At 36.6% G+C, this 72,089-nt stretch overlaps 1 protein-coding gene across 1 annotated transcript; it reads left to right on the top strand.

The window, feature by feature from the left end:
- The first annotated feature begins 29,977 nt into the window (after positions 1 to 29,977).
- Positions 29,978 to 52,743, top strand: LOC131856373 (disease resistance protein Roq1-like). The gene is made up of 8 exons (XM_059208139.1): positions 29,978 to 30,504; positions 30,585 to 31,776; positions 31,873 to 32,157; positions 32,286 to 33,200; positions 33,257 to 34,909; positions 35,305 to 35,537; positions 52,188 to 52,473; positions 52,516 to 52,743. The coding sequence occupies exons 1-8, from the start codon at positions 29,978 to 29,980 to the stop codon at positions 52,741 to 52,743; spliced, it is 5,319 nt and encodes a 1,772-aa protein (XP_059064122.1).
- The last annotated feature ends 19,346 nt before the right edge of the window (positions 52,744 to 72,089 follow it).

The raw sequence follows: 72,089 nt of genomic DNA, 5'->3' as shown, positions 1-72,089 counted from the left end.
GCTATTCAGGATTGGTCCCCTTTGCCTGATATTTTATCAAATCTTTGGGGGGTTTTTATTGCAGACTATTTTGATATTGATTCTACAAGTTCATATCTAGTAGCTAAATGGAAGGATATTCCTCCCTTGCCCATTGATAATGATCTTACACTTGCTTTTATGGCACAACTTCAAAAAAGACCTCTTGTATTTCAAGATAAGGAGGATACCTTGGATTGGACTAAGAGTGCCTTAGGTGCTTATTCAGTAAAAGAACGGTACAATTCTTTGTCTCAGGATTCCTCAACCTCCCTCTCCTGGCCTACTAAACTGTTTTTGCATCCGACTTATCTTCCTAAAGAAGGGTCTTTTTCTTGGTTGGCAGTCCAGGATAAAGTTCTCACTGGGATGAGATTGGACAGGCTTGGAATTACAGCGGTATTCACTTGTGTTTTCTATGGCTATTGTATGGAAACCATGGATCATATTTTTCTGCTTTGTCCTTTTTCTTGTGAATGTTGGTATTGGATTTTTGGAATGCTTGGTTGCTCTTCTTATCTTAGCCCTAATCTATTGTCGCTCTTCATGGCCTGGCCCTTGTTGTATTCATCTTCTTTTTATTCATCTCTTTGGATTGTGGCACCGTCTCTTGTGGTCTGGAGTCTCTATCTAGAAAGGAATTCCAGGATTTTTAAACATAAATCCGCTACACTTGAAGAAGTTTTTGGCAAGGTTCAATCCTCCATTTGTGAGGTGGTTCTTTCTTACATCCATGAAAAATTTAGATCACTTGAGGTCTTTTTCTCACTGGGATAATTGGGTAACTTGGAAATGGGGCTCTCTTCATCTAATTCCCTCTGATGGGGCTATAACAGCTAGTTTATCTTCTTTTGTTAAGCGCATGATAGCCAAATCGAGCCCTCCCCCCTAGTTTGCCTTCAAGCTCAATTTTGATGGGGCTTCTAAGGGAAAACCGGGAAGGTCTGGTATTGGCGTGGTCTTTTTTTATCATTCTTCTAAGATTATCAAAGTTGTGGGAAAATATATTGGTTAGAGCTCTAATAATTAAGCCAAATTTCAGGCATTATCCTTTGGTATTGATCTCTCTATCTCTTTGAATATTAAAGACATTGCTATTGAAGGAGACTAAATGTTGGTTTTTCAGGCAGTTGTTGCCAAAAAATGTATCTCATGGCATTTACAGTACTTCTTAGAACTCATTCTTGTGCAATTGGAGTGTTTTTCCTCCTTCACTATCTCTCATTGTTATAAGGAGATCAATGTCATTGCGGATTTCTTGGCCAATAGGGCTGTTGCTGAGGGTGCTGACTTCTTAGAGGTTCTTCCTTCGGACATTCAAGCCTCTTGCATTAGGCTTCTCTCTTAGCGGGATTTAGGTCTTACCTGGAAGCCTTCCTCATTTTCTATGCTAGATGTGGTTTTCTTTTGCAAGTATCAACAATCAGGGTGTTGCTTGCCTTATGAAAATATCTTTATTGTCAGTATTTTTAGTAAGAATTTCCTAATGGAGCTTGGAGGATGTGGTGACTTCTCTTACTGGTGTTCTATCTCTCATCTTTTTAGAGATTTGTGTTGTAATCTTCTTCCTCCTCCCTGCTGGGTTTGTTTCTTCTTTCACATATGGCTATAGGGAGGATGTTGTCCTGCCTTATGGCAACATCTTTGTTGTGGGTATATTCAGTAGTATCTCCTCATTGATCATGGAGGATGAAGTGACTACTTTTACTTGGCCAGTACTCTATTATTTTTGCATTTGTGTTGTGCCTCGGGCTTATTTACTATTTGGTGATTGGGTGGCATTTCTGCTTTGTCCAAAGTTTGTTCTAATCAGGTGTTTATGGTTTGGGACTGTGTTCAATTTGTTGATGTTTTATGCTTAGGTTTGGTGGGTGATTCAGGCTCATATGGTGGTTAGTCTTAGATTATCTAAGGCATTGTGTCTTGTAATAATGGCCTTTATTGTGTTCAAATTTTTACATTATCATGTATTCATTAGCTCATTATGTGTTGTGGTGTGGGCATGGTGGTTGTTCGATGGGGGTTTGGGTCATGAGTGCGGGTTGGTTGTGTTGGCTTCATCATTGCCTAGTCACCCGATGTCATGTTTGTTCATATTCTTTTGCAAGTTGCTCGTTTCATGATTGGGGGTGATGTGCGAGGGGGATGTGTATCTTCTTCATGATTATGCTTCATCACTGGTTGTTCATCATCCACTGAGCTCCTGCATTTTCTGCTCATTTTCTTGGCTTACTTTTCTTGTGAGCTGCCTTTTCATGATTTGGAGGGATAATCATGTTTTCAATGTCTCTTCATTGTCTGAGTTTCTTCTATTTATATTTACGGATGCTCGTAGTTCTGGTATTCATTTTTTAGCATTAGTTTTTACTAACACAAAATGTTCTATTTTCTTTGGAGAGTAGTTGTTAAAATTGGTGGTTGGTGGATGTTTGTGAGGAATTGGAAAATGTAGATAGATTGGTGCTTCAGAAGGTTTCTCATCATGCTGCTATTTCTTTCGTTGTTGCTTTGGCTTACCTTATGGCTCGGGTTTATTCTGCTTCCTCGGGGTCTTCAACATCCCTTTCTTCTTCTTATCTGGATTGTCATATGTTTGCTCACCATTTTTGTGCTGGCAGGTTCACTTATCATAGGTTCATTTTTGTTTGTGAGTTTTATTCTAATCAGAGGATTGGAAACATGTGTTTCTTAGACAGGATGGATCTGGGTTAAAAGCACTTGTTCTATTTTGATAAGTTCTCTTCTATATGCTGGTTAAGGCAGCTTCCTTTATATCTAATGCGGATGGCTATGTAACTGTGAGGGTTTTCTTGGGGAGCCTATGGGCTTTTGTAATGGGTAGATAGGCCTATGTTTTCTTGAGCAATACTGAAGGGTTTTCTTACTGGTTCTTTCCCTTCAGTGCTCTTTGAACCAGACACATGTAAAAAACAAAATTATTAATATAATTTCAGTGGTTTCATCCACTTTTATAAAAAAAAACAAAAAAACATGAAAACATATGAAGTGGGCTCAATATACGGCGGAGCCATCTCCTCAACTCCGTAAAATGATGTGAACATACCTGAGAATTAGTGTTACATTAATGATCCCCAACAATTCAGCGTGGTTTAGGGTAATATCTTAAAACAAACACTTTTCACAAGTATCTGCAAAGATGTGACGACAAATCAGTCTTACATATTCTTGAAAGCCAACTTGTTAGGTAACATGCTTACACACAGAATATTATAAGATACCCGATAAATAAGTGTTTAAAGAAATTTATGTCAAACAATGGGAAAGAAATGTAGAAGAATAGTAAATGGAAGTTCATGGAAGGCTGGTGTAAAGAAGCGGAGTTATTTGTCATGATGTCTAAGAAATCGTGCAACACTGCAAGCGAGACAATTTTGAATAGTTTACAGTTCGATATGGTTTTCCTCAATTCTGTAATGTGATTTTATCTAAGAAATCGTGCAACACCACAAGCTGGACAATTGTGAATAGTTTCTATGTCCGATATGTAATTTGACAGAGTTATAATATAAATCAGTCAGCTATCATGGACTGAAATAACATAATATATATCGAAGGATCTTTCTGAGGTAAGTCTGAAGTCATTGGGATTGGTGGTATTAGGTGATAGAGCAATGGTTTTGTTCACTTCTTTTTATCTAGTTATGTCTATATTATTCTTGTGGTTTTCGTTTGTGTTCTACAAATATAGTGTATGTTTATGTTCTTTTTGTTTTTCAAAAATATTTAACAAGTGAGTATCTTCCATAATATATATTGTTTTAATTTATCTCTTTCAAATTAAAAATAAATAAATCTTTATCTGATCATAAATTATTGGGGATGAAAGAATTAAATGGCACAAATAATAATATTTAATTTTAACAATGCTCAATATGAACTTTCTTGATGTAGTTTTGAAGTCAATTTTCTTGAAATTAGAAATGAATATTCTTCTTAGTCTTTTATATTGCAATCAAAATAATATGTCAATTGTATTATCAATTAATATTTTAGGTCTACACAATTATTGTAGGCATGAGTCTATCTTGCAGTCTATAAATATAATCTAAAATAATATCCGAACAAGAATTAACCAAAACATCTCCTGCATTTCCTCAATATTTCCGGTAGGTAGTATTTTTTCGGATATCCAAAATATCATACAATTATTTTGGTAAATTAAATGATAATTTTGGTAACTTAAATGATATCTATAAAAGACACATAGTACTTAGACTTAGACAGAGAAGGAACATCCACTAGACCAAACACATCAGAGTGAACATAATCCAGAATGTCAGAAGACTTATGAGAACTGGAATAAAACTGAACATGGTTATGTTTTCCACATATGCAGCATTCACAGAAATCAAACTCAAAACTACAATCATCTAGACCTTCAACCAAATTCTTATTCTTCAAGGCTTTTAAACCTTTTTCACCTATGTGGCGTAACCTATTATGCCAGAGCATTGTTTTCTCAGCAACAAGTTTAGCTTCCAAAGAATTAGCATTATGCATCATTATAGTTATCTTAACAGACTTTTCAGAGGTTACATTACAACATATAGGTTCAACATTTAACTTATACAATGTACCAATGCGATCACCCTTTGCCAAAACAATGGAACCCCTAGTCATCTTGCAACCACCAGATACAAAAGTAACTTGTACTCCAGCATCATTAAGTTTACTTACAGAGAGAAGATTTCTTGCCAAACCTGGTATATGAAGAACTCCATTGATCCCCTTCACTCTACCATTTGGGAATTGAATTTTAATTTTGCCTATCCCTACAATCTCCAGCGTAGAATCACTAGCCAAGTATACCTTTCCACCAACATACAGTTCATACTTCGAGAACCACTCCTTGTGGGAGGTCATGTGAAAAGATGCACCAGAATCTACCAACCAGGTGTCATCTAAGGTAGGCACTGCCAGGGATGCTATAAATGCATCTGCATCACTCTAAGAAGATTCAATGTCAGAATACTTCTTGTTCTTCTTCTCCTCCTTGCAATCCTTTTAGATATGCCCTTTCTGCCCACAGTTCCAACACTTCAACTTTGACTTCTTACCTAGATATTTGGATCTCTCTTGATACTTGGACTTGAACTTATTTCCTTTCTTCTTGTCTTTGTCCTTTGGTTTGCCTTGAATAGAGAGTGCATCTTTTGTTGCCTCAGAAGACTTCTTTCTCATTTATTTTGACAAAAGAGTATTAACCAGAATATCCATCTTGAACTGGGTCGTAGTACTACCAATAGCCATCACTAAGTGTTCCCAAGAGTCAGGAAATGAACACAACAACAACATGCAAGGTTCTTCTTCCTGAATGGTCACACCAACATAAGTTAACTATGCAAGAACCATGTTGAATGCATTCAAGTGGTCTGCCAATGGTGTTCTTGCATCCATCTTCTGAGAGTACAACTTCTTCCTCAGGAAAATTTTATTCACCAAGGACTTGCCTTGGTAAATATCTCCCAACTTATTCCAGAGAAGATGTGCAGTTTTCTCCTCATGGACATTTAACAGAAAAGAATCAGCAAGACATAGCCTAATTAGACCCCTTGCCTTCCGGTTAGCTAAATCCCAATCCTCTTGCTTCATGCCTGTAGGTTTCTTCCCAGACATAGCAATCCAAAGGTCTCAGTCGACCAACAAGTCTTCCACCTTGAGTTTCCATAGTTTGAAACTGGAACCATTAAACTTCTCCATGTCTATACGCCCTAAGGTGCTTGCTATCTTAACCTGTAAAACAAACAAGTAGACACTGTGCAAGACTCCCACTAAAACAAAACTAACACAAAAACTAACCCTACCCAACAAGGATAACAAAATGGGCCAGGCTTTGATACCACTTGTAAGGAAAGCACAGTGCTTAAACGCCTTCCTAATGTCAATTAGCAGGGGAAATCATATAAGAATGTAGTTTAAAACTTTTATAGAACATTAAGAATAACATAGACAACAACAGATAGAATCAACTTAAAGACATAACACCAAGAATTACATGGGAAAACCCTTTCGAGAAAAAACCCACCACCAATAGTTCGACACTTTATTTCCAGTAGATGAATTTACAATAAATTTTCAGTCTGCAAGTACAGGCATTCGTTCTCATATTCTAAACGAATTGGTCTCTACAATCAGCTCTTAATTATCAGTCATGAGTTCTCAACAAAACTCACTAACATTGAGTTTCCTCTTGTCTTCCTATATCAGATTGTCGACCATTCATCTGAGCAACTACACCAACGGCTTGAAGTCTAACCATTTGCATCAGTTTGCATTCATGAGAAACACAATATCCCACATGCACCAGGAAGTCGGGTCGTTTCATATTCATATACACCAGCAGGAACTTCTAATGTGACCATGAGCTCATCTTTTGGACTTCGGTTCGAAGCGAGCATCGGCGTTCGGTCTCTACTCCATTGGCCATCGAAAAAACCAAAAATGTGTTCCTCTGATCTCTCGATGAACCAGTAAACGACTCCACTAATGCGGCTCCAAACGGATCGGCTCCATCGGCTCATCAGGATAGCCTTCAATAGGTAGACCCAACCTCCCGATGATACCATAGTGACTCTATCGAGCCATCGGCAAAACTTCCAAATTGTCAACCCGATCATCGATATCAACCTAATCGCTGAAGGCGACCTCATCGGGTCATCGGCAAGATAATCAAATTGGTTACCCCAATCTCCGATAACACCAAAGTTGACCAAAGAGGATCGATCGGGTAATCGACATAGCATTTAACAAGCTCCTCTAATAGCTGATGACATCTGATCGCCGAAGGTGACTTCATTGGGTCATCGGTGTAGTGCCAAACAAGTCCACCCAATAGCCAGTGCTACCCTGATGACCGAAGATGACTTCGTCGGGTCATCGGGATAACTTCAAACCTGCTTCTTCGAGCACTTGATGAAGGAGGATACATCGAAAAAGGTTAACCGATAGAGCTCACAAATTTTCTTCACACTATTTCATCGGCCATAATCAACCTGATCATTATGAATAAAAGGTCTAGTGAATTAGAGGTACATTTCCAACAATTACAAATAATATATATGTTTATTTGATTTAAGAGATTGAACGGGATTTTGGGTGTTGTTATGGCTTTTCATTTAAGGTGCTTTGGTGCAGATCATACTTGACACAATGATGTTTCTTTGAGGTGTTCGTAGAAGGACAACTTATGGTTTACATGTTGTCTCTCTTCATTCTATGTTTTGTCTCATGTTTTGGGAGGATGATGACATAATCTGTATAGTATGGAGCTATTGGGTTGCATGGGTGGATCATTGTGATTGTTCTTGGTACTAAATGTTTTGATTTACTTATCACTCCTTGATATGAGTACTTATTGGTAAACTTGATATGCTTTGAGCTTTATTTTAGATTTTTTATTACCCACCCAGTAGGAATTATTGGATATGTATGGACTTCATTTATAGGATTTGATATAGAGAGTTTGATCACATGTTATGCATTGATATGATCTTGCCATGATTTTACTTATGTTGGTTATACCTAGGAGATATGGATGTATTGGCATGTGTTGTGGATATCATGTCTAATCATGTAGGTGTTTCTTTATGACAACATCTTGGAGCCTTTGCTATCACATTAGATTTTATGCTTGTGTTCTTTGATTGGTGCATCTTCACCTTGGTTTCTTCCATTTCTTCCATATGTGGCAAGTTGGAGGGTGATGGGATTTGTTGTTTGAGATTGTGGTCACTTGGTTTTATTGTAGATATCTTAATGGAGCCTGAGAGCATGGTGGAGATTCATGTGGTTACATGTATGGCTATTATGGTGTATTTTATTAATTGACCCTTATGCAATGCATACAACATGTGGGATAATGTTAGGAAATAAGGTGTTTTACAAATTGTATAATAATGTCTATAATTGTAATACTTTATTTATTATGTGATTTTGCACATGGACATGTAACATGTAAGGATTTCTTTGGAATATGCTTGGGGCACTTTGATGTTGTATTGTAACATTGTAATATTATATTCTAATTTTTTAATATTGAAGAAAAATATTTAAAAAGAGAAAACTTAGTACCCAATAATAAATGTGGGGTAAGCGGTTAGTTAGCACATAGTTTTACTTAAACACTAGTTGCATTTGTGTGAACTTTTGTCTATAAAAGAAAGCACATGTTTAGTGGTTAAGGTTGGATAGTGATTTGGACCTATATTGAGTCCTTTGGAGGATTCCATTTGTGGAACATGCCATGGATTATGTGGATTCATGCTCAAGGACATGTGCGAATGCATTGGAGGTCTTTCCTAGAGTATATCTTGTTTTATCTTGTGGCTTTTTTATTTGATCTTTGCATAATGGTAATTCTATAAGCTTGTATGCATGCTTTTCTCCCATGGGTTATGTAGGAAATGGATTATATGAACGTGGGTTTTTAGTGATATTTCCTAATAGACTAAGTATTAATTAACAAACTACAACATTCAATATTCAAGTATGATTTCCTGTTCATGATTTATTCTTATTATGTTATTGCATCAATGCTTGTAAGTATCGTCTAAAGAGCATTGCATCACCACCTTTATGTGAAACTCTATGAGAGGGTTTCATACCTAAGGTATAATCATTTCATTTCAACATCTCCATTACTATTTCCCATGAGTCCTCCCTAGGGAATGCACTCATTTTCATCATTAATAGCTACTTTGGAGGTGGGAACACCAACACAGGATTTGAATTAGAAAATCACTTATACAACACATACATTCTTCTTCATTAGTATGTGTGCAATTTCAAAGTTGACTACAAGGAAGTTGTTGATGAGAAAAGATGATAGTGATAGATATTCCTAGATTTTGAATATTTAAAACCCTTGGACTAGGGTGATTAGTACATTTGTCCAATGCTTTTTGGCTTGATTGTTTTGGAGAGAAACCTATGAGACCTCTGCACTACATTTTTTCTCTCTTCTAGTAGTTATATGCACCTCAAAATATGGTTCCCAATACCAATCTAGGAGTTTTAGCTTTAGTAAATGCAAATTCAAGTTCCTTCGTGTTTCTCCTTCCCAAATCTAGCTTATGGTGTTTGCCTATCTTTTTGTAATTTACTTTTATTGCTGAAAGTTATCATTTTTCTATCACTAAACCTAGATCACATGATTATTATTATAAGAGAGTTATATCCACACATATTAGTCATAGATACAATGATAGTCATTATGTTTTCTTTTCTTGTCCTAAAAAGCAACCCTATTTTATGCAAGCATCTTATAACAACTATGTATTTTAATGTATTGGAAATGTAATTTAAACAAATGCAGAAGGTGGTGCAATTTAATTAAAAGCTCATGTAGTATCAATATCTGATTGGTGACAAAAGGCGGAAGTGGAGGTGATATAGGGTGCGGGGAGAAGGAATCAATTAATGGCTATCGGTGGAAAGTAACATGGAAGCATATGAAGTGGGCTCAATATGCGGCGGAAACATCTCCTCGACTCTGTAAAATGATGTGGACATACCTGAGAATTAGTGTTACATTAATGATCCCCAACAATTCAGCGTGGTTTAGGGTAATATCTTAAAACAAACACTTTTCACAAGTATCTGCAAAGATGCGACGACAAATCAGTCTTACATATTCTTGAAAGCCAACTTGTTAGGTAACGTGCTTACGCACAGAATATTATAAGATACCCGATAAATAAGTGTTTAAAGAAATTTATGTCAAACAACGGGAAATAAATGTAGAAGCATAGTAAATGGAAGTTCGTGGAAGACTGGTGTAAAGAAGCGGAGTTATTTGTCATGATGTCTAAGAAATCGTGCAACACTGCAAGTGAGACAATTTTGAATAGTTTACAGTTTGATATGGTTTTCCTCAATTCTGTAATGTGATTTTATCTAAGAAATCGGGCAACACCGCAAGCTGGACAATTTTGAATAGTTTCTAAGTCCGATATGTAATTTGACAGAGTTATAATATAAATCAGTCAGCTATCATGGACTGAAATAACATAATATATATCGAAGGATCTTTCCGAGGTAAGTCTGAAGTCATTGGGATTGGTGGTATTAGGTGATAGAGCAATGGTTTTGTTCACTTCTTTTTATCTAGTTATGTCTATATTATTCTTGTGGTTTTCGTTTGTGTTCTCCTACAAATATAGTGGATGTTTATGTTCTTTTTGTTTTTCAAAAATATTTAACAAGTGAGTATCTTCCATAATATATATTGTTTTAATTTATTTCTTTTAAATTAAAAATAAATAAATCTTTATCTGATCATAAATTATTGGGGATGAAAGAATTAAATGGTATAAATAATATATTTAATTTTAACAATACCGAATGTGAACTTTTTTGATGTAGTTTTGAAGTCAATTTTCTTGAAATTAGAAATGAATATTCTTCTTAGTCTTTTATATTGTAATCAAAATAATGTGTCAATTGTATTATCAATTAATATTTTAGGTCTACACAATTATTGTAGCCATGAGTCTATCTTGCAGTCTATAAATATAACCTAAAATAATATGCACTTGTAGATTTTGATTCATCATATTCTTTGACTTTATTTTAGCAATGCTTACAAACACATAGGAGAAATATTTAGAATGTAATGGTTGTATTATCCTTGGTTGACCCCTTGACCAATATTATGGATATGGAAATGATTGAGAACAACAATATTAAAACATATAAATGCTCTAGAATGATCATGAAAATCTACTAAATTTAGAAATTAATTGAATCCATCAAAAGATAAAGCAAGAAACTAGATTTAATAAAAATACTATAACAAATAGGAATAAATTAATGTACAACAATTTGATATAGATATATTCATTCCAACTATAAAGAGAACACATAATGGTCTACAATATTGCATGTTGAACCTCTACAAAACTGAATTCACATGCTTAATTTGACCTAGCCGTAACGTTCTAGTTCAATCTATCTTTTCTAATTTCTATCCTAAAAAAAATTTATATCTACACCAAGATATTTCATCTCAAATTTAGGAAAAAGTTGAATTTCGGGTATGAAATCATACCTCACCCTTTACCAATGAATAACATACCATTGACATATAATAAAATGTATAGTACATTATCATCATCAAATTTATAATAAACATATTGATTTGATTTCGAATGCTTAAATCCCAATCTCAACATAAATATATTAAATTTCAAGTGGCATATCCCAAGAATCCATTTCAAGCCATACAAATGTTTCCTCAGTTTACAAACCTAATTAATTTTACCTTTTACCATGTAGTTTTCTTGTTATGTCATATAAATATCCTTCTCCAAATCCCCATGAAGAAAATTAAGTTTCACATTAATTTTCTCAACCTCTAAATCAAAAGGAACAACAATAGAAAGAAAAAATCTAATGGATGTCATTTTTTTAAAGGAGAAAATATCTCACCATTATCAACACCCATAACCTAAGAGCACCTTTTTCAAGCAAACAGGTTTTTGTACTTCAAACAATGGTACAAGATAGAATGCACCATTGTTTTTCAAAGCTATCATTACTTCATCCATAACATTTTTTTTAGGATTTTGCATCTTTCATACCTAATGCATTTTATATAGATCTAGGTTCATCCATGATGTTAGTATTTAGAGAAAAAATACATCTGCAATAATTAAGTGAATACCTTTCAGGTCATTGTCTATGTGTTGTAGACCTTTGAACAAGATGAGTTGGAGGTTCTTCTCACATTTTTGAGTTGTGGCTTTAAATATGACATTTATCCTTTATTCATGTTCGTTTGTGTGCTCCATATATTCTTGAGTTGATATATGCATCACCTTTCATTGTCTCATCTAGTGTTCACTCTAGCATATTTGAGTAGGACTCTTATTTATGTTTATGCACTTATTTTCTCATCACACTATTAGACACACTTAAGTTTAAGAGAACACACTTTTATTTTAGATCCAATTTGTCTATTTGTGGAGGTGGGAATCACCTAAATGATGGCTTGACTAACATGGTCTCTATATAGTCACAACACCATTTTATTTCCCTTTTGTGTGTTTGTAGGTTCAAAAACATGTTCTAGATCTAATTTGTAGGTATAGGAAGGCTAAGACTTATAGGACATAGATTACTAGAGAAAAAACAAAAGAAAATGCCTAGACTATGTTAATTAGTGTCATACTCCTACTAATTTGCCTTGAATTTTGGAGGATTTATAGTTTGGATGTTCCTAATACCAGATCTAACACTTGCTTGCACTAGGACACCTATTTGGACTAAGGAACCTAGCACTATAGTGCCCCTCCTTGATCCCTCCTTTGTGATTGCATGTGTAAGATATTTAAGAGTTTGTTTGTGCTCTTGATACTCCTTGTATCTTATTTTATTCTTTATCTTGATACTCTCTTTGATATTGGTAGATTCATTATGATTACTTTGATGATGTTGATTCTATGTTTTGAAATAATTTTGAATTTAGGATGTGTGATACCTCTTCTATGTTTACTACTTGTGAAGTGAAATTATGTGCTAACCCTAATTCTAGTGGTCTTGTTAGGTATGGATGATGGTTTATCCTTATGAGACTTTCCTACGATGTTAAAGTTGATATATGCCATATTAATTCTAGTGGTCTTGTTTACGATTTTGATACTAACCCATTCTCAGATGGATTTAGTTACATATCGAGATGTGATTGATTATGATAGTTGAAACACATTGAGATTAGATTCATGTATTATGTGTGTGTTCTTGATTGTGGTGCAAGGGGATGTTGTCTTATCACTCTCTTAGGAGAGACATATGATGTCAATATTTCCCTTCACCAATGTGCATGTACTAGTTGGATATGTTATATTTGTATATGTATGGATTTGTTATACAGGGTTGTAGGTGTGTGTTTGTGTGAAAAGTAGTTATCTCAAATTTAGAAAAAGAAATATCTCAAGTTGATTTCTTTTCTCAATTTAATTCCCTTTTTGTAAATTAACTTTTTTTTAATGATTAATTCCTTTTTTCCAAATTAATTCATTTTTTTATGATTTAATGGAAAATTTATTAATTAATTAAATATACTAGGATCTTTAATTAAATAAATAGGATAATTGATTAAAATGATTTACTTGGAATGATTAATTAATTAAATAAATATTTAATTAATTTAGAATGATTTATTTGCCATGTGATATTGATGATTGAGGAATTAATTTATTAGTTGCTCAAGATTGATTTAATTGTCTTTGGTTAGGACCTTGGTGATGTAGTTGAGATTAGGGGCCCATGGTTTAGGTCACCATTTTTAGGGTATTACATTTGCCCCTCTTTGAATTAATGTGTGAGCAGTGCATTGATTCAAAAAATAATTGATGTAAAAATAGAAATCAGTTCTGAACTTGGTGGATTTCAAAACCAATGAAGAGCGAGATGTTTAGCTTGATTTGAAGTGATGAAACTGAACAGATTGATCAAGATGATACCAATCCCAAACTTGATTAATCTAGGACTAATGAAGAGCGAGATACCGATCTTGAACTTGATGGATCAAGAAGCAGGTAGCGATCTAGAACTTGATTGAACTAGAATCGATGTAGAGAAAATATACTGACCTTGGACTTGATTGAACAAGAACCGATTAGTGAAATAGAATGTCTAGCTTGATTTGATGCAATGAAACTGAACACTGATCTGAAGATTGATTCAGATGAGGACAAAAAATGATATGTCCCAAGAGATTGTTTTTATTTGACATCGAAGAATCTCAACTTGATATGATGTGATTTAGTTAAAATGATCCTAGTAACAAGGTTTTAGTTGATTTGATTAATAATCAATTAATCTTTGATTGAAAAGATTTTCTGCTCAACTTTAGATGAAGATTTTGGAAAAAATTCTTGACTTTTCAATGATGTAATCACTGATAATGTTGATGTAAAGAGTATGCCCCCTCAGGAGTGAAATCAAAAGATAGGGAGATCACAATGATTTTAGGCAACTTTGTTTAATAAACTGGTTTAGTGATGATAATATGAGCATGAAGATTAATGTAAGAATTAATTTGAAATCAGAGTTGATTCAGAAAAGTTTTGAGTGCAAAAATGATGTGAAGATTGACCTGAAGATGAAAGTGCCAAGTGGTCAACATTGTGAGAATTTTACTAGAAAATTGATGTCAGATTTCAATTTCGGTCCCAAAAATGGACTGGGGACAGTCGATTTTGCTAAGAGTACAAATTTTTTGTCAATCGGAGCAAGTTTCAAAATTAGGGTTTTGCCTATATAAGGGGTTCAATGTGTCATTTTCAAATCATTTTTACCTCTCGAAGTTGAAAATTTTGAAAACCACCTATGAAGCAAAATGCCAATTCTAGTTCTAGATCACCGATTCGAGCACCAAAGACACCATAATCGACCTCGAAACTATCGAGCAGCAGTAAGTGATTGATCTTAAGCCTCTTTCATTTCTTATTTTTTGATTTTTTGTTGAATTTTTCGTTCTCTACCTCATTCAAATTCGTGCCTAGTCATTTCATCGTTTGGTTTACTAGGATTTGTCGAATGAGTAGCTGGTAATCTTTCTTTTCCTATATCACCATATATGATTTTTCGTATGGTGTATATCCCTAATTCATATGATCTTGTTAACCATAGACGATTTAATCATCTGACATAGCATATTGTTTCGTATGGGATAGTTTACTCATACAGTTCGTAAATTTTACTCGTACGAGTTTCTGCCTATATGTGTTTCATCATATGGGAAACAATGGCTATGTTTGAGAGTCCAATCATCGACTTTTTATTTTCAATGTTGTAAATTTGGATTCTATTGCATTTTAGACACATTTTTAGCTAAAAGTTGATCGCATACTAATGATATTTTGTTCAATTTTGCAGGTTCAGTTGCCAGATATTCAATTTAGATGTACATATCCACCTACTATGAGATTAGTTCTAGATTTGTTAGATGCACAGAGGGGACACATTGGGTTGTGTGGAATTGGATACTTGCTTCAGATGCCTGATATCTGTGTGAATCACGAATTACTCACAGCTTTAGTTGAGTGAATTCATAGTGAGCATAACACATTCCACCTACTGACTGGGGAGATGACTATCACTCTTGATGACATATATAGGATTTTGAGGATTCTATTTGTTGGGGATAAGTTGGATTACGATGCAGCTCCATAGTAGGCTATTGAGGCACTCAGATGTATTTTTCATGATGACACTATCCTTGATCGTTCTATCACCTGGGACGATCTTATGATCACATATGGAGCACAGTTCCCACTTTCTTGCGATTTGGCTGGTATTATAGGCTTCTTTATTATACCAGATAGGGGACATCAGGGATTTTTGTGTGGATGGGGTATGATGTTAGAGAGACTACTTACTCGTCCTGTTAGATTAGGTTAGGGCTCTTGCTTACTAGCTCATATGTACCACAAAATGTATGAGATTGCCTATAGAGGGGTGAAGAGTATGGTGGCTAGTGTTTTGGTTTTGTAGATCTGGGCCTAGGAGCACATCCCAATTTGTAGACTGATTGTGGATGATGCGCGACCGGAGGGTCAACTGATTGTATATAGATGTGCAAGTTATATCACACAGCCCCACTTGGGGAAGACTGACTACTGGAGGAGACAACTCGATGACCTAATAGAAGTTGTCTAGAGATCGTATAGGGGTCTACAGTTGTTGGATGATTAGAGGAGGTAGCGAAGAGATATGTTTATTATGTGGCCACTTGTTGGTAGATCTTTCATGATCATTAAGCGTTTTGTAGTTAGTAGGGTTTTGAGATAGTATGGGAGGCCACAGAGTATCTCCTAGGAGTTTACTACATACACACATTTTAGCGATGAGAAGACATGAGGATGGGGACCTAGACTGTCATATGCCCTCACTATGTAGGAGTTGCCAGGGTTACAGCCTCACCATTGGGAGTATTTAGAGGATGTTGTAGATGTAGGGGTAATTCCCCAATTTAGGGATTCATTCGAGAGATATCCATTCCCATGATATACAGATCTTGGAGAGCATGCCCCTTAGATAGATGAGGGTGGTGATGTGCCAGCGCAAGATCGTAGGGAGGCAACACCTAGGAGGGGAGGAGGAGATACAAGTGCGAGCAGTAGTAGAGAACATGTTGTAGGGCTACAACGTAGTTGGGGAGATAGAGGGTCTTTAGGAGAAATTGATGTGGATGCATGTGGTGATAGGGGAGGAGAGGCTGCGGTGGATGTTGAGATGGGTGAGGCAACGGGCCCTGGCAGTGATGACGCTCTGAGACAGGTACGAAAGAGGAAAGAGGAGTAGGGTGGTGAAGGTGAGGAGGGAGGAGCAGGAGGTTAGATACCTACAGACATTATTTGTGCCTTGAGAGGGAGGGTTCGGGGCCTGCAGACTTAGCTGGCAGTTGTAGAGGCTCAGATAGTAGAGTGAGATCGATGGATAGTTGAGCGTGATTAGCAGCTCCTGAGCATGAAAGAAAAGTGTAAATGCCTCCAGCGTGAGGTTGTACACCAGACTAGCAGGGTAACATATTTCGTGGTATCCTACAGTGCAGTAGTCCTATCAGATAGGAATGTTCTGCCTTATTCTCAGTATATGGCTCGATCAGAAGGAGCTAGAGCACCTAGACAGGATGATGCCCATGTACAATTGCCACCACCTCCTCCTCCAAGTGATGAGGGAGAGGCAGACAGTTAGCTTTTTGAATATCTCCCAGATTTTGTACCCCATTTTTGTAGTTGATATATTTATTGCTCTTATATATGACATTTTGAGATCATTTGTACCTTTTGACATTGAGATTTTTTATGAGATATATATATATATGACACATTATTCAACCTCATTGTACTTGTGTTGATTGATATGAGATGATTTTTACATATGTCTATATTGCTTATGATCATGGATGCTTTTCTTTTTATCATGCAAATGAATGACCTAATGGATGAACATGATGATGCAAATGTGAATGCAAATGCTATGTTTTTCAGATTTTTTCATTTTTCGATCCACTAATATGGATGTAAATGGATATGCAATGAATTTTTGGATCTATATGATATTCTCATGTATGCAGCTAACATCTCACGTAGGGATTGTGATATCCATACACAAGTACTCAGTTGTGTTGATGATGATGATTTGTAGTCGACCACTTAGCAGATAAATGATGATTGTTTCAAATTCAGGCTCTCACTCTAAGGACAAAGAGAATGTTATCATGCTGAAATCACTTGAAATGCAAAAAACTTAGTCACTAGATTTGGTATGCTTATTTATCATCATTGATAATTTTACAATGTCGGAGATAGACATAAGAACCAAGGCATGAAGAGCCTGGATGACCTGAATTTCACATCCTTTTTATCTAGCAAGTGAACATAAGCACCAAGGCATAAATAGACGATGACCTAAATGTTTCTTATGTGCAAACACACCAGACAAGGCAGAGTTCCTTCTTTTTCATATGCAATACAGATTATCTTTTCCACAATGACCCTTTGATCATTCATATCTTAAGACAGATTAAGCATGTATCCAAATTGCATGATAAATAAATTTACTCAAAACAGACAAGGAAATGATTCCAACCTCCCTGTAGCATAGAAATAAATGGAGTCGAGGTATGTGTGGAAATTTCACCTTAATGTGAAGGCACTAATCATAGACACTTAGCTTATGAGATGTTTTCAGATCATTGAAATCATTCCTACAAGCAGAAACAAAGAAAAGTATTATGCCCCTAGTCCTTGCTCCTCTTAGTCAAGATAGACTTCCTCGAGTTACTCAAAGGGAATAATAATCAAAAACCAATTTAAAAGACAACACATAAAGAAATTCCAATCATATCTCAAATATTTTTAGTGATTGTTTTCATTGTTCTTGTACAAGCTAAAGAAAAGATGTCGGAAAGCAAGAAATAAAACAGGAAATGCCAAATTTGCGTTGATAGATGGAGCACTTTAGTACAAGAGGAGTCTGTTTACCAGGTTTTCACCTTCTTGGCAAAGATTCTTTTTTTTTTTTTACTATCAAGGTGCCTGTTTACCAGGTTTTCACCAACGCATTTGATTTTTTTCATATTTGATTTTTTTGATTTTTTTTCACGACTTTTTATGATTTTTTAAATTTTTTTCAAGACTTTTAAGGTGTACAAGTTTTTGGAGTAGAAAATGCTAAGTGTATAATTTCTTCAAAGTGAATGGTGTTCATCTGTTCATGGAGCTATTCTCGTTCCGATGTTGAGAGTTGATAAGCGCCAGAGCCAAAGACTATAGTAACAATGTAGGGACCCAACCAGTTGGGTTCAAACTTCCCTTTTTGTTCTTGAAACTATTGATTTTTAGGATTCTCTCTCAAAACAAGGTCACCAACTTGAAATTCTAGTTGTCTTACTTTATTGTTATAACCTCTAGACATTCTCTTTTGGTAAGCTCTCAGATGATCAAATGCCACTTGCCGACGTTCATCCATCAACTCGAGTTCTTGCAATCTAGATATTCTGTGATCTTCATTAGTAATAAGACCTTGCAAAGAAACTCTTAAAGAAGGAATTTCCACATCAATAGGTAAGACTACTTTGGCACCATACACCAAACCCAAAGTTGTAGCCCCAGTAGGTGTTCTGATGCTCATTCTATAAGCCCACAATGCCAGATTGAGTTGTCGATGCCAAAACTTTCTAGATTTGTTGATCATTTTGTGTAAGATAGTCAACATATTTTATTAGATGCTTCAACCTATCTATTACCTTGAGGGTAGTATATAGAAGACCAATGTTGTTTGATTTGGAACTTGTCATAGAGTTCATCTATATCTTTGTTTTTGAATTGCCCTCCATTGTCAGACACAATTGAAGAAGGGATTCCATACCAGTAGATGATACAATTAAGAATGAACATAGCCACTTAATTGTTGGTTTCTTTGATTAGTGGAACCGCTTCAACCCACTTATTGAAGTATTCGATGGCATTTATGATAAACTTGAGTCCATTATATGATGTAGGATAGATTTGGCCAATGAGGACAAACACCCATTGTTGAAAAGGACAATATGTGATAAAAGGTATTAGCTCTCTTGCTAGAGCATGTATGAGATTCCCATGTAGTTGGCATTTCTCACATTTTTTAGCAAATTTTATAGCATCTTTTTCCATATCTGGCCAGTAGTAGCCAACTCTTAATAGTTTCCAAGCTAGAGTTAGACCGTTTGAGTGAGATCCACAAATACCTTCATGGTATTGAGATAATGCACATTGGGATTCTTCAGGTTCTAGACACCTAAAAAAAGTACTATCTAAACCTTAGCTATACAAATCATTAGTGATGATCACTTACCATGAAACATTTCAGACCAGGTTTCTTTTCTCATTAGGAGTAAGGTTATCTAGGACAATTTAGTCACGTAAGTAAGAGTAGATATGGTTATAGCGAGATGAGTGATGTCCAATGATAGAATAGACCATTTGGGAATCAAGGGACTCATAAGAAGGACAATGAATCTCTTCCACCAGGAACTAATAGAGGAATTCTGATTCTTGTAGTTGTGGTATAGGTGCCAATGTAGCCATAGCATCTACTACTCTGTTTACTAATCTAGTAATCTGCTGAAATGATACAAAGTGTGTAAATCAAATTTGGATCTAACACATATAGTGAAGGTTTTTTGAAGAAAATTATATAAGAAATATGATGAAGGCTAAGCTTTGAAGGTCTACAAAACATATCTTTTGTAAATCATGTTGTAATTGCGATTGGTGTCTCATATTTTGAGTTGGCATTTAAATCTTAAATTAGAGGATTGGTGTCTTTTGTGGGTTGGTGCCTACAAATGTATTTTGGGATTGGTATATTTATTTAACTTTGATAATTTTTTATTTTGGTGCCAACTATTTTTTGTAAGTTCTTTAATATCCTTTGTGAAGTTGGGTCTGGGCAGTAGATCCAAGTAGTTTTTTTCACCTTGGTTTCTCTCTTTAAATTTTCCATGTAAATCTATTGTTTTATTGTGTTGGTGAATGTTCATTATTTCTTTCTACTTTTTATCTATGATTGATAAGACATTAATCGTAATTAATATAGAATGAAGGTAAAGCTAGAAAATAGTGATTTACCCCATCCTCTTAGTATATTATGTGTCTAGCATACTCATCCACAACCAATTCATGTTCCTTCAAATATAACCTAGAAAATTTATAAAGACTGGGATGCTTTTTCTTTTTCAAACTTATCTTTTCTACAATTTTCTTAGAGAATTGGTTACAAGCACTACCATTTTTGACAACTACCTTGCACCATTTATCTTTGGACTTGAACATATATTGCAAGAGACATATGAACTGTAAGATGATCCTTATCAATTTGTTTTCACTAATACTTTCCTCAACATGAGAGATTCTCCTTCCTTTGTCTCTTTATCTTTTGATGATACCATAGTTTCTTCATCCTCTTGTGCTATGTTATCTCTAGCTATTTTTTTCTTGTTACTCTCCTATTGTATTTGTGGAAAAGGCCCTATGGTCAACTTCTCTCCACACTAAAAATGATTTCTTAAAAACTCCTTGCTACTACTTCCACACCATCCTATAGGATATTCCTTTCCTCTGGTTCATTCACTTGACACTTTACTACAATCTATTTTGGCTTCTTCTTTACAAACATGTTACCCTTTTGCCATTTTTTGTCCTCTTTATGGTAAGAATTTCCTCCAACTCTAGAGTTGTTTTGTTATCTTTGAGATATATTCTCTATGCGTTTATGGTATATTGATGAGCCTCCTCAATTGTGGTAATCTTCGACATGATCATCTCATCAAGAACATTGAATCTTAACCAATTTATGTATCTATCTAGCTTCTCCCTATTCATTTGATGTTTTTCAAATATAATAACAATCTTATAAAACTCTTTGTTATAATCTTTTACACTTATGCTTTTCTACTTAAAATTTTGTAACTTTCTAAATAAGTTGAGTTCATAGTCTCTAGGAATATTTTTTTCTTTCATACTATCCCTCATTTGGCTCTATTTAGTTATGAATTTTTTACTATTTGCAACCCTTTCTTTATAATTTTCTCCAATAAAGTATATCACATCCTTTTAGTTTCATTTTTGCCAAATTCACTCTCCATGAGTACCAAATTTCTTGCAATTCACCTATCTATCTATCTATATATTTGTTAATTACAATTCAATGTTCCAAAAGAATTAGATACCTCCATCCAGTCACTTTTAATGATCCTGGAAAAATCTCTAAAGAATCATTCTTTTCCAACATTTATTGATTCTTTATTTTCTTTGCTGCCTTCATTAAATTCTCTTTTGTACCAATCTTCAACATTATCAAAATTTCTTCTTAGTCTGATACCTAAATTCCTCAAATCATGTCTTCTCAGTAATAGATTCTTCTTATTTCAGATTTCTTCTTCTAAAGGGCATTTTCTCAATATCTAATTATTCAAATAGCATCTTTTTCTTTCTCTCTATACATGATCTAAAAATTAAACTTTACCTTCATAGATTTCAATGTCCCTCTCTTCTCTTGCAACTATAAGACTCCCCTTCACACCTACAATATATGTCTCAAGCCTTAATAAGACATGCCACTTGATGTTTTCTAATCACTAACACTTTCCAATAATAGAAACCTTGTTGTATTACCACTTGATGTAGATGTGGTCATAGATGTATTATTAGACTGCCCAATCATATAGCCATAATAAAAAAATATCTGCATAAAAAATATTTAAATGTTCATTCATGTGTTACATTTAATTTATCTTCAACATCACAATTGAATCATTTGAAATTATAGTCTTAAATAGAATATAATAAAATTTGATCAAAAACAGTCTTTTAATAAAAATTCTAAACTCCAAAAAAAATTGATCCTCCATATATTCCTAAATAATCAATGTGCCCTAAATCCTAGATCATTCTCCTATGTTTCATTTGTGTTAAACAACCTTTCTATGTCCATAGGTGAAAATTTAACCTTTGGAGCTGATCAATCCTACCACATATCATATTTAAAAGGATCTTAAAAAAATAAACACTTTTCAGAGCTTAAATGCCCTTTGGGCACTAGAAACAACCTTCTATCAGGATTCCTATTCTATACGGGACTCTCAAAGAACCTTTGCTACTCTTGTTGGACATTTTGGTACCACTAAGATCCAACTATCTTGATGAGTGTTCCATCTTCTTTAGGAAATTTTTTGAAATATTAATTCAACCTGTCTTTTCTTGCAGTATCAAGCCCTTAAGGAATCCAAATCAACGTTTTCCCCTTTGTCGAAGCTTTTTAGCCCACTTGAAAGCGGCACGAGACTCTTATCAATAATTTTTCGGAACTTCCCAAACTTTTTTTTCGAGGTTTTGCTCACCATATTAGTGGTTCCTTAGCCATTATGAAATTTGAAATTTTTTAAGTATTTGAATTTTGTCAGGGTTGACAATGGATACAGAACCGTCGGAAGTTCTCGGTTCTCCCAAAATCTGCTAGACATCCAACAAGCACGTGTTGTAACTTTCAAAGAGAATCACAACCGTCGGGGGTTTCTGCTCGACCTGGAATGACTCCAAACTTGTTGAACTTCAAGCATTAAGTGCTAAAGAATTTGTGGGCAGCGTCGTAAAGAATATGAATGATCGTGGAGTGGAAACGAGCACCTGTTGCTCGTTCCAACCTGAATGGGATCTATGAAACTGTTGGAGGGTATGATTGGATCTGGAATCTGTCAGAGGTTCTTGGCATTCCTGGAACACCCGAGGAGGTTGAAACATCTGGCTTTGTATATTAATTTTTTTTCCCTTTTTAATCAAATTAAGATTGTAGATAGTTATTGGGCTCCTCTCTAAAATGATGCTTTCAAATTTGACAAAATATATTTGAAAAATAATAAATTATCAAAAATCAATAAAAGAAAAATAAAATAAAAATTGAAACCTGATTTTTTTAGTTGATATAAGACGGTTCATGAACTTGGATGCTGCTATACCATGAACCATTAGTTGTACAATGTATATTATACTAAAGATTGATAACTACAATGGGCCACCATGCAACCAAAATGACCTAAATGTCATACCTATACTACCCATATTATTTTGTTAATGTAGACAAATACCATTATTCAAGGCACAAGAAAAATAATATACATAAATCCCAAGGCCTAACACTACATAAGGTGACAATCAATATTGATAAAATGAAAAGACAAGACCTAACATTTACAAGTATGTCTGTAGTCAAATCAATCAATTATGACCTTCATATTTAATTGATTATTTTTTAATTGCTACTCTAAAACATAAAACAATCCATTGAATACTATTTGAAAAAAAAGAAGAAGAAAAAAGTTGTCTTCTATACAATTACTCTCATGAAAAATCAACCTATGCAAATGTCAATAGAATATCTTTCAATAACCATTTTAACTAGATGTTTTCATTCTTCTCTCTACAACAAACCTAAAAGTATCAACAAAGACCCCCTCAAATAAAATGATATATTTTCTATTACATCTCTTTATTTTTAATTTTTATCATATTCAATGTTGAAGGCTTTCTCCAATGGCAGCAAGTGTTGGAAATGTACCTCTAATTCACTCTACCTCTGTTCTTACTGATTGGGTTAACTCTTGCCGATGTATCCTCTTTCACCGGAGCTCGGAGAAGCAGGTTTGACGTTATCCCGATGACCCGACGAAGTTGACTTCAGTCATCAGGATAGCTTTGGCAATCGGGAAGACTGCATCAGAGTTGTGCCGATGACCCGATGGAGCCAACTTAGGTGGCATGGATTGTCATCGGCTAACAGATGTTCCTATTCAAAGTTATGATGATACCCAATGAACCTACCTTAGGTGCTAGAGGTTAATATTGGCAATCGGGTTGATGTGATGAAGGCTACGTCGAATTCTTGATGAGTCTGCCCTATTTTGTCTCAGAGTGCTTCACTTATCAAGATAGAAGTTTTGGGCGTGTGTCGATGACCCGATGTGACCACCTTAGGTTATTGGGATAACAATGCAGATTGGCGTAATTGTTTCATGCATTTTGTCGATGACTCGATGGAGTCACCTTCGGCGATCGGGTATCATCGGGCAATCGACTCTACCAGTTGAACACTATGACCCGTTGGAGTCGCCTTTGGCGATCGGGTATCATCGGGCGATCGGCTCTACCGGTTGAGCGCTATACTGATGGCCGATGGAGTGGAGACCGACTGCGAGTGTGAGATCGAACTAAGATCCAAAAAGGTGAACACTCAGACACTAAGGATGAGACTATTGGTCTATATGAATACGAACTGACCTGACTCCCTAGTGCATGTGCGATAATTGGTTTTCCATGATTGCAGACCATTGGTGTAGCCATTCAGGAAGAAGAACATTGCATGTTGCTATTGTGTTCATTTCCTGACTCTTGGAATCACTTAGTGATGGCTATCGGTAGTACTGCGACCTAGTTCAAGATGGATATTGTGGTGCATACTCTTTTGTTAGAAGAAATGAGAAAGAAGTCTTTTGAGATGACAAAAGATGCACTCTTTGTTCGAGGCAGACCAAAGGACAAAGACAAGAAGAAAGGAGAGAAGTCCAAGTCTCAAGAGAGATTTAAATCTCCAAGCAAGAAGTCAAAGGTGAAGTGCTAGAACTATGGGTAGAAAGGGAATATCCGAAAGGATTGCGAGGAGGAGAAGAAGAAGAAGATGTATTATGATTCTGAATCTTCTCAGACTAATGCAGATGCATTTGTAGTAGCCCTTGTAGTACCTACCTCAGATGACACCTGGTTAGTAGATTCTGGCGCGTCTTTTCACATGACCTCCCACTAGGAGTGGTTCTCGAAGTATAAATCGTATACTGGTGGAATGGTATACTTGGCTACTGATTCTACATTGGATATTGTAGGGAGAGGTAGAATTAAAATTCAATTCCCAGATGGTAGAGTGAAGGGGATCAATGGAGTTCTTCATATACCAGGTCTAGCAAGAAACCTTCTCTCTGTAAGTAAACTTAATGATGCTGGAGTACAAGTTACATTTGTATCTAGTGATTGCAAGATGACTAGGGGTTCCATTGTATTGGCAAAGGGTGATCACATTGGTACACTGTATAAGTTAAATGTTGAACCTATTTGTTGTAATGTAACTTCTGAAAAGTCTGTTAAGACAACTATAGTGATGCATAATGCTAATTCATTGGAAGCTAAACTTCCTGCTGAGAAAACAATGCTCTGGCATAATAGGTTCTAGGCCACATAGGTGAAAAAGGTTTAAAAGCCTTGAAGAATAAGAATCTAGTTGAAGGTTTGGATGATTGTAGTTTTGAGTTCAATTTCTACGAACACTGCATATATGGAAAACATAACCGTGTTTAGTTTTATTCCAGTTCTCATATTTAAATCGTCTAACATTCTGGATTATGCTCACTCTGATGTGTTTGGTCTAGTGGATGTTCCTTCTCTATCTAAGTCTAAGTACTATGTATCTTTTGTCGATGATTATTCAAGAAGGGCATTTGTGTATTTTCTTAAAAGTAAATCAGAAGTGTTCAGTCGGTTTAAGGAATTTAAGAACATTGTTGAAAATCAGACTGGAAGAAGAATTAAATGTTTAAGAACGGACAATGGTCGTGAATACTATAGTACAGATTTCAACAAGTATTGTGTTGATCATGGACTTAAGAGACATAAGACCATACCTTACACTCCACAACAAAATGGAGTCGCTGAAAGGTTGAATCGGTCTCTAATGGAGAAAGCAAGAAGCATGTTGAGCAGAGCTGGGCTGGAACAAAAATTCTGGGCTGAAGCAGTTGCTACAACGTGTTACCTCTTGAATCATTCTGCTACTTTAGCATTGGTTGACAAAACACCTATGGAAGCATGGTCTGGTAAGAAACCTTCTTTAAGGAACCTTCGTGTTTTTGGTGCAGAGGCATATGCTCATGTGCCTGATGTGAATAGATCTAAGCTGGATAACAAAGTGGTGAAATGTATCTTCATTGGCTATGGAATTGGTGTGAAAGGATACAAACTTTGAAATCCAGTGACTGGTAAGGTTGTGTACAACAAAAGTGTGATTTTTCATCAGTTGAAGCCTATGTCACTAGATCATAAAATAGAAAAGAAAGGAGAAGTTGAGGTTGAAATTCCTCCAGCCAAAGAAGAATATCTAGAGATACCTGAAGATGAGGAGAGTTTAAGCAGTTCAAGTAGTTCAAGTAGTTCTGAAGAAGAACATTATGATGAGCCTCTTGTGGAACCTCAAGAAGCCTCAACACCAAAGTTGAGAAGATCTAATCGAGAGAGGCGGAAACCTAATAGGTGTACACCTAATAAGTACAGTCACTCTATGTTGACTGTAAATTGTACTTATGCTTTACTTGTAGATACTGATAAGCCTACAATTGTCAAAGAAGCAATTGAAATGCCTGATTCAGACTCCTAGTTGGAAGCCATGAATGATGAAATGTCATCATTGGATAAAAATGGAACTTGGGATTTGGTGTCATTTCCTAAAGGTAAAAAGTCTGTAGGCTACAAGTGGGTGTTCAAAAAGAAGTATGGTCCACATGGCAGCATTGACAAGTACAAAACAAGACTGGTTGCAAAGGGGTATTCGTAAAAAGAAGGTATTGACTATGGGGAAATCTTCTCTCTTGTAGCTAAGCTAACATCTATCATATTTCTCTTGTCACTTATAGCAGCATATGATTGGGAGATTGAGTAGATGGATGTGAATACAACATTTCTTCATGGTGATCTTGAAGAAGAAATTTATATGTCCCAGCCTGAGCACTTTGTGGAAAAAGGTAAAAAACATCTGGTATGCAAACTCAAGAAGTCTTTGTATGGTTTGAAATAGTCTCCTAGAATGTGGTATCAAAAGTATGATACATTTTTTTTGTCCTTGGGATTTGTGAGATCAAAAGCTGATCATTGTGTTTACTACAACACTGATGGTGATAGGATTCTTATCATAGCTTTGTATGTAGCTGATATGTTGTTCATAGGAAACACAAAAGGTATGATCTCAGATTTAAAATCTTAGCTTTCTATGAAACTTGACATGAAGTACTTAGGACTAGCAAATTACACTCTGGGAATGGAGATCAAAAGGGATAGATCTAAGAGGAAAATTTGGCTCAGCCAGAGAAAGTATATAACCAATGTTCTTGACAAGTTTCATATGTTTGACTGTAAACCCCATGTTGTTCCCATCTTTCAGGGAACTAAGTTGTCTGTGCTTGATAGTTTGAAATCTCCAAAAGAGATTGAAAACATGAAAAGTGTACCTTATGCTAGTGCTATAGGAAGTCTGATGTATGCTATGGTCTGTACAAGATCAGACATTGCCCAACCAGTGGGAGTACTTGGTAGGTTTATGTCGAATCCAGGGAAACCGCACTAGGATGTTGTAAAGAGAGTGTTTAGATATCTAAAGGGTACTTCAAACTTTGCATTGTGTTACCATGGTAATCTGAAGGATTCAAAGATAACTCTGAATGTTTGTCTTTATACGGATTCTGATTGGGCAGGGGATATTGACAGTAGGAGATCCACTAGTGGATATGTTTTTGTCTTGAATGGTGGAGCAATTAGTTGGATGAGCAAGCGTCAAGTTGTAGTCGCTTTGTCCACTACAAAGGCAGAATATATGGCGGCCACACATGCTTGTAAAGAAGCAGTCTGGCTTAGGCGTTTGAGTTCAGATATTGGTTTTGATGCAGGGCGGGGTGAAATCTGGAGTGACAGTTAGAGTGCGATATGTTTGGCAAAGAATCCTACTTTCCATGCCAGATCAAAACATGTTGATGTTCAGTATCACTTCGTTTGTGACATGGTCGAAGATGGAAAAGTTTATCTTAACAAGGTAGACACTCTGGAAAATGTTGCAGATGCCTTGACGAAACTGGTGAGCATGCACAAGTTCAGGTGGTGTTCAAATTCTATGGGTCTTGATACCCATGTTCCTCTATAATGTCTGAAATGGTAATCGATCTAGTGAATTCCTCGTCAAGTGGAAGTTTGTTGAAAATGTGCCTCTAATTCACTTGACCTCTGTTTGTACTGATCGGGTTAACTCTTGCCGATGTATCCTCTTTAATCGAAGCTTGAAGAAGTAGGTTTGATGTTATCCCAATGACCCAACGAAGTCGACTTCGGTCATCAGGATAACTTTGGCTATCGGGAAGACTGCATCAGAGTTGTGCCAATGACCTGATGGAGCTAACTTAGGTGGTCTGGGTTGTCATCGGCTATCAGATGTTCCTATCGGAAGTTATGTCAATACCCGATGAACCTACCTTAGGTGCTCTGGGTTGATATCGGCAATCGGGTCGACATGATGAAGGCTACGCCGAAGTCCCAATGAGTCCGCCCTATTTTTTCTTGGAGTGCTTCGCTTATCGGGATAGCAGTTTTGGGCATGTGCCAATGACTCGATGAGACCACCTTAGGTTATTGGGATAACAATGCAGATCGGGGTAATCGTTTCATGTGTTTTTCTGAAGACCCGATAGAGTTGCCTTCAACGATTGGGTATCATCGGGTGATCAGCTCTACCGATTGAACACTATGCCGATGACCCGATGGAGTCACCTTGGGCGATCAGGTATCATCAGGCAATTGGCTCTACCGGTTGAGCGCTATACCAATGGCCGATGGAGCGGAGACCGACTGCAGATGTGAGATCGAACCGAGATCCAAAAAAAGGTGAATGCTTGGACATTAAGGATGAGATTGTCGGTGTATATGAATACGAACCAACCCGACTCCCTGGTGCATGTGGGATAATTGGTTTTCCATGATTGCAAACTGACAAAGATAGTTCGACTTGCCAACCGTAATATAAATAAAATAATTTAAAGTAATATAAAAAAACTTCTAATAAATAAAATAATTTCAAAGTAATATAAAATAACTTCTAATAAATAAAATAATTCTGTATTTTTTTTTTTTTTAACATTTTTGTGAAAGATATATTTCTGACACTAAAAATATAATTTCAAATTAAGATATACACCCAATAAGATTGAAATTCTTATCTAAATTATTTTATTTAATTAATATAAATTTATTTAATCAAATATTAATAAAGTTATTTCACTACAATTCTATACAGCCACTTGTTTACAACTCCATAGAAATGATAACTTATGTTCTAAACAGCTTCAGTAAATGTTGAAATTCAGAATTTGATGACTGCGTATTGTAATAGTTTTATGTTTCACCGCAGCTTCTCCTGTTTCAAGCATTTCTTAGTTTTACTAAAGCTTCACTTGTTTCAGTCATTTTCTTGGTTATATTATAGACAATTCTATTATTATGAATGGTGAGGATCTTATGCTCCACTGGAACTATTCTTTATAGACTGCTGTTCTTCTGGTTCTTATTAAGAGCTGTTTGGCTGCCCCCATATTGTAATTTTCTTTTCAATTGCTTGTTCCAATAAGAAAAAGGAAAACCAAAAAAACCTTCTTGTCTTATTAGTGGCAGGGAGCTGTGAGAAGCAGACACTATTCTTTCTGTCAAGGAATCACGACCTTGAATTTCTATAACGTTTATTAACTGCAGTCACATTCATACTGGTGCTCTTCTCCTAAATAAAGATTTCCTCCTTCCTTGTTTGTTTTTGTTTTATGTATTTTTTATTTATGTTTATTTCAGGATAGACCTAAAAATTAAGTCATCGGATGGAGTGGATCAAACCTCTCTTTACCCAACCAAAAAAAAAAGAATTGGATTCCTCTTTTTGACAACATTTTCCTTCTTGGCATCTTTCCCTTTCCCACCTTTCCTGGAAGCAGGCTGCACTGGCATCTATTTAGCAGGTCTAGTTCAATGCATCCTTGATTTCCAAAACTTATCCATCATTTCCGAGATTTGCTTTACTATTTTGTTTCAGCTCCATCCGTTCATTTATGGCTTCTACATCCTTATCAGACCAACACAACGCTTTCTCTGGAATTGAACCTCCCAACAAAAGGAGAAAAGTGGAAGAATCTTTCAGACTCTTCGATGTGTTCATCAACCACAGAGGCCCCGATGTCAAACAAACTTTGGCTAATCAGCTTTACAGCTCACTTGAGCAGCTGGGAATACGGGCATTTCTGGATTCCGAAGAGAAAGAACTTGGAACTTCTTTTCCTTCTACTATTGAGACTGCCATCCATTCTGCTTCGGTACACTTAGCCATCTTTTCCAAAGGATATGCACATTCCCCTTGGTGTCTGACCGAGCTGGTTCTCATGTTACAGAGTAGAGCTAAGATTATTCCCCTCTTTTATCAAATGGAACCCTGGGAACTCCGTCATATCGAAAAAGGGGTGTATGCTGGTGCATTTCTTAAATATGAAGAGAAGGGCAGATATACCGAGAAGATCAGCGAGTGGAAGGAAGCCCTTCAATCAGTTTCATGTACTACAGGCTACGAGTTCAAGGATCCAAAGCAAGTTTTCTGCCTATTGCCTATTTTCAATTTAACTGAGACAAATCTATTTCTGGTATTTTTTTTGTCTTACAAAACAGGTTAACTCAAAAAAAATTCTCTTCCAGTTCCAGTGACTGCAAGGAAATAGTGTCCGCTGTCGAAAAAGAAGTAAAGAGGACAAAACATTTGTATGTTGCGAAACATCCAGTAGGACTTCAGAAGCTTGTAAAGGGTTTTGAAAGGAAGTGCCTTCGTCATCTTGTTCAAGAATTTGAGAGCCAGTGCGGAATGAGTGGAGCAGCAAAAGAGAAGGTTAATGTCGTTGGCATTTCCGGTATGGGTGGGGTTGGAAAGACGACTCTTTCCAAGGAGTTGTTTAACCAAAAGAGATCAGAATACACAAGAGCATGTTTTCTGTTTGACGTTCCGGAAGCCTCTGCCAAGGCTGAATTTCCTAGTTTGCAAAGTACACTGCTCAAAGAACTCTTCGATGAAGATCACAGATTTCGAAGTCTTGAGGAAGGGACAAGCTGTCTGAAGGATCGTTTTGAAAGGAGCGGGTCTTTGAGTTTCATAATTTGTTTAGATAACATCGATCATGTGGAACAGTTAGATGCTCTAATAGCCCTAGATATATTAAATAAGTATAATAATAAGCTGGTGATTATTACAACCCGTGATGTAGGGGTCCTTGCAACTGCAGGAATTGCGAATGTTTATCAATTAAAAGGATTGGATAGAGAAGATGGGAAGGAGCTGTTTTGCTGGTATGCTTTTCGCCAATCCCATCCGTGTAGTGGATACGAAGATCTAGTGGAGACCTTCGTAAACAAGTGTGGAGGCTTGCCTCTGTCTCTTCAAGTTCTGGGCCGGCACGTTTCTGGTAAAGATCCACGATATTGGAGGGAAGAATTGAAAAGAGTCAGTAAGACGCTGCCCACAGATGTAAAGAAGAGGCTGAAGATAAGCTTTGATTCATTACATAATGAAGAGAAACAAATTTTCATAGATGTAGCATGCTTTTTCATCGGCCAATCAAAGAGTATGGCCATGACCATATGGGAGGGTTCTGGATGGTGCTCTCATCATGCTTTGGAAACACTAAAAGATAAATGTCTTCTGGAGGAAGTTTACTTAAGGGATCGGCCTTTCCTGGATTGGAAATCGAAATCTGGTCGGGACGGAGTTGTTTTCAGAATGCATGACCACCTGCGGGACTTAGGAAGAGAGATGGCAAATGAACTGAGCAATCCTCGTCGTGTGTGGCATCCCCAAGATCTTAAATCTCTGGTATGCTTGGCTCTCCTCCAAATTCCCGTTTCTTATTGATATTTAAATTTCAAAATTCTTACTACTACACATGTATGCTACATTCTGTGAATGCAGGAATTAAAGGGATTCCACAACATCTTAGCTCAAACCAAGGGCAGGTGTTTCCACACCATTTCGGATGAATCCATGGAGTGTCAAATTATATACTTTATAAGGGAGTCTGAAGACAGTTCTGATACTCCTCTGCTATGGCTTCAGCTTCAATACCCGAACTGGCCTCAAGATCACTTGAATTCAGCTATAAAGACAAGCATTCCTTCATGGATTCCTCTTCAAAACTTGTTGTATTTAAGAATCAACGGTGGATGTTTCCAAAGACTGTGGCAGAGTCATATGCAGGTATTGTGTCTTTCTCCATCGAAAATCAAGTCTTCATTAATCGTATACTCTGTTGTGAATTATATTACGATACTGTCTTGGCTTTTGGGTACAACCAAAGTTTTGTAATAAATTATTTTGATTATCAGGCCCCCTCTCATTTAAAAGAGTTGCATATTGGTAAAACTTTTCTGGAAGAGTTTCCAGATTTGTCGGGAAAATCAAATAATATGGAAAAGGTAGTTTTACATGCTAAGGAATTTCAAATGGATATTTGGTCTTTATTGGGATCTATAGGAATGAATCTCCATAGTTTAAATGTGATGGGCTTGGAATTAACAGGGGACCTGGCATCCAGTGATACTTCAGACAGGACTACTTTTAAGTCCTTAGTTATCTATGATTTCAAACTACCTTGGGAGATGGAAGTGGCTTTGACTAATGAGGGGTGGTCTAGAACAATAATGAGTGGATTCGAAAGTTTTGAGATTAAAGGCCGTAATCTTGTAACGAAGATTTTAATTACTGGCAATTGCTGTCAACGTCTACAATCTCTCAAAATTTCTCAAATGGAAGATCTTATTGAAGTGGATTTGGCAAGGATAAGGACATTGAATTTTCTTGAGATTACAGACTGTAAAAAATTGAAAAGATTGTCACTAACACCTGATCTTTCAAAGCTTTTAGAATTGAATACTGTGTTTTGTTCAAATTTGGAGAGAGTGTCAGGGATACCAGATCTTACAAAACTAATATGCTTGTACATCAAAGGTTGTCCTGAGCTTGAGGAGCTGCCAAGTCTTGCCAGACTCAGCTGCTTGGAGCAAATTGAGATTCACTCCTGTAAGAAGCTAGAGAATATTACGTTGCCAATGGCTGCCACCAGGTTGGAGAAAATTGAGACTTACTCCTGTAAGAAGCTGGAGAATATTGCGTTGCCAATGGCAGCGACCAGGCTGTCTATAACAAGTTGTAGAGATTTGCAAAGAGTTGATATTACAAAGCTTACAAAGTTGTACATTTATAATTGTTCTCAGCTTGAGGAGTTGTCAAGTCTTTCCAGAGTAAGCTGCTTGGAGCAAATTTATATTTATTTCTGTAAGAAGCTAAAGAATATTAGCTTCCCAACATCAGTCGTCGACCGGATGTACAAACATGCAAAGATTTGCAAAGAGTAGCAGGTACTGGTGAGCTTACAAAGCTTACGAGGCTGATTATTGCACACTGCCCTAAGCTTGAGGAGTTGCCAATACTTCCCAGAGTGAGTTGCTTGAAGCAAATTGAGATTTCCTCCTGTGAGATGGTAAGGAACATTACATTGCCAACAACAGTCATCGAGTTGTGTGTACAAATGTGCAGAGCTTTGCAAAGAATAGCAGGAACTGGCGATCGTACAAAGCTTACACGGCTGATTATTGCACATTGTCCTATGCTTGAAGAGTTGCCAAGTCTTTGCAGAGTGAGCTGTTTGGAGCAAATTGTGATTGACCCTTGTGGGAAGCTAAATAACATTACATTGTCAACAATAGTCATCAAGCTGTCTGTACAAACCTGCAGAGATTTGCAAAGAGTAGCAGGAACTGGTGATCTTCCAAAGCAGTACATTAATGATTGTTCTCAGCTTGAGGAGTTACCAAGTCCTTCCAGATCGAGTTGCTTGGAGAAAATAGAGATTGACTGCTGTGAAAAGCGAGAGAACATTACATTGCCAACGACACTCATCAGCCTGTCTGCACGAAGTTGCATAGGTTTGCAAAGAGTAACAGCTACCGGTGATCTTACAAATCTGACACGGCTGATTATTGCATACTGCCCTAAGCTTGAAGAGTTGCCAAGTCTTTGCAGAGTGAGCTGTATGGAGCAAATTGTGATTGACTCTTGTGGGAAGCTAAAGAACATTACATTGCCAACAACACTCACTAGCCTGTCTGCACGAAGATGCAGAGATTTGCAAAGAGTAGCAGTTACGGGGGATCTTATAATGCTTACAAGATTGATTATAGAAGAGTGTCCTGAGTTGGAGGAATTGCCAAGTCTTTGCAGGGTTAGCTGCTTGGAGAAAATTGTCATTGACTCTTGTGGGAAGCTAAAGAACATTATATTGCCAGCGACACTCGTCAGCCTGTTTGTACGAAGATGCAGATGTTTGCAAAGAATAGTAGTTACCGGTGATCTTACAAAGCTTACACTGTTGTACATTGAAAAGTGCCCTGAGCTTGAGGAGTTGCCAAGTCTTTGGAGAGTCGGCTGCCTGGAGCAAATTGGAATTAGCTTCTGTGAGAAGATAGAGACCATTGAATTGCCAACAACACTCATCAGCGTGTGTGTACGAAGTTGCAGAGGTTTGCAAAGAGTAGCAGTTGCCGGTGATCCTACAAACCTTACACAGATGATTATTGCACACTGCCCTAATCTTGAGGAGTTGCCAAATCTTGGCAGAGGGAGCAGTTTGGAGAAAATAGAGATCGACTCGTGTGAGAAGCTAGAGAACATTATATTGCCAAAAGCACTCATCAGCCTCTCTGCACAAAGATGCAGAGATTTGCAAAGAGTAGCAGTTACCGGTGATCTGACAAAGCTTACAGAGCTGATTATCGCACAGTGCCCTAAGCTTGAGGATTTGCCAAGTCTTTGCAAAGTCAGCTGCCTGGAGAAAATTGTCATTGACTCCTGTGGGAAGCTGCAGAAAGTACCAGAGTTGCATGCATCAGAATATATGAAACTTCGTTATTGCAGTAACACAGTTATACGGAATTGCATTCATAATTTGAAGGTAATGATTCTAATACTCCATTGTAAATAAGCAATCATAAATATCATTTTTTAATAGGGGTGCTGTTTTACTTTGTTATTGACTTTGAGAGGTCGAGTTTAATTGTTTAAAGTATGGACTTTTTATTATAGAAATTTTAGTCTTAATTTCAAATGGACATTTAATTTGATTTTCCATTATTGAATTCTAATATAACGCAAATTTCTAAATTCACTTTAGTTTTTTTATAAATAATTTTTAGTGTCTCATTGTTGATCTTTATATTTGAGAGATTGATGCTCATTGTGGAACTTCAGTTTTGTTTTGCACTATATTATAGTAAGCTGTTTTAAATGATCTGTGCATGAAAAACACTTATATTGCTCGAACTGAGAATATTTTTTCTTTTATTTCAGAGTGTACCACAGAAAATGGATATGATTGGAAGAGCAGTGGATGGAGCGGTGTTAAGATTTAATCAAAATATGTTTTGTGATGCCAATATTGGCATTGATCGAGTGATTGAAATTGGTGCTCTAGAGGAAACATATCTTCCAAAGCGGTTAGAGTTGATTGCAGTTATTGCATGCTTTATCGTTATGGTCGACGGCTGTCCTTTGGTGGGGGATATAAATGAATCACTTTCACAGTACAAAGACTCTAGTTTTGATTATCGTCTTAACATGACGTGCCAAGGAGATTCAAGATATATTATTAATTTTTATCTTTTCTGTAAGCTAGGAATGAAACACATATAAATGAAAATTCCTTGAGAACTTGAGCTCTATAACACTTGTAAATTAACAAGTGCATAGTGCAATGGTAAGTTATCTTAAAGGAGTAAAAAAATGCCCTAGCAGATTAAACAATTCAATAAACAAAAGTTAGAAAAAAGTGAACAATTAGTTAACATGTTTTGGATATAAATCAAGACTTTATAGCGATGTAGCCTCAATTCCTCTAGTGCGGAGAAAGGATTTAATCATATTTACCCACTACATTAAAATTCATTTAGGACTGCTTTACTTGATATACAAAACATAAAATATTTTAATGATTTTCCAAACAAAAAAAAACCTAACATTCCCGTTCAATGGTGCGGATGAAAATTATTGTCGAAGTTTACTCTGCATGCAAATAAAAATTATGATGAATGGCGTATAACCTTGGCTGCCCTTGTATGTCTCTAGGGGTAATGAAAGTAAGTAGCACATAGTGAAAGAAGCCGCTATCGAACACATGATTTTGCTAAATGTAACTCAAAAGAAATGCAATCACACATGAAATAGAAAACTAATCAAATTTAGTGAATTTTGTTATGAAACACCCCAAATCAAATCTGAAAATTAGAAGATGGAAGTATAAAGTGGTGGAGATTAGGGCTTACCACCTACAGGAATGATACGGCCACTATGATCCTATTAATGATGATAGCTTTGGTGAGATAAACATAATCATGAATGATAATTACACCAATAGAATGATTTATGATTTTTTTATATGTATGTATGTATACCAATATACATAATAATAATAATTTAGTTTATTATTATTGTCGTGTGTGTGAACTAGGGTACCTGCAGCTGCAACACAAACACTCAATAGATCATTACAACCATGGCTAGCAAATTGAAATCAAACAAAAGATAAACCATGACAAAGAGACCTATCGCCTCCTACGAGATGTGAGTGTGAATTTGCTCTCGGATCTAGATAAGCAATCCCAATGAGTCGACAACACCTAGACAGAGGATTTAAAATGATATGATATGCAAGCTAGATGACATTGATTATGCTAGATTGATCCAAGAGGCTAATTAAGATAATGATATGCATGATTAAGCTATGATGGTGATGCAATTAAGCTAGAATAGAGATTGATTATGCTATATGATTCAACAATTATGCAAGAATACGATCAAACTAAACTAGATCTAAGATGCAATTGCCTATGATAATAATTCTTAAATGATATGCTAGAATGAATATGCCTATAGTAACAATGCCTAAAATGATATGAGATGGGATCCTTTGTGCTCCGAAAGGGGGGATATTTATAGGATTTCCAAAGGTAGGGGTGAGGTGGGAGGAATTAACGGTCAAGATTGAATCAAGATTGAGTCTAAAGATATTAAGGGTGAAATTGGAGGAGGTTGGAGAAGAGGCTAGAGGGAAGGACACTTGCCATCTCTATGGTGAAAAGTGTCAAGGAGCCTTGCTCATAAGAGGGAAAGTGTCCAAGGGAGGAGACATGTGGCATAAGTGCCATATGTCTCAAGGGAAGGATATCCAACCCATAGGAGGTTACGATGTGCAAGATAGGATAGGGTTAGTTAAACCCAAGATTAGGTGGAATGGATTAGGTTATGTGGTTAGAAGTTAGGAGGCATGTGGGTAATTTGAATTTGAAAATTCAAATAATAGGAGAATGCTAATTAACTTTTAACAACTCATAAATTGTTTTTTTGAAATTAATTAGGGGCTTAAAATAATGAATTAGATGGGAGGGAGGATTAACTAATTTAGATTAATTAATCAAAGGGGACTATTGAAATGAACCTATTAAATAAATCCTTAGATTTATTAATAAGTACATGAATGAGAGAATTTAATCAAATTGCTAATGAATTCAATTAAATTAGGAAGGGGGATTAATTTAATAATTGCTTATTTAATTAATTATCTTCAGACCATTTTTTAGTTGTATACATTTTGCCCCTCTTTGAAGCAAGGTGTGATGACGTGTTGATTCAAAGAATAATCTCATTTTGATGATGTTGATACTTGATAAAGCTTGATTGAATTGATAAGATTGATTAGATTGATAAGATCTAGATCTAGTCTGGTTTCAAGAAGGAGACCTTCTGTATAAGACTAAGATGATCACAACGTCTGGTTTTAGGAACGATATATCTTGTATAAGACCTGATCAAAACGTTTGGTTTCAGGAAAAATACCTCCTAATAAGACATGATAGGATGGATCAGATGAGATCGATTGATAGAAGTGATAAAATTGATTCGATAAAGAACTGACAGTTTGTTGATATTATGTTGCAAGAATATTCAGATATGTAGATTTTGGTACATTCAAGGGAGTAGCATAAGATTTGTGTTGGGTCGACAATATCTGGAGAGAGATGAGTCATCATTCTCATTGTGTATACACCTATGATGATACATTGATGATTCCTGTGATAGATTTGGTCTTGGATAAGATGATATTTTGTGATCCCATTAAAGCTAAATGCAAATGAAATGAAAAGCTACGATCGGACTAGTCACTGGGTTATTGCGTTTTGTCATCATTGAGCTTTTTAAAATGTGGGAAGTGAGTGCAAACATTGATGGTATAATTGAACCACGATGACCTGAGCACTGCTTTCCTGGATTTTGATATTGCAAGTTAGCACAAGCATCGAGGTATAATTAAACCAAGATGACCTGAGTGTTGCTTGCGTAAAACAGACAGTATTAACCATTTCTATATGCAAATCGGAAATGTCTTTGATGATACTCGGATGATCAAGTCTTGAGATAAATTTGCACATATTAATGATTAATTTATAGATAGCAGACAAGAAAAATATCATGTTCCTTCCTTGTTCCTCTAGTCAAAGACATCCTAAAGTCACTCAGAAATCATGATAGCAAAAATCAAGATATTAAAGTTTAACCAAAGTGTTAAAAGAATTATCCAAAAGATATCAGCCATTGAAATGTGTGTCGTGCTTAGACTGACATGTGATAGGTTGATGGTTGATAATTTTATCTCGTGTTCAACGTTGAATGTAGCTCAGTTTCGCTTGACAAGAGTTGCCTCATTATTTCTATACCTATTTGATTAAGGTCAAAACAATCAAAAATTTCGCCCTCAGCTACGTGCAGGATTTTGCCCCAAGCCCAGAAACAAATTTATGATGATATACCCAATGATCCAAACCATGGTGAGAAACCAGTTGTGATGCTTGCATATGTACAAAGGCTTCACTATGGATATGGACAGCACTGATGGGAAATGAATTCAAGCAGAAGGATGCATGAACTAATAGATGGAAGAGCTAGCTGACAGATAGCGCCTGTTGCCAGGTTTTCACCATCTGTTTTTATTGCACTGTTTCTCATATTTGATTTTTTTTTCGTTGTTTTTGTATTTTCTAATATTTCACTTTCCTTGGATTTTTCTACTTTTTCACTGTTTTTGGATTTTTCGTCTTTTTCATTGTTTTTGGATTTTTCTGGTTTTTCACTATTTTTGGATTTTTCTTCTTTTTCACTATTTTTGGATTTTTCTGCTTTTTCACTATTTTTGGTTTTTTTTGCCTTTTTTAGACATAAAACTTCTTCAGATGCATGCTATTGATGGGTTCCTCGAGCTGATCACCATCCTGTATTGATAGTTGATATGCTCCTAACTCAAATACTGTTGTGACCACACACGGACCTAACTAGTTTGGTTCAAACTTCCCTTTCTTTTCTCGATATGCTTTGTTGCGTGGATTTTCCTTTAGTACTAGTTCTCCAACTTGAAAGGCTCGTGGTTTTGTTAGGAACCGGAAGGAAAACTAAGAGGGGGGGGTTAACCAGTTGTCAATGAATTTCATCCCAATTATAAATTACTTCAACTTAATACTTAATACCGATAAACCAATCTTAATGTCAGTTTAACAGATTAGCAGTGTATACCAATACTGGTGAAACTTATTGCATGAAATAGAAAGAGAAATCACATCCACAACACATAACACAAAGATTTTGATGTGGAAACCCTGTAAGGGGAAAAACCATAGTGGGAAACCTTACCCACAATCAGATGATACTATTGCAAATAATATGTGTATACAAATGGGGTCTGCACATGTAGAAAGGCCAACTGCCAAGAGCACACTGCTCAAATAGGAGTCGCAATGACTACAATGGGATGGTTAAATCCTAGAATAATGTACTACTTCAAAGTGCATCTGCAATGTTGGATTCAGTACCAGTTTAAGCTCTGATAAACACCTTTAAACCTTCCTTGAACCTTCACATGATGTCTTCTTGATTCACTTTATGATCTGCTCGTATAATCTTCTATATTCACACATACAATACCATACCATGATCATATATCCTCATCTCACAAATGAGATCTTACATTTATACAATACCTAAGACAAAATACTAAGGTCGGCTCACTAAGAGTATTACATTCAAATCAATTACAAAATAAGTCTTGATGTGATACAAGATGTCGGCCTCAATACAATAACCAATAATAAATTATCTCCATAACATGTTGTGCTGATCTAGAATAGATAACATATACTGGTCCATAACCTAAACCTATCTACCGGTAACAACAAATATGTCAACCTGATTAGACCAATAACCAAAACACCAAAACCAAGTATCCAAACCATGTCTCCAACATAATCAAGTGATCTCTAGATGATAACAAGTCATCATTAGTGTCGGTGAACCATATAACCTACCGGTGAGCATATACCGGTGACTGTGCATAAGTCACTAACCTTGCCGATGAACACAATGTGTCGGTTGAACAGTAAACCAATATAACCATAGTGTGAAATCAACAAAGTAGATCTCCAGAAGGATAAGTGTTGACATCAATGAAAAAACTAATGCAACACATCCATAATACCAAAAATCTTCCCCTTTGGCATTGATGGAAACACTAGATGGAAAAAAATCTAAGTGCCAAAGCAAAATGCCAGAAACCAAAAACCAACAATCTCTAGAATAGATCAATGCTAGAAATCAAAACCAAAATACAAAGAGTATATCTTCTCCCCCAATGAATAATGTTTTTCCATAGATATCTCTCCCCCTTTGACATCAAATGCCAAAGTAGTTAAAATACCAGTACATACAACCAACTACTCCCCCTGAGAAGTAGCTCTCCTCCATCAAAGTCAGAAAAAGATTTCTCTATTAGTTTCTGTCGGTTTGATGCCAATCTCCAATCATCTAAGTCTCTGCCGGTGAGGGTATTACCCCAAGCTTCTCTCTGAGATATTCAAAGGTTTCCTTAGGCAAAGGCTTTTTAAAGATATCTGCAATCTGCTCTTTAGTATTCACATAAACCAATTTTACTTCATTTGCTTCAACATTCTGTTTCAGAAAATTATATTTGATAGAAACATGCTTAGTCTTAGAGTGAAATACCGGATTCTTCGATATATCAATTGCTCTTGAATTATCACAATAAATGATTACTGGTTCTTTTCATTTTACCTTTATGTCCTTCAACATTTGCTTAATTCGTACAATTAGTTGTTGCTACAACATATTTTGATTCTACTGTTGATAATGATGTACAACTCTACTTCTCGCTTATCCATGAAATCAATCTGCTACCAAGAAAGAATGCACCATCAGTGGTACTCTCTATGTCATCTACATCTCCTGGCCAACTTGCATCGGTGTATGCACATAAATCAAAATTTTCATCTTTAGGATACCATAAACCAAGATTTGTTGTGCCTTGTAGATACCGAAAAATCTTTTTTACTATTGATTCATGATTTTCTTTAGGATTACTCTGAAACCTTGAAACAATACATACTGCATTCATTATATCAGGTTTGGTTTGTGTCAAATACTATAGACCTCCAATCAAAGATTTGTATCTTGTTGGATTAACAGGACCTAAAGCATCCTTTAATGTCAATTTATCAGTTGTAGTCATAGGAGTACTTACCGGTTTAGAGTTTTCCATACCAAATTTCTTTAGTAGTTCCTTCAAGTATTTTGTTTGACATATGAATATACCTTTATCAGTTTGTGAAATCTGCAATCCTAAGAATAATTTTATCTCACCAATCATAGACATTTCAAATTCTTCCTGCATCTTGTTAGCAAAGTCCTTACACAATCCATCTTCTCCTCCAAAAATGATATCATCAACAAAAACTTTGATAACCAAGATGTCATCATTAGTCACTTTGTAATATAAGTTGATGTCAGCATTACCTTTGGTGTAACCAAGCTTCAAAAGATATTTGTCCAATCTAGCATACCAAGCTCTAGGAGCTTGTTTCAATCCATACAAAGCTTTCCTTAATCTGCAAACCATATCTTTATCATTTCTCAATGAAAATCCATCAAGTTGTTCAATGTAAACTTCCTCTTCAAGATCACCATTCAGAATTGCATATTTTACATCCATCTGATATACTTTATAGTTTTTATGAGCTACAAATGCAATAAATAATCTAACTGCCTCAATTCTAGCTACCGGTGCAAAGGTTTCATTATAATCAATTCCCTCGTTCTGTGAATATCCTTTACAAACTAATATTTCTTTGTTCCTGGTTACCTTACCATCTTAATTAAGTTTATTTCTAAATACTTATTTAGTTCCAATTACATTTTTGTCTTTAGGTCGGGGAACTAATGTCCATATATTGTTCTTTTCAATTTGTTCTAATTCATCTTCCATTTCTTTTATCCAATGTTCCTCTTGACATGCTTCAATAACAGATGCTGGTTCAACTTGAGATATTAAACATACCTCTTCATTTACCAATTTTCTTCTTGTCATAACACCTTGATACTTATTCCCAATTATTTGATTTTCTAAGTGATTCAGTCTTAGATACCTGGGTTTATTCACTTTTTGCTGTTCTTCAGTCACTGTAGAATTATTTGATGATGCTGGTGTGACTGGATCCACATTCTGTACCAGTGCAATCTGTATTGGTTCAGTTATGATCATCTCAACTACCGCTTCCAAATCTACAGACCTTGAATTTCCTCTAAAGTGTTCATCTATCTTCACATTAGCACTTTCAATGATCTTCTGCAATCTTTTATTGAAACATCTATATGCCTTGCTCTTAGATGAATAACCAAGAAATATTCCTTCATCACTTCTAGGATCAAATTACCAACATACTCATCTCTCATAATATAGCATTTGCTTCCAAATATTCTGAAATATTTAAGAGTAGGAGTATTACCAAACCATAGTTCATAAGGGGTCTTACCGGTTTCACCTTTTGATGTGAACTTCGTTGAAAGTGTAAACTGTTCTATTTATTGCTTTTCTCCAGTACATGTGAGGTAGATTAACTTCCAATATCATGCTTCTAGCTGCTTCCAGAATAGTTTTGTTCTTCCTTTCCACAATTCCATTCTGTTGAGGTGTTCGGGGTGCTGATAGTTGTCTTTTGATTCCATTCATAGTTTTATTCTCTACCATTGCCTTGAATAACTTGAATTTTCCAAAAGCTTTTGATTTCTCCCTGAGAAAAGTAACCCAACACATTCTAGAATAATAATCAATAATTAGCATAAAATATCTATCTCCTTGTACACTACTTTTCTTGTCGAACCACACAAGTCAGTATGAATTAAATCAATAACATTATTTGATTTCTCAGAAATACTCTTAACAGTTGTTATAACTTGCTTTCCCATTTGACATTCCTTACATACCGAATTATGAGGTTTCACAATCTTAGGTAAATCGCTTACAGCCTTAGTTGAACTAATCTTTACAATGCAATCAAAATTTACATGATAGAGTCTCTTATGCCATAACCAACTTTCATCAATATATGTAGTCAAACATGTCTTATCACTGTTATTCAAATGAAAGATATTACCTTTAGTCTGATTACTGGTTGCAATCTCCAATCTAGTTTTGTTTTTGATTTTGCATTTTCCATTCTTGAATAGTAACTAAAATCCCTTTTCAACTAATTGACCAACACTCAAAAGATTATGCTTCAAACTTTTATCACCATTCATATGATGTGAACATCCTCTATCAATGATCCATTCATCTTTTTCTTCAATTTTAGGTGCCAGGTCCTGCTCTAACAGTGGGACAGTAGGTGTCAGTTAATATTATTTTATTGCAACAAATGCCGATCAATTATCTGCCGGTTCTTCATTAGAATCATCTGTAACTCCTTCATCAGCATAGTAACATGATTTATCTCTATTCTTCTTAAATCTGCATCTCTAATATTCAGGGTTAGGCTTATATGATCTTTTATCTTCCTCTCTCAATCTTGCATGTCTACTAGGACATATAGATGTTATGTGACCAACTTTATTGCAATTAAAACATTTAAATGGTTCTTTACCTTCATACTTACTTCCAATTGGACCTTTAGGCATTTTCCTTGCAAATAGTGCTTCAAGTTCTTCCATTTCTTCATTTTCCCTCTTGATATCTTCAAGTTATTTTTCATAAAGTGCTTCCCAATTAGATGATGATGATGATGATGATGCAGATGATGATGCTTTGAAGGCTAAATCAGTCTTAACTATAGCAACAGGACCAAATTCCTCAAGCTCAAATGCTGAAAGTTTTCCAACCAAGATATCTCCAGAAACTGATGTATTAGGCATTGTTCTCAATTCATTAATAGCAGTTACTTTAATTTCGTAAACTGGTGGCAAAGCTCTTAAAACTTTAGAAACAATTTCATCTTCACTTGAGGATCCTCCACAACATTGTATTCCCAAAACAATTTCATTAACTCTTTCCATAAAAGCAAAAATTCTTTCATCTTCTTCCATTTTCAAATTTTCATACATGACCCGATAACATTCCCGTTTTACAATTTTGACAGTGGTATCTCCTTCATTCAATGTTTCCAATTTGTCCCAAATAGCTTTAGCAGTAGATCAATCTAATAATCCCATGAGTTTTTGATCTAATAATGCGCTCAGAAGTGCTTCTCTTGCTTTGCAATCATTTACCATGTCCTTAGCCAATGTCAGTGGATTAGGTTTATTTCAAGTAGGACCAACATAGCCATTCTTAGTAACTTCCCATATATATCTTCCAATGCAATTCAGATGTGTCTCCATTCTCATCTTCCATATACCATAGTTAGTTCCATCAAGTTTCAGACCGCCCTTCCTGAAAATGTTACTTGCCATAGGATCTCCTCAAGTTGTTAGACTTCTACAAAAAGTGGACTTAGCTCTGATAACAATTGTTAGGAACTGGAAGGACAACTGAGAGAGGGGGGGGGGGGGGGGGGGGGTGAATCAGTTGTCGATGAATTTCATCCCAATTATAAATTACTTCAAATTAATACTTAATACCAGTAAACCAATCTTAATGTCGGTTAAACAGATTAACAGTGTATATCAATACCGGTGAAACTTAATGCATGAAACAAAAAGAGAAACAACATCCACAACACATAACACAAATATTTTGATGAGGAAACCCTATAAGGGGAAAAACCATGGTGGGAAACCTTACCCACAATCAGATGATACTATTGTAGATAGTATGTGTATACAAAAGGGGTCTACACATGTAGAAAGGCCAACCGCTAAGAGCACACTGCTCAAATAGGAGTCACAATGACTATGGTAGGATGGTTAAATCCTAGAATAATGTACTGCTTCAAAGTGCATCTGCAATGCTGGATTTAGTACTGATTTAAGCTCTAATAAACACCTTTAAACCTTCCTTGAACCTTCAAATGATGTCTTCTTGATTCTCTCTATGATCTTCTCATATGATCTTCAATATTCACACATACAATACCATACCATGATCATATATCCTCATCTCACAAATGAGATCTTATATTTATACAAAACCTAAGACAAAATACTAAGGTTCGCTCACTAAGAATATTACATTCAAATCAATTAAAAAATAAGTCTTGATGCAATACAAGATGTCGGTCTCAATACAATAACCAATAATAAATCATCTCCATAACATGTTGTGCTGATCTGGAATAGATAACGTATACCCGTCCATAACCTAGACCTATCTACCGGTAATAGCAAATATGTCAACCCGATTAGACCAATAACCAAAACACCAAAACCAAATATCCAAACCATGTCTTCGACATAATCAAGTGATCTCTAGATGATAACAAGTCATCATTAGTGTCGTTGAACCATTTAACCTATCAGTGAGCATATATCGGTGACTGTGCATAAGTCACTAACCTTGCCGATGAACATAATGTTTCGGTTGAATAGTAAACCAATATAACCATAGTGCCAAATCAACAAAGTAGATCTCTAGAAGGATAAGTGTTGACATCAATGACAAAACTAATGCAACACATCCATAATACCAATAGGTTTGACCTTGTAAAAATACCTACGACACATTGTTTGTTGATACACCATTAAATGATCAAAGGATTTTTGTCTTCATTCATGGATCAATTCTAGCTCTTGCAGTCTAGACACTCATTGTTCTTCATTTGAGATGGTCTTTTAATGATACTCATAGAGAACGTATGTCTACTTCTATTAGCAGTATTGATTTTGATCCATAGACAAGAGAGAAAGGTGTGGTGCCTGTTGGTGTATGGATACTAGTACGGTAGGCCCATAGAGTAGGGTTCAATTGAATATGCCAATCTCTACCAGCATCATTCACTGTCTTTTTGAGAATTTTTAGAATAGTTTTGTTTGATGCTTCTTCTTACCCAATCCCTTGGGATAGTAGGGTGTGGAAAATTTGTGTTGGATCTTGAATTTCTCACATAGCTCTTATACATCCTTGATCTTGAAAGGTCACCCATTATCAATGATAATGGTCATGGGTATCCCATAGCGACATATGATGTAGTTCAAGATAAATGCAACAATTTATTTTCCAGTGATATTTGTGACAGGTACTGTCTCAATCCACTTTGTAAAATATTATGTAGCTACAAGGATGAATTTGTGACCATTGGATGAAGAAGGATTTATCTTTCCTACTAGATCAAGACCCCATTGGTAGAAAGGCCAAGATGTTTCCAAATAATGAAGTTCTTGTGCTAGTGGATGAATCATATTTCCATGGATTTGATATTTTTTGCATGTTTTTGCTATCTGGAAAGAATCTCATTCCATAGTTGGCCAATAATAGCCCAAGCGTATGACATTTTTTTGAAAGGGTAAGACCACTTGAATGAGTGCCACAAATTCCATTATGGACTCTATTTAAGGCCTTCTCAAATTATTCTTGCTCGAGACATATTAAGAGAGTATCGTTCAGACCTTGTTTGAAAAGAGTATCTGCAACAAGAGTATAATGGGAGGATTGGCGAATAAAGTTTATCGTTTGGTTCTTTGACAAGTCAGGAGGGAGGATATTATCTTTTAGGTATGTATAATTTTGGCCATAGTGGGAGGAATCATTCCCAACAAGGTGACATATAATGTGGGAATCAGGACAATTATGAGTAGGGTAAAACAACTCTTCCACCAGGAATTCAAAACGCTCTTGATTTTCATATGTTTGAAGTAGAGAAGTAAGTGTTGTCATGGTGTCTGCTACTTTGTTTTCAATCCTTGAAATCCGCTCAAAATTTATTTCGACAAAGTATTTCTTGACATCATCAACCATCTTTTAAAGCATTAGCTTTTCCTCCCTTTTTTGAAAATCGTCATTGATTTGATTGATGACGAGCTAAGAGTCTCCAAAAACCTGTAGTTGTGTAATGTTCCACTCTATGGCCATTTTGATACCTGTGACCAAAGCTTCATATTCAACTATGTTGTTGGTGCATGGAAAGCTTAATTTGTATGCCTTTGGGATTGTATGACCTTGTGGTGTGATGAAAAGAATGCCTTCTCCTGATCCATGTTGTGTTCCATTATTGATGTCTACTCCTGGACTAATATTCAAGTGATGTATTATAAGATATGGATCTAACCCTAAAATATCTACATATGAGCACTCAAAATTGATTTTCCATCGTTTGAAGAAGTCCATATATTTTTGCCTTTCTTGTTCTGATAGAGATGTTTCTTGATGTAGATCAGTTGTGCCAATGGTAACTGCTTCTGTTGGTTCTATCAGGATAGATGACCTCTCTTTATAGTATTCAGGTAAGGTGTCAAATCTCCCATCTTCCGGCTCCTCAAGGAGATTTTCATCATTAGATGCATCCTTTATTTTTACTTTTTCACGGTCTAATGTTGCCAATAAATGGTTTTCATCATAAGACCTGATATTGTTTTCTTTATTATCACTTTTGCAACTAGGATATTTGGCACCCACTTGACTGGAAGATGCATTGTTAAAATTCTTGGTGAAATTTGTTGTGGGTTCGATTTCATTAAGATATAAGGATATGGCATGGTCATTAGGAAAGGTATTGATGGAATTATATCTTTTATTTTCCTAGTTAATAAGTTCAGGATGGATTAAGGGTAAAGGATCCTCAGGTTGAATTGTTTCAAAGATATTTGGGGTCATGGTAGAGATGTCAGAGCTTTCAATGTGCATTACAATGTCTAGAATGATACTCTCATTAGAATGACCTTTCACAAGAAGCTCCTGATCGTCCTCGATTAAGTTCAAGTCAACCAAATGTGATTCTGTTTCAAGTGATCAAGTTCCTAAAATTTTCCTTCCATACAAATGAAATACATCGACACCTACATCTTCTTCTTCCCTTTCAATTGCAAGTTTCTCATGTCTATTATCATGTTCATCTTGTTGTTGGCTAGAAGATGTGCCCTTTGGTAGAGTAACTTGTCCATACCCTAAGCCAGATTTGTCTGTAGCCTGGTGAGTATGAGGTTGGATTGGTTCTAGAATACCTTCCTTCCTTTTCTTTGTTTGTAGTACATATTTGCCTTCTGTTTCTTCTGATAGTGTCCCAACACTGATAAATGTTACATCCAATATAGGAATATTTTTCACAATGGGTTGTTTCTAAGAGTTTGATGGTTTTTCATAGGACTTAGGAGAGAGTTATAATTGTGATATTGAAATTCTCCTTTCCCTAGATTTCTTAAATGCATTTGAATTTTCCCTACTTGACAAAATTGAGGCAAATGATTTTCCCTAAGATTGTGTTCTTCAAGATGATGCCTCTCTGTTATGTGGAACAATAACTTCTAGGGCTGGTTTCAAATTACTACAACATTGTAATGGATTTGAGTCTGTTAAGATCATGATTTCCTACCCATTGTATGGAAACTTCAAGCACTAATGATATGTTGATGGAATAGCCTATATGTCTTGTATCTAGAGTCTTCCCAAGAGTATGTTGTATGATAAATCCAAGTCTAGGACTCAGCATGTTGTGTCTTTTCACAAAGGTCCCACTCTGATGGGTAATATCGCAATTCCTTTGGAGGAACGCCCTTCTTCCTCATATGTTTTGATGGTGATCTTTTTTGGGGGATCAACTACATCTTTTGATTAACCTAGAGTACGAACAAGACTCAAAGAGAAAATGTTTAAGCCAACTCCCCCATCTGTTAGGACACATTTAATGAGTGTTTTATGAATGAGGAATTCAATTTTCAAGGGAGTATTATGGGGATGCTGCAACAAATCAATGCTTAGATATGAAGGAGATGGGCTTTGAATATGATCCTCTGAAATAGGTTCGATGACAATCTTGGATATCCCTTGGGGAACTTCATCCTTGGGTGTATTGTTTGGTGAGGATGCTATGGAAGGTTCTTGCAAGTTTTGAAGAGGTGTAGGAATAGATGCCTTTGGAGAGTCAATTTTCTTATGGGGGGATGAGCCATTGCTAGACATAGGTGTGCGATTTTGATCTTCCTCAAAAAAATCCCTTAGGGATCTCTTTAAGAGCTGTATAATAGAGCCTCCTTTCTTTTGAGATGCCTTTGAATCCTTGTGAGGTTTTGACACAGTTGGATTTGGATTTTAGACTTGTTTGATTTCTCTGATATGTTGACCTATTACATCTTCTTTTATTTTACTTTGGTATGCCATGTTTCTATTATCTTTAGCTATTTCGAATGTTTCTATTTCTATTTCTTCAATCTTGCATCTCTGCACTCTAGTTAAAATGAGCATACACTTGTATTGAATATTGTGCAGGGATTCAATTGTCTAAAAGGTATTTCGATAAGTGACCAACTGTCAATGTAGATATGATAGAGTGATATGACATGAAAAAAAGATAATTCAAGTATTGGAAAGTTTTTAATTTTTTCGATCTTAGTTTGGAGTGCAATGATGATGATTTTGATAAAACCAAGTTAGGAATTATATATCCTATGATGTGGGACAAGATTATCTTGACCAAATGTTGTTGTTTCATGATAGAGGATGATAGGTTCTAATGAGAAACTATGTTTTAAGTGACCAACTTATCAAAGAGAGTGATAATGCACTTTGAGATGTTTAGATCTTGAACTTTTTGAAGGTGAATACTTGAAAATCTTGAGGTGTCTAGTTCTAGAATCCGATTTAATAGAAGATAACTTGACCTAGTGAACCAAGAAGACAATCTAAGCATAAAATGACACATATTAGGTGTTTATGCTCACTGTAAATTGACCAATCAAACATGATAGATCTTAAAAAGACATGCAATAGGATAGCTCTGGACAAACATAGATAGAAATTTGTACGACAATTTACACAGTCCCAGATGACAATTTAGACAGACCCATATGAAAAATGCATATTTTTGTATGCCACTTCCCACAAAACCAGATGACAAATGATAACAAAAGGCTTCTTCTAAATAAAATTGTATGACAATTCCCACAGAACTAGATGATAAACTAGCTTTCTCGTATGAAAAACTAGAAAGCTTGTACGACTAAGGACAAATAGAAAGTTTTTTACTTGGACAAATTTTTGATCAATGATGTTTGATGTTTTGATTCTATTTTCCAGTTTTTAGATGTCTAAGTTCATGTTTCATGGATGAAAACACAACATACACTTGATATGATAAGTGACCTCAAGCACAACACGCTAAATCCTAAGGAAGTTGGCTGATAGAGAAAACCTTTTCTTGTAAACTTAGGTACATAGCCAGTATAGGAGTTGAGAAAATACAACACCACAGGAGCCCAAATAATCTTTGTAAGCTAAAAAACCTGTTACAAGGAGAAGCAATGAAGCAAATCATAGAAGGAAAGAATACATAGAAAAAATATGCTCCAAAAGATGAGAGCTCAATAATCTCTAAAATGTATTGTCAATAATAATCCTTCTTCATACAATGAAAAGAAAGAACTCAACCTTTAATAGGTCAAGAAACCCTAAAAGGGAAAACCTAGGTTTGCACATAATAATTAATTATATGCACCTAAAGTTAGCTTATGTGTAAAAGAGATAAAGGGAACTTAAATAATTAAACAAATAATGTTTAATTAATCAAGTAAATACCCGAATACTCTAACACCCCCCCTTAAGCTAGACTTAGGGAGAAGCTAAAACCTAGAATAGCTACTGAAAGCATGATAGATGGGTCCTGACAACAAGGCCTGATCAGATACCCAAATACAATGAAATCTCTATGAACTAGAGAAATAGAGAAAACCACATGGGAACAAAACTCTACTCCAAAAAGAGATGGAAAAGAACACCACTGAAGCATGAAGAACCTACAAACTCTGTCTCTGAGAAACTGCTGATCTGAAGAACCTCCACTAAAATAGAACATGACTAGGTAGAGAAGACTATAATCTGTATGAGTACCCTCAAATGACACTACTCAAATCAGAAGGCAAACAATTGAAATCGAAAATACAGATGGCATGAGAAACCAAAGCTTGAAGAGTTGATCAATCGAACCATGGAAGCATTAGAACCAACAGGATAACCCTCCCCATAATGTGGAAGTGGGAGAGGGACAGGAACACTGAAAAGGACAGCCAAAAAAAAACTACATGACGAAGAACCAAGAACATCAAAGGTGTTGAGACAAGTAAAACATCAACCCCCTCATGGCACTTGATCAATAGTGCATGTACAACAAGACACAAGATATGCAAGATTCCAAGTAAACAATGCATGATGGCACTTTATCTCAGTGTGTTTGCATAAATACAAACTACAATGATAAGAATACTGGAAATAGAAACGTGAACCAAAATAGAGACATCCTACTCAGAGAAGAGAACCCAGGACCTGAAACAACCACGATATCCACTAGAGTGCTGAAAAATAAAAAAATCGAATAAAATATGCATGGAGCAGAATTTAGAAATAAAACTTAGATGGCTAGAAATTACACATCATAGGCTTTCCAAAAATATAAAATTTTTGAAAAACTGAGTTCGGATGCTCATTCTATGGCTCTCGGAGTGCAAAAACTAGACCTCACTTTGACTGGAAAAAAAATAGACAAATAGAAAAATTGGAAAAAATTACCAACACCATGAGGTCAGCCTCAGAACTAGCTTTCCGACACCTATTCGTTTTCAAAAAAATGACTCCGTATGCCCAAGAAAGAGCCAAAAAACCAAACCCCCCCTGAAAAATGTCAAAAAAGAGGTCTGGTGGCTTGTTTGGGTGGAGGAGGCTAGGGAGCGGCGCTCCAGTGGTGCTCTAGTGGCTTCCTGGTGGTGGCCAGGTGGCTAGGCGGAGCCTTCCCGAGGGCTAGGCAGAGCAGAGCTATGTGGTCAGGTGGCGGAGGAGGTGAGGTCAGGTGGCGGAAGCCGGGGGCGGGGTGGCCGGGCGGCGGCGGAGGTCGGGTCGGGCGGTGGAAGCCGACAGTGCGGAGGTCGGGTGGCAGAGGAGGCTGGCCCGGGCAGTGGCCACTGGGGTGGCGGGGTCAGCAGGCGGCGTTGGCGGCGGTTGGCAAGAGGCTGCTGGTGGCGGTGCATGGCCGCCAGAGAGGGTCGGGTCGGCGGGGAGAGGTGATGTCGGAAGGGCTGCTCAGTGGCCATTGGGGAACGTAGGGAGCCGACAGGTGGCCGGGCCGGAGGGGGTTGGGAGCTGAGCGGTGGCTGGAGTTGGGTGGAGGTGAGCTACGGTGGTGGCGGTGCTGCAGCAGCAGCCGGGAAGTAGCGGTGACCAGGGTTCCAGTGGCGGTCAGGGAGCTAGAGGTAGCCGGAGGTTGCAGCGACCGACGGGAGCAGCACTGTCGCCAAAGGGGGTTGAAAGGTGGCCGAGCCGGCGGGGGCTAGGAGCCAGTAGCGTGAGGCCCAAGGCCTATAGGACTATGGTAGGGGCCGGGGCCCCATGGTACCTTGCATACCATGGGAACCCCCCCCCAAAAAATTTTGCAAAACAACAAAATTTTTTAAACCCTTTTTTTTTCTCACCCCTTTTTTGATTTTTTTGAAATTTTTTTTAATAAAAAATCAAAATTTGGCCTGCATGCTGTAAAAAGGCAAAATATTTTTTTTTCAAATTTTTTTTCTTGATCTGCGTGCCAGAGTCCTACAGCCTGGATTTGAGAAAAAAATTCACCTAGAGGCTCAGGAACCAAAATAGGTTGAATTTTATATGACCATAGGGGTTTTTGGGACTTCTAAGCACAATGGTGAGGTCCGTTTAGGCCCAAAGTGCTCAGAAAAAAGGTCAAACCCTAGGTACATAAAAAAATTTCCTGAAACCCCAGATCTGCTTCCAAAGCAAAATTCTCAAAACAAGAACAGGTAGCTGTAGAGTTGAGAAAATACAACACCACAGGAGCCCAAATAATCTCTACAAGCTGAAAAACCTGTTACAAGGAGAAGCAATGAAGCAAATCACAGAAGGAAAGAATACACAGGAAAAATATGCTCCAAAAGATGAGAGCTCAATAATCTCCAAAATGTATTGTCAATAATAATCCTTCTTCATACAATGAAAAGAAAGAACTCAACCTTTAATAGGTCAAGAAACCCTAAAAGGGAAAACCTAGGTTTGCACATAATAATTAATTAAAATAATTAATTATATGCACCTAAAGTTAGCTTAAGTATAAAAGAGATAAAGGGAACTTAAATAATTAAACAAATAATGTTTAATTAATCAAGTAAATACCCGAATACTCTAACACCCAATAGCTAATCAGAATACGATTGCTGAGTCTCATGCAATGGATTGTCAACATCATATTATGCGACTCCAAATGCTAATGGGGGCATAATATGGCAAGTGTCTTGGGAGAGTTACTATCTCTCTTGCACAAAGATTATCCTCCTTTCAGAGGTGAATTGGGAAGTTTCTATTTCAGGGTTCGTAGTAAGGATTTTCATTTGGAATTACCCCTTGCAGTCGTGCAAGCGTGATTGAGGCCTATAGCCTAACAAGGTACCGAAACAAGAAGTAGTCATGCAAGTATTCTTGAGACTGCAAGGCCCTACTAAATGTATGATATGAGAGATCTCAAAAGAAAAAACTCAAATAATCCCATCCTCTGAGACTTTAATCCTAAGAGGCCTATTTTTTAGAGTGAGTCAAAAATCTTAGGTCTAGCTATACTCACTTGGGTCATTCTCACAGGGTGATTACTTTTGCCCACTGTGACAGGCCCCCAAAAGGTATTCAAATCTCAAACATAGAAGCACTTCAAGGGTTGGGATTTTCGATTGTCCAAATAGACAAGAGCATACTCTCCTACCTAGACAACTTTTCAAGCATAGAAAACAAGATGTTCATTCACCATTAGCAAAATAAGTGTGCCTAGAAAACTTAAGAATACACAAAGCCTTGTTGATTTTTATTTAGGCAACCTGTAAAACAAATACATTAGTAATCATGTTGTTTTGAAGAAATGAATCTTTGGAAAGCGTAATCTTCGACAATCATCCTAAAAAAACTAGTTAGGCTACTAGAAAAATCACAAACATACCAGGGTTAGCATTAGTAATATCAAATTTCAGCATGAAAAACACTTAAAATGCAATCTGTTTTGTAAACACAGAAGCAGAAATTCGTACGAGTATTCTCATATACCCTTAATAGAACACAAAGAAACTCATACGGTACTACAAAGGTACTCGTATGAGATTCTGGAATAGGCCCGACCAGAAACCTGTGAGATTGAAGATTTGATGATGAAAGAGGTCAAGAAATTAGATTTCCTGTCCCACGGTGGGCACCAAAATATCATGTGTGTGAAGTAGGGTACCTGCAGCTGCAACACAAACACTCAATAGATCATAAAAAGAATAGTTAGAAAATTGAAATCAAATGAAAGATAAACCATGAAAAAGTGACATATCACCTCCTAAGAGATGTGAGTATGGATTTTCTCTCAGATCTGGATAAGTAATCCCAGTGACTTGACTACACCTAGATGGAGGATTTAAAATGATATGATATGCAAGCTAGATGAGATTGATTATGCTAGATTGATCCAAGAGGCTAATTAAGCTAATGATATAAATGATCAAGCTATGATGATTATTCAATTGAGCTATAATAGAGATTGATTATGCTTGGTAAGTGCACAAAGATGGTGGTCAAAAAGGGGGGTATAAGTGGACAATTTTTTTCTGAAATCAGGTGAACCTAAATTTGGAGGCAAAATTTGAATGCCATCCACTCAAAATATGAAGATAATAAAAAAACCAATATTGTAGTACTCTGAATCTAGTTTCTAAACTACTAAACTTTTTCAAAATTGGATAATATTAAGGGGGTTAAATCCTTTGCGCACGAAAAATAGACCTTGATTTTTTCAGAAAAACATAACATAGTGTCTAACGTGCGCATCAAAAAAGTCATATTTAGATTTAGTATTTTGACAAACCCTTTGGCAAAAAAATAGTTAAGAGTGAGCACTAGAAGATGTGTATTTTTTTGATATTTTTTGTTGAGTATTTGTTTTTTTATGATTTTTTTGATTGAGCACATCCTGAAAATTAGGTACCTGTTCATGCACGAAGCATAAGTTGCACTAAAAAAATTGAAAATTCAATTTTTTTTTTTAAATTGTAAAGAATCAAGTTCACTACAATAATATATAATTTCTTTTAAATTTGGATAATTATATCAAAAGGTATTAAAAAAATGGTGCACGTATGTCTGTGAGAACTATGGAGACACTCGTAAAAGAAATTCAATAATAATATGTTATTGTTGTTCAAATTTTAAAAAAATTATATGGTTAGAAAGCTCAGAAGATGGATGAAAATATGGTGGAAATTTTAGAAATACCCACTTGATGATGACAAAGTCGAGAAACCAAGTTGATAAAATAAAACACACCAAAAAGGAAGGAAATGGAGGGAAATCAAACTCCTAAACCGTAGCTTTGTCATCCAGGCCTATTTCTAAGCCTAAATAGACAAAAGCACGTATGGGCTACCTATGGTATAAAAAGCACGTACGAGGTACTTAAGGTGTAAGAAGCGCGTACATTCTATCTTAACTATAAAAAGTGTGTACGCACTATTTCTAGTATAAAAAGCACGTACATGCTATTTGTACTATAAAAAGTGCGTACGCGCTATTTTTACTATAAATAGCACGTACGGGCTAAGTTTGTTTAAATTTTGGGAGTGTGTATAATATGCTATTGTATATATATATTTATATATATAAATATGTGTGTGTGTGTATATACATATAATATATAATTTATATATAATATAAAAATAAAAAATATATAATATTTATATATATATATATGTATATAATAATATATAATATATTAAATATATATACACATATGTGTGTTATGTGTATTGTCTCCCTCTCTCCCTCTCCCTCTCTCTCTCTCTCTCTCTCTCTCTCTCTCTCTCTCTCTCTCTCTCTCTCTTCCTCCCCTCTCTCTCTCCCCTTCTCCCTTCCTCCATACCCTCTCTCTCTCTCTCTCTCTCTCTCTCTCTCTCTCTCTCTCCCTTCCCTCTCTCTTCCTATCCCTCTCTCCCTCCCTCCATCCCCTCTCTCTTCCTCTCCCTCCAATATATCTTCTTTTTGTTTGCATATATATAAGGTGATAAGAAGATTGACAAGGTGGTCGGTTTTCTTTTTTTTTTTAAAGAAGATAGGATATAAAGTAGAACGTTTGAAGAAAATGAACATATTGGTTTCTTTGGATCATGTGGATGTATTGGTTGGATAATATTTATGGGTTGTATGGTGTACTAAGTGGTCATATGGTGTCTTATGACCCCTTAGGTGTCGTTATGGGTCATATGGTATTCTATGACGCCTTAGGATACCATATGATCCTTTACATGTCATTAAAGTTCATATTGTTTCCTAAGAGGTCATATGGTGTCCTATGACCCCTTAGGACACCATATGACCCCTTAACACATCATACGACCCATAACGACACCATATGGTGTCCTAAGGGGTCATAGAATGCCATATGACACCTCAGGACACCATACAACCCATAACAACACCATATGGTGTCCTAAAGGGTCATTTGGTGTTTTATGACCCCTTAGGACACTATTTGGTGTCATTATAGGTCCTATGGTGTGCTAAGGGATCATATAGTGTCCTATAACCCCTTACGATACCATATGACCCCTTAGATGTTGTTAGGGGTCGTATTGTGTTCTAAGGGTCATATGGTGTCCTATGACCCATTAGGACACCATATGGTATCGTTATGTGTCTTATGCTGTCGTATGACCCCTAGGACACCATATGGTGTCATTAGGGGTCATATGGTGTCCTAAGGGGTCATATGGTCTCCTACGACCCCTTAGGACTCCATATGGTGTCATTATGGGTCATATGGTGTCCTAAGAGGCCATATAGTGTTTTATGACCCCTTAGGACACCATTTGGTGTCATTATGGGTTGTATGGTGTGCTAAGGGGTCATATGGTGTCTTATGACCCCTTAGGACTCCATATGACCTCTTACATGTCGTTATGGGTCATATGGTGTTCTAACGGGTCATATGGTGTTCTATGATCCCTTAGGACTCCATATGGTGTCATTATGGGTGTATGGTGTCCTAAAGGGTCATATGGTATTCTATGACCTCCTAGGACACCATATGACCCCTTAAGACACCATACGACCCATAAAGACATCATATGGTGTCCTAAGGGGTCATAAGATGCCATATGACCCCTCAAGATACCATACGACCCATAACACCAACATATGGTGCCCAAAAGGGTCATATGGTGTTTCTTGACCCCTTAGGACACTATTTGGCATCATTATAAGTCCTATGGTATTCTAAGGGTCATATGGTGTCCAATGACCCATTGGACACCATATGGTATTGTTATGTATCGTATGGTGTCGTATGACCCCTAGGACACCTTATGACCACTTAGGACACCATACGGTGTCATTAGGGGTCATATGGTGTCCTAAGGGGTCATATGATCTCCTACAACCCCTTAGGACTCCATATGGTGTGTTTATCGGTCGTATGGTGTCCTAAAAGGTCATATAGTGTTTTATGACCCCTTAGGATACCATTTGGTGTCATTATGGGTTGTATGGTGTGCTAAGGGGTCATATGGTGTCTTATGACCCCTTAGGACTCCATATGACCTCTTATGTGTCATTATGGGTCATATGGTGTCCTATGACCCCTTTGGACACATGCATGGATCCCTAGGATACCATATGACCCCTAAGAATACCTTTTGACCCTAGAGAGGGAGAGAGGGGGATGAGAGGGATGAAATGGGAGAGAGATACACCAAAGAGAGGAGGAGAGTGAGATAGAGACTGAAAGGGAGAGACAAGAGATAAATGTGAGAGAGAGAGAGAGAGAGAGAGGGGGGGGGGAATAGAGGGAGAGATAGAGATAAAGAGCAACATAGAGAAGGGGACTAAAAGAGAGAGAGAGAGAGAGAGAGAGAGAGAGAGAGAGAGAGAGAGAGAGAGAGAGAGAGAGAGGAGGTATAGAGAGATCTAAGAGGTGGATAGAGGGATTGGGAGAGAAAGAGAGACCTAAGAGGTGAAGGGAGGAAAGGTGAGAGAGAGAAAGAGAGGGTGAGAGATAGAGAGAGTCTAAGTGAGAGGGAGGAAGGGGTGGAAGGATATTACAAGAGACTAGAGAGAGAGAGGTGTGAAGAGAGGGAGAGAGTGAGAGAGTGATAAAGAAAGGTAATGAGAAAGGGAGAGAGGGAGGGAGAGGGGAGAGGGAGAGAATGAGAGAGAGACACCTGAGAGAAGGAGAGAGTGAGATAGAGAGAACAAGGATGAGAGGGAGAGGGAGAGACTTAAGAGATAAAGAATGAGTGGGAGAGAGAGAGAGAGAGAGAGAGAGAGAGAGAGAGAGAGAGAGAGAGAGAGAGAGAGAGACTTAAGTAAAAAATAGAAAGGGAGGTGGGGAGGTAGGGAGAGAGTGGGAAAGAGATACACTTGATAGAGGAGAGTGAGATAGAGAGATAGAGGCAGATAGGGAGAGAGACTTGAGAGAGAGAGAGAGAGAGAGAGAGAGAGAGAGAGAGAGAGAGAGAGAGAGAGAGAGAGAGAGATAGCTAGAGATGTGATAGAGAGAAGGAGAGAGACTTGAGAGAAAGAGAAATGGAGCTAGAGGGGGAGAGAGAAAGAGAGTTAGAGGGAAAGAAATACTTGACAAAGGAAGAGGGAGAGAATGAGAGAGAGACACTTAAGAGAGGGGGAGAGAGTGAAAGATAAAGATATTTGAGAGAGGGAGAGAAAGAGAGGGACATATGAAAGAGAGAAATAGGGTGAGGGAGATGAGAAAGAGACAGAGAGATACCCAAGAGAGAGAAGAAAGTAGAGAGGGAGATGCCTAAGAGATAAAAAGGTAGGGGTTAAGGAAGAGAGAGGGGGAATGCAGGGAAGAGATGAGAGACATAATGCTGATATGAGCATGCTGATTACTAAAATTTGACTAATCCTGAAAATTATAAGAATACTCAAAAAACTAGAATCTGCATTATAACTCTTAGAGATCTAGAACCACTCTCAAACATCCTAACAATATATACATAAAATATAACTTAAAGTATAAGAAAGATAAATGAAAAACAGAAATGTTATATTTTATGTATATATCCTACTGAAAAACCTAATGGAATGTAAGTGAATTGCATTTTATTGATAGACAGAACCACGTACGCGGTTTTAGTTTTTAAACCGCATACGCAGTTAGTATTCTTTAAAACACATACATGGTTAGTATGTTTTAAACCACGCACGCAGTTTAGCTTTGGTTAGGCTCGACAAAATGAGCCTTAACGCATATGGGGTTTTTTAAATTTGAAATACCCCATGCGCGTTTTGGTGTTTTTCATGTTTTTTTTTTGGTGTGTCCACTTTTTTGACCACCATCTTTGTGCACTTACCCTGCTATATGATTCAACAATTATGCAAGAATATGATCACAATGCTTAAATGATATGCTAGAATGGATATGCCTATAGTAACAATGCCTAAAATGATATGAGATGGGATCCTTTGTGCTCCAAAATGGGGGATATTTATAGGATTTCCAAGAAAAGGGGTGAGGTGACAAGAATAAATGGTTGAGATTGAGTCTGAAGATATCAAGGGTGAAATTGGAGGGAGGGACACTTGTCATCTCTATGGTGAAAAGTGTCAAGGAGCCTTGCTCATAAGAGGGCAAGTGTCCAAGGAAGAGACACGTGGCATAAGTTCCATGTGTCTCAAGGGAAGGATATCCAACCCATAGGAGATTAGAATAAGGAGGTTAGGATGTGCAAGATAGGATAGGGTTAGTTAAACCCAGGATTAGGTGGAATGGGTTAGGTTAGGGGATGGTTAGGTTAGGTGGTTAGAAGTTAGGAGGCATGTGGGTAACTTGAATTTAAAAATTCAAATAATAGGAAAAGGCTAACTAACTTTTAACAACTCATAAATTGATTTGTTTTAATTAATTAGGGGATTGGAAGAATGAATTAGATGGGAGAGAGGATTAATTGATTCATATTAATTAATCAAATGTGACTATTGAAATGAACCTATTAAATAAATCGTTAGATTTATTAATAAGTAGATGAATGGGAAAATTTAATCAAATTGCTAATGAATTCAATTAAATCAGGAAGGGGGATTATTTAAATAATTGCTTATTTAATTAATTATCTTTAGACCATTTTTAGGTGTATACAATTATTACATTTATTAATATACATACATACATAATTATAAATGGATATTAAATCATAAATCATTACATTGATTTATTCTATGTGGAATAAATAATCATTTTATACATTGGTTGATCGTACATCGATCATCATTACTATTGTTTTTCCAGGTATAAATCTGTGTTTATCGATCTGCATTGAGTATCGTGCATGATCTAAACCTAGTTGATATTGTGTATCAACTACTTTCATTGATCTTTACTATAATCAATAATGTGTATCGATTTACTACTTGATCTTTATTATAATCAATAATGTGTATCAATTTAATGATGCTTGTGTTATCATCTAACATACCAATTAGGAATCGGTTTGTTAATGGATTATAAACTACTAATTATGAATCGGTATGTATTATGTTTGTAATGATTAATGAATGAACATATCGGTGGAGAGACATGTCTCCACACATGTGGAGATGTGTCTATCCATCGATATGCCTCCTCACTCATATATATAATCTAAGATAGATCGGTGAAAGGAAGTACAACAATATATTAGTGAAATCCTTTTGAAGATTGATCTCATTCTCTTTACTCAAGAATATTTGTGATATAATCAGAAACACTTGAAGTATTATCAATACTTGGCGAATCAACATACTTTGTTGACATACTATCTTCTCCTTATACTTGCAGCAACTTGCAAGATTCATAGGTTAGTGAGAGCACCATTTGTGAGACAATAAAATTAAAAGATACCTCTATTTCTATCCACTAAGAAATCTAATCTACTTTAACATGGTATCAAAGCCAAGTTAAGGAAGATCCGATTAGATTTGAGATAGTAGATTATCCAGATTTTCATTTTGCTCTTAGGAAAAATCACATTCCTTTCTTCATAATGGCAAGCAGAGTCATATTTCAAGATCGTCTTGAAGGAGAATCTAACTTTGTATCAAGAAATTTTATGATCATTCTTACCTTGAAGGAGAATGAACTAGATTCATTCATAAAGGGAAACATACTTGAACTAGACAATGATGTTGAGAAAATTCAATGGAACAAGAACAATGGAAAAGCTATGAAAGTGATCGTGGATGTAGTTAGAGACCATATAGCTTCGATTATTTCAAAGTATGACACAACATACCGCATGTTCAAATTACTTGAAGATATGTATGAAATAAAAAATACCAATAGAGCTCTCATGTTTAAAACACAACTCCATCATGTGAAGATGAATAAGGGAGAAACTATCACATCATATTTTATGAGGATCACTGAATTGAGGGACCAACTTTCTACAATTGGTCATCTAGTTGAAAACAAGGAGTTAATGTTGATGGATCTATATCGACTCCCAACATCATGGGAATCATTTATTCAAGGAATAAGTGCATGTTCAAAGCTCCCCAAGTTCGATCGCTTGAAGATGGATTGCATTCAAGAAGAATCCAGATTGATCACCAAGGAGATTAACCAAAATACCACCAATGAAGATATTCATGTGTTGAACTCTCACTCTCACAAGAAAGGGAAGAAGAGGAACTTCAATAGAAAGAAGGACAAGGGCACCAATGGAAAAGGCTCTTCCAAGAAGAGGAGGAACATATCTCAAGTGCAGTGTTTCAGATGTGATAAGTATGGACATTATGCCATGAACTGTTTGTATAGGCCAAAACAACAAGCCTCCATTGTTGAAGTTGGAAAAGATAACATGGAGAATTAACCTGAGAAGTTTGTCTTCTATTCAGCCTTATCAAGCCAAGTTTCAACCAACCTCAACATTTGGGTGATTGATAGTGGAGCCTCATGTCATATCACTGGATTCAGAGAACACCTAGACACTATGGTGGAGAATTATGATGAGGAAGTAACCATTAGGGATAATTCTAACTACCTAGTCAAAGGGATTGGAACCTATACCATAAATCTAAAATCAGGCATATCTCTTTAGGTCAGAGGAGTAATATTTGTGACAGGAATAAAGAGAAATCTAGTCTCCCTTTCCACACTTGAAGACAAAATCTAGTCTCCCTTTCTACACTTGAAGACAAAGGGTATAGGATAACCTTTATGGAAGGCAAAGTTCTAGAATGGCCAAATAACTCCACAATCAAGAAGGTTCATACTATAGGAGTTAGACATGGATGCCTTTACAAACTATGTACTACTCCCACTCAAGCCCTAATTCATGAGACTTCAAATTCAAACGAGATTTGGCACAAAATATTAGGGCATCTCCATTTTCGTGCTTTACCCTCCATAGAGAAAATGGTGATTGGTTTGCCTAAGCTAAATCAAAATCATGAAGGAACATTCAAGGGTTGTGCCCTAGAAAATAAAACAAAAGGAAATTTCCACAATAGTTATAGAAAATCTAAAAATATATTAGAACTAATTCATTTCGATTTATGTGGACCCATGTCTATAACCTCTATGGAAGGATTCTTGTACTATGTAATATTTGTAAATGGCATCTCTAGGAAAACTTGGATTTATTTTCTTAAATGTAAAGAGTCAAAAGAGATCCTTATGAGGTTCAAGGAATTCAAAGCCCTTTTAGAAAACATGTCGGGGAAGAAAATCAAAACATTAAGGACAGATGATGTGGGCAATATACTTAAGATATTTTTAAGGAGTTTTGTATGAATATTGGGGATTATGAGGGAGTTTACTGTACCTTATAATCCCCAACAAAATGGGGTGGCAGAAAGAAAGAATAGGACTATAGTAGAAGCTGCTAGAGCTATGATGTATGATCAAAACATAGAAACTTCATTTTGGGCTAAAGCCTCTAGGACAGTTGTCTACATCCAAAATAGATGTCCTCATTTACTTTTAGACAACAAAACCCCTGAAGAAGCATTCACTGGCATAAAACTTGATATAAGTCATCTAAAAATATTTGGTTGTCATGTCTACATCCATGTACCTAAAGAAAAGAGGTCTAAGCTAGAACCCTTAGGCACGAAAGGAGTATTTATAGGCTATTGTGAAATGTCTAAAGCCTATAGGATATACATACCTAGTCAAAGATTAATTGAACTTTGCAAAGATGTCATCTTTGAGGAAGACATTGCTTTCAGGAAATTCAAAAGATCTTATGAGATAGAAGATCAAGATCCTCCTATAAATATGGAAGAGGATCATGCTCCTAAGATTCAGAGGGAGACTCCTAAAGAAATTGAAAGTGAAGGTCAAATTTCTCCCTTAAATGAACCCAATAATGTAAACCTAAAGAGACCACTTTGGGATAGGAAGATGATTCAGGAAGCCAAGAATTATTTATGCAGCACCAAAGGGAACCTTCAGGGAAAGTGAGAGACCTCATAGATCCTCTATTTATGTTTCCTTGATGAGTGAGATCATAAATTCATAACCATCCTGTGTTAAAGAAGCTCTCAATCATCTATTGTGGAAAGATGCTATGTCAGAAGAGTATCAGTCCATTGTAAAAAATGATGTCTGGGACATCATACCAAGGCCTAAAGGAAAATATGTTGTATCATCAAAATGGCTCTTTAAGATCAAACATGTTGCAGATGGTAGCATTAAAAAACACAAAGCTCAGTTTGTTGCCAGAGGTTTCTCTTAGAAAGAGGGAATTGATTATGAAGAGAATTTTACCCAAGTGTTGCCTGATACACTTTAGTCAGAGCTGTAATTGATATTACAACATCAAAGGGATGGAAGATCCATCAAATGGATGTGAAGACTGCATTTCTGAATGGCACGATTGAGGAGGAAGTCTATCTAGAGCAACCTAAAGGATTTATTATACATAAGGCTGTGTATGCGGGAAAAGCGAGTCGATAAAGCTTAAAATGTGAAAAATGAAGCCTAAGGAGCCTTGCTCACACACCCACAGGACTTCTTGGCACAAGTTATGGAGTCATGAAGAATGACTCGACTTCCCAAGGATGGTTCCATGGTTCTCTATCTCACAAGGTCCCTCAAACCAATGTTTTTTCTCTCAGATCACTGAGCAAAATGGTTTAGGGATGACAAATGCAAGAATGAGGGATGTTTTGAATGATTTTATTATGAAATGCATCCTAAGCTATGCATGATCTTACAAATGCAATAAACTAGATTAAAATGACAAGATTAGTTGCAAGACTATCCTAGCATGATATATTAGTCTATGATTGAGCTAAATGATAAGGAAAATACTCTAAACATGCATAGTTAGACTAATTCCTATTCAAAAGAGAGGCTAAATGATGAGCATAAATGATATATGAAAGCTTGAATGTATTTGAGCATAAGTATGATGCTTAAAGACTTGGATATGAAAATGGAGGAATGAGAGCTCTATTTATAGAAAAAATAGGGCAATGGATGGTCAGGATTGAAAGGTTTAATCAAGGGTTGAGTTTGAAAGTTGCTCAATCCATGTTTGCAATTGGCACCAATAAAATGGTGACAAATGTCAACATAAGATTGGTTGAGAAAAGGGGTTGAAGAGATTAAAAGCTTGAGAAGACCTCATGGTTATCTTAGGGGGTAAGGGTTAAGCTTAAGTTAGGGTTACCCATTGGATTAAGTTTTAATCCAAAGGATAAACTCTTGTGCAAATGATTAAGGGATAACCATGGTCAAAGCAATGAATGCTTGATGAGACCCTTGGATTACATGGAGGTTGAGTTTAGGGAAATTCTTTAATCATGCTAGAAGGTTGAGTTAACCATTAATGGTTTGGGAGACTTGGAAAATTAAGTGGTTGAAGCCTTTAAGGGTTTTCAAAGACTTTGAAGGTTTGAGAAGTGACCTCCCCTTGCTTAGGGATGTGACAAAGTTTAAGAGATGGGCTAGGCTAATTAGAAGTGTTTAGAAGAGTCTAGAAGGGGGTTAGAAATAGGTTTTAGGAGGCAAGTGGGCGATGTAGGATTTTGCAAGTGGATGGAGGGATAATAGGATTTAATTGAATAAAATGAATTTAATTCAATTTGGTTGTAATTGGGGAAATTAAATAAATTAGATTTATTCAATTTAGGGTAACTATTTAATTAAATTTGAATTTAATTAAAAAGTGGATAGGGGATTTAATTGAATAAAATGATTTATTCATTAAATGGTAAAAAGAGGCCTAGTGAATTTAATTTAAATAAATTGAGTAATTTATTTAATTAAATAGAGGAATGTGGATTATTCAATTAAATTGGATTTAATTAAATAGAGAAATGAACATAAAATATTCATTTAGGAATATGGTCATTTTTATACGTCTACATTTTGCCCCTCTTTGAAGTGACGTGTGTGCACATGTTAATTCAAAGAAAATGATGTGTCATTGTGATTTATGATCAAATAAAAAATTTATGTCATTTTGAGATATGTCATGCCCCAGTTTTGATAATTGATGTTGATAATGCCCCCTCGGGAGATTAATCAAAAATTTTGAAAATTTTATTTGATTTGATAATTGTGTTTACATTGTAAAATGTTGGCTATGTGGAATGATTAAATTGATTCATCTCCTGATAATTGATGCGTGCGAGGATATGAGGAAGACCGCAAGTGAATTACACGCTCAATCCCCTAACCCTAATTTTATTTTACCCTATAAAGGGGAAAAGTGCATTGTTTTGTCTCATTTGTGCTTGTTGACCTTGGAGAAAGAGACTTTTGGAGAGAAGACAAAATGCCTATTCCATATTCTACGCATTGATTCAAGCACGTTCAGAGGTATCTGAGGCCCGTTGCATATGGACCACCAGTAAGTCAACCTTTTTGACCCCTTTTTTATTTTTAACTTGGTCGATTTTGGTCATTTTTTCAATTTTGAAATGTAGTTTTTCCAGTTTAGCGCATAGGGGTCCTAGGTTAGCGCTTATGAAAATTTTTGTAGCACATTGGGGTTCAAATTGTGGGCATGGCCTTATATTAGTGCATGAGGGACACAGGGTAGTGCTTAGGGTTAAAACGATAGCGCATCCGGTAAACCTAGCACATAGAGTGCACAGGGGGTCGCATGGGTAGGGGGAAGTAGCGTGTAGGTTAGACCTAGCGCATAGAGTTAAATAGGTAGTGCAACACGGGGTGGGTTAGTGCATGGGGTAATATTAGCACTTAAGGTAGATTGGATGGCACATGGAGAATAAAGGGTAGTGTGTAGAGTTAGTCTAGCGCATAGGGTAGATAGGATAGCACATGGAGAAAACAGGGTAGCGCATCGAGTCAATCTAGCATGTAGCCAAATTTATTTAGCCCATGCGGTCGGTTTTGTGAGAAAAGATGATTTTGTGAGCGAGGAAGATTGATAGGATAAGGTCAGTTTTGCTGGGATAGGTGTAAGATGTTTCATTTCTTTGTTTGTGTAAAGCAGAAAATCGCGATCGAACCCTAGTTGGTCTCCCCTCTTCCGACTCCGAGGAGAGAGAAGGGAGGTTCGCTAGGATTCGATGGGTTTTCACTTAGGGGGAAGACTTTACATTCAAAAGAGGGGTTGAAACTCATAAGATTCAATCCCACACAATGTAAGATTGGATGCTAAATGGATTTCAAGGGTTAGGAAAGCAAGGCTACCCTCTTTTGTAAAGAATGTGCATAGAAGAATTAAGCTAAGCATGCATAGAAAGTGACAAAGATTCGCTTATAAACTGAGTTCGGGTTATAGGATGAAGCTGCGGACCTGGAATTAGCAGTAAAATGTTGATACGACGCTGTCCTGCAAATTTGAGCAAAAGTTGTCGGGACGATGGCGCCCGGCACCACGGTCCTCCGAAAAATCCGTCAAACGAAGGGGGATCGGTTCGTCTCTACACAAGGATTCCAGATCTTCAATTTCAGCCGCGTACCTGCAACCTACACACAGAAAAGCGAAGACGATTGGGGGGTTAGGGATTAGGGGTTTGCCTTTAGGTCAAACCCCGGTTTTGGAATTAACCAAGAAATGAGCAAGAGCTGTAAATGTAAATGACTGTAATGTAAACAAGTACTAATACCTTGTTCTAAGGATGTTGGTATCCTTATGTGCGAAGGTTTAGATGTTGTATGTTGTAGTATGTAGTATGTTGTATGTAGCATGTAATAAGTGATCTCCTCTTCAATGGTTGAATCCTTGTCTTGAATGCAACACTTAGCCTTGAATGGAGACTTAGAAGGAATGCTTGAATGCTTGAATGCTTGAATGCTTGAGTATAGTTTCCACGCCTTTTCCATCATCATATCGAATGAAAGAGGAAAATGTAGTTTATATACTTGTCAATTAGGGCTAATAGACTGATTTTCCTGACCTTAGGCCGACCAGGGAAGTATATTTCCAAATTGCAATCAAAAAGACCCGATATCACTTAGGAGACTGGGCCCAAAATAGGACCCAGGGACCAGGGCGCTGGGCGCCATGGTCCTGGAGGACCAGGGCACTGGGCGCCCTGGTCCTGAGGGACCAGGGCGCTGGGCGCTCTGGTCCCACCTCCGGGACAGCGGGGTGCAAGGAGGTTCAGGCCAAGGTGCTTGAAAAATGCAGTTTTTGGTGTCGTGAGCAAGTTTTGGGGTCTTCATTCAGGTTGCGTGTTGCGTCGCCATCGTGAAGACCGAAATGCAGTCGAAATTGCAAGTGTCGCAATTTAAGGACGCTACATTTAGCCCCCACTTTAGCGGGAGTATGTATGCTCATACTTCCGGTAAAGTACAAGGAAACAACATTAAAAGACTTTCACCACATCAAGGAGGCAAGATACACCAAGCCCCCAATGGACTAAGGATCTTACGACTTCGATTGACAAAGTAAAAGGGAAGATCACGAGGGAGAACCATGACTGTCAGTAGTAAGGTTCCCTCACTATGAGTCATGTAAAAGAAATACCAAAAATTTTCAAGGCAAAGCTGAGTTCTCCAAGAAATTTTCATGTATCCTGAAGGGATAGACAGGGTGTATGCCCCCCTATGTTAAAGTGATCGCACGCGCCTCAACGGGGGTGATTGTTTTAACGTAGTGATAGACATAAGAAATGAGAAAGGAAAGGAGCACGTTATCGCAAGGATTTAGCCCCCAAGTGTGAGATAAACCCAAGGATAATAGACACAAAACACAAAGCACGAGGTGACTTCGCTTTCCTCGGGGTCAGTATGCTGTATGATAAGTCATGTATATATCATATGTATGTATGCATAATTGTTCTTCATTCCCCAATCAAGGAAGGTCACCTAGAAGAAGGGAACACATGTGTCTTTTGAGTCAACATGAGAGAGACCAAAGAGATCTCAATGCTTTGCATCGTCCTCAAGTAGACAACACTAAGGACGACAAATAGAAGAATGAGAATAACATATAGAAGAAGTAACAAAAGGGAGGGGGAGAGAATCTGCTATGCTAATGTAACTAGTCTAGCACGTCATCTACCCCCCGATCTTGCTGATCAATGTTTCGGGAAGGCAGGGAACATGCTAGAGGAGGAACATCCAACACAGCAGATGGAGCTATCACAAGGTCCAAACAAGGGCTATGTTCATGTTCCAAGCCACGTTGTTCTTGTCTAGGAGCTAGGATAAGTGCTTTAGAAAATTCATTAGATAAATGGTTATCAACATCAACAAGTTCATATTCACTATCAGAAGCAAGAGGAGTAACATTTTCATCATGAATAACATTTTCATCTATATCATCATCAAGATTTATAAAAATAGGTTCTTTAACTCGCACAGGATCAAAACCATCATGCATCTTATGTTTAGGAGATTTAGGCTCAATATCCGGCTGAGTTGAAAATGGAATAATGCTTGTTGAAGGTGTTTTTGGAGATTGTAAATTTTGAGAAGCGGCTGCTTGAGCCCTAAGATGACGTTTTCGTCGGCGTTCACGTGCGGAACGATTACGTCTAGTCTGAGTAGGAAGTGTAGAAGATTGAGGAGGAGGAATGTTCTCATCCTTAGCACTTGGGTGTTTAGGTTGTGGTCTCTTAGGCTGGATAATAGGAGAAGAAGAAGGTCTCTTTTCTCTATAAAAGGCAGGAGGAGGAACTGCTCCATATAAAGGAGGAATTTTTGGTTTAGGGAGAAGACCAAGTCCATCATGACGAGGAGGTATAGGTCTACTCTTAGAAGATTTATTAGGCATAGACATAGTCACATCCATGGGGACGGGTTGGGAATCTTCTTGAGGAAAGACATTAGTTTTATCTTTCAAAGGAAGGATTTCCTTCTCAAGAATGATAGGAATGTCAAGTTTAGGTGTTCTAGGTTCACTTAAAGATAGGATCATATTTGTTTTCCACTTTTGATAAGATTTGAAAAGATGATCACTTCGCGGAGGAAGAGATTGGAATTGTTTAGGCCAAAAGTAATCAATAGGAACACTAGAGGTTCTTTCAGCTGGTTTAAAGAGACTATGATTGACAGTAACAACTTCACCATTATGGGGAAATTTCAAACACTTATGTATAGGAGAAGCAATAGCCTTCATGGAAGATAGCCAAGGATAGCCAAGCTTCACACGAAATTGTTCGGAAGAAGGAATAATAGCAAAGTTCACATCAAGAGATTTATTATGGACCTCAATAGGCAATGTAATAGAACCAATTGCAGGAGAAGAAAATGCATCAAATAGTTTCACAATCACATCTGTTTTGTCATAGATCACTTGATTCAATTGCAAAGTAAAAAGAAATTCTTCAGTAATAACATTAATCATGCACGAAGGATCAATAAGCACTCCACGGCAAGGTGTATTCTTGACTTTTGCAACTATGTATAAAGGACCATCAGGTGCTCTAATGGTTTCACTAGAATCAAATGTGATGGAAGGTTCTTTAGGGATTTCTTGCTGCTCTACAAAGTTAATCACATTCGGAGTCATAGACACAAGATCATCAGATGAGAAAGAGGAATCATTAGCCTCAATTGCATTAGAGGTATGAGAGGTATGAGAAGGCAATGGATCAGTGAAAATCTGAAGATTTTGGTTAGGAGGAGCTACAGATGTGTTGCCTTTATCATTCACTCCAGAAACAGAGATAGTATTATTATCAATCAAATCTTGAATTTTACCCTTTAAAGAAAAACATTTTTCAGTATCATGACCAGGCTGACGATGAAAATGACAAAAAGCTTTGTGATCAAAATAAGGTGAAGTAATCTTTGCAGGATCAATTTGTCGTACATGAGGAAGAGTAAGCACATTTTGTCCCAATAACTTATTCATAATATCATGCAATGATTCATTCAAAGGATTATACTTTCTTTCTTTCCTGAAAAATTTGGAAATAGGAGGCACGCCTGATGCTGCATTCACATTGTTGTTGATGATGTTTTCATTGAATTTGATGGAATCTCTGTTCGGTTTAAACTTCCCAAATGGTTGTTGACTGCTATCACCCTTATCACTCGGAGCCATAGGATGTGATTGTTCCATTTGACTCACAGTCAGTTGATAATTGTGAAGAGTGGCACACAACTGTTGGAAAGAAGTAAACTCAGAAAACAGAAGTTTGTCTCGAATATCTTTTTGCAGATTAGAAATAAAGATTCTTTGAATATCATTATCAGGCACTGGAAAAGAAATTTGAGCATACAAATGCTTATATCTACCAATAAAATGAGTCACTTTTTCTTTAACACCTTGTTTACAATGCATTAAATCAATCAAAGTAACTTTAGGACTTATATTGTTTTGAAATTGTTGAATGAAAGCATTTGCAAGTTGTTCGAAAGAATTAATAGAATAAGAAGGCAACGAGCAATACCACTGTAAGGCTTTGTCTCTTAATGTTCTAGTGAATAGTTTTGCAAGCAACCTTGAGTCATAAGCAAAATCAGTACAAATTGTTTGAAAAGTCTTAACATGTGTTAGAGGATCTCCTTTACCATTATAAAGCTCCAAATGCGTAATTTCAACATGTTTAGGAGGGATAGCTCGAACAATATCAAGAGAAAGTGGGCTCGCAACATCAAATGTGGGCACACTAAACTTAGATTGATTCATAGAGGCAATTTGTTGCTGTAAAGAAGAGACAGTTTGTGCAAGATTGTTAATGGTCGCTTCAGTCGAAGAGTTCATATTGGATGTGTTAGATTGAGATGGAGGTGTGATGTTATTGAAAGAAGGTAAAGAGTAAGGTGGTGGGACCCTATGATAGTCAACCATAGGGGATGATTGGATAGGAGGAACACTACAAGGAGGAATGGAATGGTTAAATGAATTGCCCCCTTGCGTCATGTTCATTTGTGAATATGTAATAGGAACATTCATTGAAGGAATGTACGAAGAATTTGGATTGAATGAAGGAAGAGGATTAATTGAAGAAGAGGGAGGATTTCCCCCATGACTAGTGATCACAGGAGGAATGTCTTGTATAGAGGTAGCCATGATGTTTGATGTAAAGGTAGGTATACTAGCAATAGGAGTGGTCAAAGGAATAGAATGATTGACTTGTGTAGGAGGTTGTGTATAACCTAAAGATTCAGCACAACTCTTCATAGGCATCATATTCGAATCCACAATATGTGCGATACCACGTAAAACATCAATTCCATTCTTATCACTTTGAAGCATGCGTTTTAGACCCTCAATTAAAGGAA

The sequence above is a fragment of the Cryptomeria japonica genome, chromosome 7, assembly GCF_030272615.1.
Source record: "Cryptomeria japonica chromosome 7, Sugi_1.0, whole genome shotgun sequence".
Lineage (NCBI taxonomy): Eukaryota > Viridiplantae > Streptophyta > Pinopsida > Cupressales > Cupressaceae > Cryptomeria > Cryptomeria japonica.
Note: the sequence above shows the minus strand (reverse complement) of the source record. Positions and strands in the feature narration are given on the sequence as shown.

Excerpts from the sequence above, each read along its gene's own strand:
- LOC131856373 (XM_059208139.1), top strand. The coding sequence starts at position 29,978 with ATGGCTTCTACATCCTTATCAGACCAACACAACGCTTTCTCTGGAATT. Across the intron at positions 30,505-30,584 it reads TACGAGTTCAAGGATCCAAA|GTTAACTCAAAAAAAATTCT; the intron begins GCAAGTTTTCTG and ends CTTACAAAACAG. Across the intron at positions 32,158-32,285 it reads TGTGGCAGAGTCATATGCAG|GCCCCCTCTCATTTAAAAGA; the intron begins GTATTGTGTCTT and ends TTTGATTATCAG.